At 36.4% G+C, this 72,089-nt stretch overlaps 4 protein-coding genes and 1 long non-coding RNA gene across 9 annotated transcripts in view; 4 read left to right on the top strand and 1 right to left on the bottom strand.

The window, feature by feature from the left end:
• The window catches only part of LOC114284491 (uncharacterized), a 6,135-nt gene extending 501 nt beyond the window's left edge, over positions 1-5,634 (top strand). Inside the window, exons 3-6 of the mRNA XM_082897140.1 lie at positions 1-89; positions 3,566-3,746; positions 5,003-5,239; positions 5,381-5,634. The exon at positions 1-89 is cut by the window's left edge and continues 7 nt beyond it. Of these exons, the coding sequence (XP_082753266.1) occupies positions 1-89; positions 3,566-3,573 (97 nt within the window). The 3' untranslated portion in view covers positions 3,574-3,746; positions 5,003-5,239; positions 5,381-5,634. The remainder of the gene's footprint in view (positions 90-3,565; positions 3,747-5,002; positions 5,240-5,380) is intronic.
• Positions 5,635-13,652: 8,018 nt separating this feature from the next.
• LOC114322722 (RNA polymerase Rpb7 N-terminal domain-containing protein) lies at positions 13,653-26,247 on the top strand. Of its 2 annotated transcripts, XM_028270103.2 has the most exons (10): positions 13,653-13,844; positions 13,933-14,018; positions 16,319-16,406; positions 16,575-16,692; positions 16,864-16,959; positions 22,425-22,512; positions 24,790-24,874; positions 24,995-25,058; positions 25,149-25,367; positions 25,934-26,247. In XM_028270103.2, the coding sequence occupies exons 4-10, from the start codon at positions 16,582-16,584 to the stop codon at positions 25,979-25,981; spliced, it is 711 nt and encodes a 236-aa protein (XP_028125904.2). In that variant the 5' UTR covers positions 13,653-13,844; positions 13,933-14,018; positions 16,319-16,406; positions 16,575-16,581; the 3' UTR covers positions 25,982-26,247. The 2 variants fall into 2 exon arrangements, with proteins under 2 accessions (XP_028125904.2, XP_028125905.2); XM_028270104.2 differs by lacking the exon at positions 16,319-16,406 and having other exon boundaries at positions 13,711-13,844.
• Positions 26,248-29,650: 3,403 nt separating this feature from the next.
• Positions 29,651-37,879, top strand: GR (glutathione reductase). The gene is made up of 11 exons (XM_028270098.2): positions 29,651-30,058; positions 31,810-32,035; positions 32,161-32,439; positions 32,537-32,713; positions 32,969-33,022; positions 33,132-33,280; positions 33,608-33,671; positions 33,747-33,917; positions 34,001-34,138; positions 34,468-34,533; positions 37,290-37,879. Exons 1-10 carry the CDS (start codon positions 29,679-29,681, stop codon positions 34,507-34,509), a joined length of 1,680 nt encoding a protein of 559 aa, XP_028125899.2. The 5' UTR covers positions 29,651-29,678; the 3' UTR covers positions 34,510-34,533; positions 37,290-37,879.
• A 2,429-nt stretch (positions 37,880-40,308) lies between these two features.
• LOC114322721 (U3 small nucleolar RNA-associated protein 18 homolog) lies at positions 40,309-43,809 on the bottom strand. Of its 4 annotated transcripts, XM_082899494.1 has the most exons (3): positions 43,467-43,706; positions 42,428-42,506; positions 40,309-42,317 (listed from the first exon to the last, which is right to left on the bottom strand). In XM_082899494.1, exon 3 carries the CDS (start codon positions 42,290-42,292, stop codon positions 40,583-40,585), a length of 1,710 nt encoding a protein of 569 aa, XP_082755620.1. In that variant the 5' UTR covers positions 42,293-42,317; positions 42,428-42,506; positions 43,467-43,706; the 3' UTR covers positions 40,309-40,582. The 4 variants fall into 4 exon arrangements, with proteins under 4 accessions (XP_082755620.1, XP_028125902.2, XP_028125900.2 ...); XM_028270101.2 differs by lacking the exon at positions 42,428-42,506 and having other exon boundaries at positions 40,309-42,295; positions 43,467-43,809; XM_028270099.2 differs by lacking the exon at positions 42,428-42,506 and having other exon boundaries at positions 40,309-42,312; positions 43,467-43,714.
• A 7,186-nt stretch (positions 43,810-50,995) lies between these two features.
• On the top strand, positions 50,996-52,107 carry LOC114322723 (uncharacterized). Its single transcript, XR_014345867.1, has 2 exons — positions 50,996-51,805; positions 51,891-52,107. It is a non-coding gene; the product is annotated as an uncharacterized LOC114322723 (long non-coding RNA).
• Positions 52,108-72,089: the final 19,982 nt, after the last annotated feature.

A 72,089-nucleotide genomic window follows, 5' to 3' on the forward strand; every position in this document is an offset into this window, starting at 1 on the left:
CAGTGGTTTTGGGTGGTTAATGTTGGGAAGGATTTTAGGTGCTGGTGCTCGCTTTGGTACTTATGAAATTTTGACAACTTTTTATAAAGGTATATTCTTCATTCTATGTGCAGTTAGAAGTTATTGTGTTTGTTCTTAATCTGTTTCGTTAGATGAGCAAACCTAGGGGAAAAATTAGGAGGAAAGGTTCTAAACTGAAATGACAGGCACTTATTCTTTAAATATTTTGCAAAATAATTTGAATTCTACTTGTCCCGAGTGTTGGTTCTCAATAATCGAGGGTGCTGGGAGCTTAGGAGGGTTAAATTGGATATAGACCGAATCCATATTCACGCACATGGAAGCTCGAATAGTTTGCTTATTGTTTGGTGAATATGTACTTGGAAAATTAATGGGTTTGCAGAAAAGAAAAGGCAAAAAACAGCAGGCAAAACAGCACTCCTATTGGCACCAAACAGAACAGACAAATCAGATTTTCCTTGAGCTACATTGCCCTGAATTACAACGGCCCAACAGTCAGTCCAAACACAATGCCTTGACCTGTAGCAGCCCTTCATCCAAACCAATCCCCAAGTTTGTTAAAACCAACACAGCAGCATAACAGATCAAAACAGATAAGATATCAGAGCATCCCTTCAAGCACCAAAACAGAACAGGCAAGTCAGGTTTGCCTTGAGCTACAAAACCCTGAAATACCACAGCCCAACAGTCATACTAGTGTCATGTTTTGGGCCTATAATCTATTACCAGTTACTTGGAGAAGGTGAGCCACCAGATTAGGTGTAAGATGTTATTAAGATGTTATCATTACGCATTTAATTCAATTAGGCACCAACCATAATTGTGACAACTGATTGGAAGAGAATAGCTCTAAATTGAGCCTGGAGCAACTATAGCATGCATGGAGGGTTGTTAGAGGAAATAAATTCCCACATGAACTACCTGGATAAGTTGCATTGACAAGAGAGGGAGAGAGAGAGACATGATATTATCATAATAACTAAAAGAAATAATTACTCTTCTGCTATCTTTGAAGGTATAATACTCTTATTTGGCCTGTATGTTCTTCCTTAGTGGTTAATTATCTTAGGGCTCAAACATTTTCTTAAACTAAAACATGTTGGCTGTGTTTCTGTCCATATTGATCGGTTGAACTAGAAACTTGTTACAAAGACCTAGAAGGGATCAGGTGAGTAGGTAGAAACTGATGAAAATGAACTGTTAACATGAATGATGTCGACTTTCCCAGTCAATATTAAGTGTATGCTTAAGTAAGAGGATATGCTTGGAAACACAGTTACAAGTAACGCTTTTGAAATCTACATGGGATTGGTTGAACCTAGTTTGAGTAAGAGGATATGCTTCGTTTCTGTTTTCTGCCCCATTTTCTCTAGTTCAGATTAAACAAGAAGCTTAGAGCCTTTATGGTTTTTTTTTCATTGTTTTTGTCGTAATTTTCTGTGTGTGTGTGTGTGTGTGTGTGTTTTTTCGAATATTATAAATAATGATGTACGCCTTGGGGCAATACAACTTTTGATCAATATTATTCAGTTTCTCTTTGGGAATTCATTTATTCCTTGTGGATTTAAGGTGTTCTTCAACCTGCTAGAATGATAGCTAGTCTCGTGTAAAATTTCCACGCTGTCACTTAGAATCATTGGAATGAATTTGGCATGTGTTTGAAGCATGAAACCAAAGCTTTTGATTGAAACACAATGAGATCTTCGCCTGCCATGGTCTTTTCTTGTTGAGAATTGAACAAACAAGTATAGGTCTTATACTGCATGTACAACATCATATCGTATGCCCTCTTTAGATGGGATTGAATAGCAGAATGTGGGTGAGAATAGGGACCTAGTCATCTTATAAATCAGGAGTAATCCTCAGTCCTACTCATTGTGGACACTGTAGAAAAAGCCCTTGTCACGATCCTCCATCCTTATCTTACACTTGGAAATGGTGTAACTAAGGTGTACCTTTATCCCATGTAAAACCAATCACTAGATGCTTGATGGGATCACTGGTATCATGGTATGCCTTAATGCACCAAGCAACAATCTATCCATTTTTCCATAAAAGAAAATCAATTAGCATATTGGTCCACATATGGAAAATTCTAACATCTAGTTGGCATCAGTTTTTCTTTTATGCCCTAGCTTTGTGTAATTAATTGTCCTCATGGCTTGACAATGTCCTTCTTGGCATGCATTTTATTGCAGCTGGGAGAAGGACTAGTATACGAAGCCGTAGATGCCTCAAACGTCTTTCCCCATTTCTATGGTCCATCTCGGAGTTTCAGTCCTCTCCCTTTGGATGCAGTTACAAAAGCAAAGAAGCTTACTTTATCAGGTGGCCAATTCAGTTGTAGTTTGCTAAGTTGAATGGCAACAAGTTTTGTCATTCATCTTTGTGTCTCTACCTGATTTGGTGTTAGTTTAAATGGGCAGATTTGTCAGTGTTTGTCATTACATACTGCTGCCCAGATTCAAGGTTCCACTTGGCAATTTATTGTCTCTGTGTTGATTGTGTTGTTAATGTTGTTCAAGCTTTCAAAGATTCTGTTAGGCAATCCCTCTATATGTTTAAGCCGCTTCATATTTTTAAGCATGGAATTAAACAGCTAGTGGTTCATAGAGTTTGGCATTTAGATCGTTTTTAATCAATTATTGATGCATTTTTATTTTTTCTATTTTGGAAGATTGTTTGTCTCGGCAGCTATTGCCCTTGCCTAATCAGTCTACATGCTCTGTGAAATCAATTTACTTAAATAGTTAACAAGGATTTATTTTTTCATCTTCGCATTGAACTTCATGATTTTTATTGGGTAGATAATATTGTTAGCAAAAATAATATCTGGTTGCCTGGAGGCTGTGTTGTGTTGTCTGGTGCGTTAATGAGATGTCCAATAAAGCTTACTTCTCGTTTCAATTTGATGAAAATGTAAAACTAATTTGCATCTCCAACCCTTTCACCAAATCTAGATTGTGCTTAAAATGATTTGGATTGACTGGATAAAGAGAGATGCAATGGCTATGCAGTAGAGAATGGTGATTTGGTTGCGGTGGCAGGTGGTGGTGGTGATTTGATTGCATGTATGTTTGGTATCATATGGTATATTTATAAGGTGGTAAGTGTTGTCCTTTTTTTTTTATAAAAATTGTTCTGTAACATTGAATAAGCATGTATGTCAAATATTACATCACAAAAATAAGAGCAGAATTAGGAGAAATGGGAAATTTATATATGGTTGGTTTTGCCTCACATTTACAACAAAAAATATTCTCACCATTGGCCTTATAGGCCAAGTGGTACCTGGGTGTTCTCCCAACCTTGATGTTTCGGGGCTCGGATGCTCAAGTTTCTTTCCTGTCTTGATTAGCCTAGAAAATGGGCAGGATCCTGTATTATTGATTATTTAGTTTGGTAGCGGTTCCATACAGTGACAGCTGATTTGTGAAAAAAGAAAATTTTGTTGGACAACAGACATAACAATGAATTTATTTGGCATTTCCATTTCCGCATTGCTGGACATGATTTTTCTTATTTGGGGGTTTTCATCTTGCAGATTTCTAGATCAATTGGTGATGTTTATCTAAAAAAGGCTGAATTCAACAGGGAGCCTTTGTATGCTAAGTTTCGCCTCCGTGAACCTTTTAGAAGGCCAATATTAAGCGCTGAACCATCAATTTGTGTGCATGAACTCCAACCAGATGATCGATTTCTCATATTTACTACTGATGGATTATGTGAGCTCCTTAGCAATCAGGAAGCAGTAGACATAGTACAAAATCACCCTTGCAATGAAAGTTTATCTTTGGCTCTACATGTTAGTGAGTATTTTATTTGGCAGTGGATGAGTTCATAATTCTTGGATGCTACATAATACGATATCGAACTGTTTAGTTCTTCATTATCATCACCAGTACTGATCTCGTGGCCTATATTCTTTTTTAACATACCTAGAACCATTGCTTTGGTTATTGCTAAAAAAAATTCTGATGTGTATTGGATGTTAGGTATGTATTTTTTCCCGTTCTTACTATTCCTCTGTTTTTCAATTTATTATATTAATGATGTAGTCAATATTGGAATTTCTGCTTGATTTTCTGATACAGCCTTCCTGAATTTTGCATGGTCAATAACTGGGATGGCACCATTTTTATTAAAATCATGATCTGAATAACATCCAAATCAGCATAAAATCAGTATTATAGCAAAATTGCAAGTAAGATAGTGTAGGATCTGGTAGAATCATTGAGCCAGTGATTTTTTTTTCCCTTTATTATTTTAATATACATCATGTTTAACGGTCTCTCTCTCTCTCTCTCTCTCTCACACACACACACACACACAATATTTGATCTGATCCACGAGACCCTGTACTTATCAATCTGACATAGGATCCTGATTTTAGCAACCATATGTGTTTACAAAAGCATGCGTGATTCACTAGTGGTTTTGTTGCACTTGGTTGTATTGGACCGACATAAAATAGCAGTAAGCAATTGCTTCTTCCAACTTTTTTGTTAGCCAGTTACTGATTTATTGACATATGAAAATAGCATAAAGCAATTGCTGCTGCACTTTTTTTTTGTCTTCTGCTATGAATGCATTGGTTGTCACTAGCAGTTCTTTCCCTTATATTATGTTATGGTGCTTATATGGATAAGAAAGAACCATGTGAACCAGATGGGTGTTGATTCTCGAGATTTTCTAATTTTTTATTGAGAGTTAACCATGGCTTGGGTTTTCAGCTCTTTATTGATGGTTTTCTATATTGTAAAAATTGACTTGGAGAATACATTATACTGAAAGTGGCACAACTTTTGTGCTCTTGCCATTTTCTTATTAATTTCTAGTGGGATAGCTTGAATTGACGTGTGATACCTGAGATCATTTAATAGTGTTCATGAGTCAATCATAATATTTTTGAATTTAAGCTTGGTTATCTGCTTTGATTTATGTAATTTGATTGGAGTTTCCTCACATTCATTTTAAACAGGTTCCTGGTCAGCGGTATTGTCCACCCGTGGAAGTCTTTAAGAGTTGCTGCAGAGAAGTTAAAAAAGGTTGTGTGAGACCAAACAGCTCCCGGTATTATCTCTCTTTTGTTGATCAAGGTGGAGAGGGGAATCGATCAGAACCAGTAGAACCTCATCTGGTAGTCCAAATGGACATAGAGAGTTCTGTACTGTACCAGAAAATATGCCTCGACTATTGTTTTGAAAAACCAATAAAGGTGAGAAATTTACATTCACATACGTAAAGAGCATTGCCTCGACTATTGGGTTCCAATTTCTCTATTTCGTTTATTTGTTAATTAATTTTATATATTTATCATGCTTCTCTGATAAATTTTTCAATTCTGTTTCTTTATTAGGTGCCTTACATCACTACTGCTTTGATGGATGCGAAGCTTGGCACGGAAGGCCGCAATGATCTTTTTGATTGGCTATCAAGGAAACTTAGTGGATTAAGCAATTTTCCTGATGCTGTAAATCTGAATTATGTATTGTTTCAAATTGTTATGTGAGATGGATGTGACTTGTGAATGAAAACTTAGAATAGTAATATTGTGTCGAATGTTAATGATTCAGTTAATTTGAATGATGTTTTAAAATTATAGGTTTATTATGGATTGAATGAATTATTAGGAATTATAGGTGTATTGTTTTCCTGCTTTGGCGACCAATTTATTAGTCGCGACAAATAAATAATTTTTTTTCCCAAAAAATGGCAATTGCCGACCAAAAGTTTTGGTCGCAAAAAATACATCTATTGCCGACCAAAACAAATTTGGTCGTGGAATCTCACTTTTGCCGACCAAAAGTTTTGGTCGCGAAAAGTAACAAATGGCGACCAAATTTTTTGGTCGCGAAATGTGATAATTGGCGACCAAAAAATTTGGTCGCGAAATGTGATAATTGGCGACCAAACTTTTTGGTCGCGAAATGTGACAATTGGCGACTGAAAAATTTGGTCGGGAAAATATCACTTTTCGCGACTAAAGTGTTTTAGCGACAAAATAAATTAGTCGCGGTAATTACATATTTAGCGACCAAAAATTTAGTCGGCAAATCCAACTTTTGCCGACCAACTAAAATTTTGGTCGCGAATTACTTTTGCCGACCCTCAATTGGCGACCAAAGTAGCGACCAAAAAATTTGGTCGCGGATAACTTTTGCCGACCAAAAATTGACTTTTAGCGACCAATTTTTTTGTTGCCAAAAGTGTTAATTCTTGTAGTGTTAAAACATGATTTGCCACTCAACAAAGTGGGCTTAAAACTCACATTTGTTGAATTGTTTCAATTCAAACAACAAGCCTTCGTCCATAGGTATTCATGTAGTTTAGCATTTAAGCACACAGCCTTATGGTGAGCATGCTAATCATGGCAATATAGCAATCGCACTCATACAAGTATGCTAAAGCGTAAAGACTCACCGAGTACTCCAAGCTAAAACAGAAACTAGCTAGAAAGATGCATGATCCTAACTATACAAGATGCCTAATGCAACACATGTAATATGCAATTAATAAGCTCGGCTACTAAAATGGCATATGAATCGATTTGAACAACATGTAATTTAAACATGTATTCAAAGAATTATATTGAATTGCAATGCAATTTGAATGATGCGCCGAGTCTCGGTGCATGTAATACGAATGAATGGATGCAAGCTTGCGATATGCTAATTAAAACATGTCCCTAATCTAACAATCGAAAGCGATTAAATAAAAGAAAGAAAGATGTGGGGTTGGAAAACATACACACACGCATGCATACTTATTACAATATTATGCCCTTGCGACGGAGGGTCCGAATGGATAAGGTAACCAACTAGTTACGCTAATTAAGCTAACTAATTATTACAAATCAAAACTAATTAACTAGCTAAACTAACTAATTATTCACAATATTTAATTAGCTACAACTAATTAATTACAACATGCATCTAAGCTAGACATTTAAGCGATAAGTGAGCTTAAAATGCCAGGGAAGCTCATACACGTGCCCGGTTTTCACCCGAAAAGCCACTATTTTGCTGTTGCAAGCCTCTATTTGCACATATGATCACTGAAAATTCTGTCAACTTCTAGAACACCTCTGCTTCATCGGCCGACAAGAGGGACAAGGAGCCGGTCGGCTACCAATGGTGGCCGGTCGGCCACTGCTGGTTCACACTTGCATGCTGCAATAGAGTGCAAAACAGTGTATTCTCATAGGTTTTTGTACTGTTTACCTTCCTTATCATCACATAAGCTCAAAGGAGAGAAACTCTTGGCCCTTAAACCATCAATCAAGCAATTTTCATACATGATGGCTAAGGGATGATGGCTAAGGGACCAAGTTTGTACAAGTTTAATAAATGCACAAACAAGACCAAAATGACCACCACCACTCTATCATGCATGATCAAGGGTAATGGAGACCAAGGAAAGTGGCACATTTCATCACTTTTGAGTATGAAATGTCCCATTTTCCTTGTGTTCGAATTAACGTTCGATTCGAATACATGCAATACAACACAAAAGATGCTTATCTTGCCTCTTTTACTTGTTCAATTTTGTTTACTCATTTTAATTACCAGACCGTTCCTTAATCCAATTATCCATTTGTGATTATCCTCTAGTGGAAAGAGGGCTCAAACCACAAGTAGCTTTGGATATGAAAGAGGTATTACATTGTTGGTAATGAACCCTCTAAGGGATTAAACCATTAGGTGTAGCACCTTTATTTCACACTTAGGCAAACAAGGGGTTTAAAACCACTTTCAAAGTAAACAAAAGAGTGAAGAATTGAGGGAGATTGCAGAGATTAAAGTACTAAAATTAAGTGCAAAACAACACTAAAGCAAGTTATCAACTCAAAACAATGGTGATTAAAGCCCTAAAATACTAAGCTGTGACGGAAATTACACTACAACCATGCCATACAAGGCTCAAATGAATTAACCAGTCAAAAACACAGGCAAAACAACCCTAAATATAGTCTAAAACATGTTGGACTTAAGCCACAAAAAGCTAAAACAATAAGCTAATTCATGAGGCTAACTAGGTATGCAAACAAGACACAAGAAGGGGAGGCTGACCTCTCCAATTTTGGACTTCAAAATGAGTTTTTTACGACTGAAAAACCTCTAAAATTCAGTGGTTAAAAGGCCCAAAAAAGTTGGGTTTAAAGTGATGAATAATGGCACAAAAGCTTAACAAGCAAAGGAGCAAGAAGGGTGGACCACCCCTTAACTCAAAATGACCTCAAACCAACACTTTTAAACTATAAAAATACAGTTTTTGACAGTTCAAAATCAGCCAAAAAATAGTTGAAATAGATGGCAAAATAAGTATACAAAACAAGCTTAAACAAGGCAAGTGCTATACCTTTGAAGTAAAGCACAAATTAGGCACAAATTCAAGCTCAAACCTCCTTCTAGACCTCAAACAAGACTCCAAGGAACCTCAGCTCAAAGATGGTCAAGTTTGATTAAGGGTTGGTATGCAAAAGTATATAGAAACTAGGCAACCAAGCACAAAATATCAAGAGAAAGAGAGAAAGCTAGAGAGAGAGATATTTTTTTGGTCTAAAATTGCTAACCCTCCAAAATGGGGGAGGAACCCCCTTATATATAGAAAAACAAGTCTTGAGCTTAGAAACATCCTACCATACACGTGTATGGAGATGCAGCTCAATGTGTAACAGTTGGCACAGTTGTCAACAAATATCTAGAAAAAGAGACTAATGGCCCACTGGTGGCTGACAAGCATAAGCCAAGGCCGACAGTCTATGGGGTTGGCCGACAGATCACCCACTCTTCCAGACTTGAAACAATAAGCTTTTGGTCCAAAACAGTGCACCAAACAGATAAGGTTTCAAGGCTTAAAGGCAAGGTACTCCATCGAGGACTTCGAGCACTCAAAACAAATACAGGCAAGAACAATAATCGAGTGCACAAACGATGATGTCCGAGTCTTGAGGACAGTCAAAAATGGGGTTTCTACAGTACCAAAGTAAAATTTTAATCTTTTTCTATTAAACAAAAATAGAGCACACAGTACCGGAGTAAAATTTTGCTTTCATTCTATCAAATAAAATCAGATCGTACATAATAAAAATAAATAAATAACAAAAAAACCAACTAATCAATAAATCAACATACCTGATCAAACTCAAACAATAATCAAACACGTGATCGAAACAAAATCTCTAAAACTCGATCAACACTCTCAATCTTGATAAAACTCTCAAAATTTGATACAGATTTGTACATATTTGAAATATAAGCTCTCGTTGATACAGATTTCAAAATTGCTGGAGAATACATGATCGAATCAAATTTGGTAAGATCATCGGCGACGTATCGCCCATTGTTGATAGACAATGAGATTGTCGACAGCGAAATTTTCAAATTTTGAGATCGTCTTGATTGATTTCAGATTGTCTTTAGTGATTAGATTTTTAAATATATGCGATTAGTGTATATATCAATTAGATTTTCAAATATATGATATATGATATATATATATATATATATATATATAAAGGCAATATTATAAAAAAGAAAAAGAAAATTATGGTGTGTCCTTACTAAGTTACGTGCCTCTTTTTGAGGGATTTTTTAAATTAGTTAAGCTGTCATTTATCTCCAAAAAAGTCCAAAAAAGAGGGTTTCACCAAATTTTTTTTTTTTTTAGGGGGGGAGGCGATGAATAGATTAAGAAAGTAAAGTTATGAGATATGAAATCCCTCTAATATCGTCATACAATTGATTAGATAAAAAATGAGGAACAAAATTAAAAACATAAAATCCTTTTGTGGCATAAATGCCTTGATTTGCTAGGATATTTGTGCATTTGTTGGCTTCCCGATAGACATAATCAATCGTTGTGATCCTTAGCTACCTTATGAAATAATTGCAATTTATACTAGTCTTCTTATCTTATAATCTATCATGTGAGCACCTCTCCATCCTCCCTTCCCCTCCTCTTTCTATCTCGTATCTGCTAACACTCCAAAACAATTAACACAATTTGACCTATGACATTAATACTCGTAAGACTAGATCAAAGACATCGAGGGTTCGAACTGTTTAACGCACATGGGTACCTTCCGGGCGATGTTACAGTTTTTGGCTACTTTACTGGGGATATTGAAAAATATTGACTCAAACTCCATGATATGACTTCTATTTTCAATTATATGTTCATTGCATTGCATGCATTGATGCACTTAAAGTCCCTATGTTGCCGAGATACTCATGGGAGCACAAGCAAGCTTTTTGTGACACTATACCTATCTCCACATTACTTTTGAGACCTTGTGTTAATACTTTTTAAGATCTATCAAAAACATAGCTTCGTCATTTAAGGTTATCGGACTTCGAAGAGAGGTTATATTGACTCTTTCGACTTCTTGGGATCTTAATTGGTTATTAACCAAAGGGCTCTTTAGTGATGTCATACATTGAGCTATAGCACATTCTCAACTTAGGATAGGATGCCCTCCCATTTATAGGATGTATGATACCATTTGTTTGAATAGTGAAGCTCTAGATCATTTCAAAGCTAGAACATGGTAACCCTACCCCCGATAAGGGTGCTTGTTCTCTTTTCTACTATGTGCTATGAACAGAAATCTGTATAGAGGTTCTCAAATTTAGATTGGTGATTCAAGCATATCAATTTGTGAGGTTAAGTTCAGTTTTTTGGTGGGACATATAATGATTAATTGTGCGAATTAAGCCGAAGTGCTGCCAAAATTCTGATTAGGGGTTTTGTTTTGTTTTTTTTTTTTGCGAAGTTATTGTGGCACCATAGCTTCAGAAAAGTTTGATATCCCATAAAGTCTACCAGCGTGAATCCCTAGAACTTGCGGGATATCAAACTATTTCTGTGATCGTAAAATGATTGCTTGTTGATTGCACTAGCTTTATTTTGAGCGCAGTTTGTGGCTTGCACTTAACTATTGAGAACGATTTTATTCTGAGTTCTAAATTGGGTGTTAAGTCTAAGTTTGATTCCACCAAGTTTGTAGAGGTGGGATCAGGCGCGAGTTATTCTAGCAAGTCTAATTTTGGTGATTTCAGTGATGATAACCCAAACATCACTATCCTTTTCGTGTCTGTCTTTTCTTTTGCTTTTGAGTCTGTTGTCATCACTGAGTCAAAGTTTCTTTTTGAATAATAGTGTCGTAGATTTCGCCTACCTCTTTGTGCCTTTAGTTCATTGTCTTGATCAAAAGTTTTCAAAACTTTTTCCAAAATTCTAATAAAAACAAAGAAAAAGAAATACCTCATGATTTGCAAAATTTGATTGATTGAGAGGAAGAGAGGTGCGCTAAATCCATCAACTTTGCTAAGTAAGGGTAGTTTGGAAATTAGTTAATATAGTGAAAAATCAAAAACTAAAAAATCATATAAAAAAATCAAAATTTCTTTTTATAGTCTCTATTTTTTTGAACATTTTTCATAAAATATCAAAAAGCATATTTTCAAACACTTTCAATATCAAAATTTGTGATGTCAGGTGAATTTGAGGTTTGAATCCTCTAATGTGATTGTGTGAAGTGATACGGTGAATTGTATTGTTTAGGGTGTGACACCTGTTCTAATAAAAGGGCGAAGAGTTGAGATCACTCCCTCACCAAAACGACATCATTTTGGCGAGAAAAAAAATAAAAAAAGAAGAGGATAAGGATGAGAAGAGAGAGAAGGATGATGGCAACGACGGTGGGTGGTGGGCGATGATCTCATGATCTGGTTTTTTGGGCGGAGATGATGGCAGTGACAATGGTTCTAAAACTAGTTCTCTCCCTCTCTCACGTCTTTGTCTATTTTTTTATTTATTTTTATTCCTCACTAAAACAACATCGCTTTGGTGAAGGTTAATCTTAGCCATTAACTTAAAAAATAAAACATGTGGCTCTCTTGTTTCACTTTAAAGGATCACTCGACCATGATTGAGGATCTGAACGCATGAATTTGACCAAACACCACCACCTAATTTTGGGTTATTACGGCCTTGTTTGGTGGAACTTTTTTTAAGTTAAAAGTTGATAATCAGGAAGCAGAAATTAAAAGCACCCTTATCCCAGTTTTTAAATAATCTGTTTTTTTCAGCTTATTTAGGTGTTGTTTGGCAAACTTAGCTTTTTGACTTTTTTAGCCTGGGGCTTTTTTGTTTGTTTGGTTTATTTGTTTGGCTTTTTTGATTTTTTTGTATTGGAATGACAAAATTGCCCTCCACTTGAAATGATTCTTTTTTGACTTTTTATTTGTATATGGGTCAATTTGATAATCACTATGCCAAAACAGGGCATTAACGGCGGTTTTTTTAACGGCGATAACGAAAACCGTCGTTAAAGGTACTATTAACGGCGGTAACGAAAACCGTCGTTAAAGGTATCATTAACGGCGGTTTTGTTACCGTCGTTAAAAAAATCGCCGTTAATGTCCACTTTTAACGGCGGTAACAAAACCGCCGCTAATGCCCAATCATTACTGCCGTTAATGACGGCGGTCTTTCCTGGCGAAACTCCGACGAAACTCCGGCGTGCTCCGGCGAAACTTCGGCGAAACTATCTACAATAAAGTAAAAGTAATGTTTAAATATTTATTTAGGGAATATATTTCATGAAGAGTGGCTATGGTAGAGTGGTTAGTGTAGGTGGATGAGAGGTTGAGGGTTCAAGACTTGGGGAGTGCAAGAAGAAAGAATTATTTTTTGAAAAATTTGAACCTATTTACGTTTTTGGTCCTATGTTACCGTCGTTTTTTGTCGACTTTTAACGACGGTAATTTATCTTTTTACGACGATTGTACTTTTTCCAACACGCGCATAAACGGCGGTAATAAAACCGCTGTTAATATCGCCGTTAAAGGCTTTAACGGCGGTTTTACAGGCTTTAACGGCGGTAAAAAACCGCCGCTAAAGCCCAATTTTGGCGTAGTGAATTTTATATCAAAAGTTAAGTGTTTTGTCAGTTTGTGATTTTGTAACCTTTTTTTTTTGTCCTTACGTGCTTATTTAGTCCCAACTCAAAAACCAAACCAAGGCTTAAGCTACTTTTACTTAATAAGTTATAAGTAAAAACTGTATCAAACAGTTTGGTACAAATTCTCAAATCAAAATAAATTATAATAATTTTTCAAAAACTGTAACAAACCGTCCCAACATCTAAGTGATGTAAAAAACAAAAAATACAAAATTTTAAAAACATTTATAAATTTATTATTAATATTTATAAAAAGTTTCATTAATTTTTAATTACTTTTTCAACCCCCAATGTGATGGAAAATGGTCCTTGCTATGTTTTTGAGCACAATAGTGATTATGATATCTTCGTTTGAGGTGTATTATGATTTTATTTTTATGATTCAAACCGCTGATTTTGTAGGATTTATTGAGTATTTCATACCTAACAAAAATTATATTAATCGGATATCAAAAATTATATGATCGATAACCAAAAAAATAAATAATAAGTTTTTCTTTTGAGAAATAACATAAATAATATGCGATTCGATCATATAGTTATTGATATCCGATTAATATGATTTTTGATAAGTATGAAGTACTCAACAAACCCTACAAAATGCCGGTTTAGATTGTAAAAATATGAGTATAATATACCCCAAACGGAGGCACTACAAAGCACAGCACCTGTTCCCAATGTGGTATATTTCCTCCTTAATTTTTCCGAAAACCCTCTCTCTGAAGCGTGGGTATTACAAAATCACCCACTCCTCTTTACACTCTCCACCGTTGGCGCCGCCGTCTCTCCTTCTCCACCGGCAGCGCCGCCATCTTTGCTCCTCCACCGTCAACTGCCGCCTCCGTCGTTTTACGTATGGAGTCTCTCTCTCTCTCTCATCTTTGTTTTTTTCCCTCATTCCTCTTTCTCACACTCTTGCTCTCCATTGTTGCACCCACCAGTGTCCCCACCGTCAGCGCCGTCATCACCATTTTTCCGGCACCAGCATTGCCCCCCCACCTTCAACTCTCCCATCTACCAATTTCAGGTATGGAGCTCTCTCTCTCTCTCTCTCTCAATCTTTATATTTAACTTTGTCTTTGTTCTGTCTCTTTGTTTTCCCTAATTTCTCAAAACCCTAACAGGCCTAAATTTTAATTTTTAATTTTTTGGATTACAATTTAATGACAATCTAGAACTGAATTCTCTTTGTTTTCAATATATATGTAATTTTCACTAAAAATTTACATGGATGAGCAGTATATGTGTGATTTAGTTGAGTTATGTGTATCAATGTAACAATCGCAAGTATATATATATATATATCATTGCATCACTGTTTTTTGTTTTCAAAAACCTTGTTTAGTTTCAGGATGCAGGATTCACTTTTCATAAAATTAAAAGTCTTTTGTTTTCTGTGTTTTTTTTATTTTCATTCAATTTTTTCAAACCAATTTTTAAAATTTTTAGATATACCTAATATATACACATTTAAAAAAAAGTATAATATTTTTGAAAAAAATTAAATACCAAAAATATAAATATATATATATATATATGAGAATTCAGTATATTTTTGTGTATTTATTGATTTTTTAAAATATTTTTTGAATAAATATTTTACTTTTTAATACATCTAAGGAAGTTACATCTAAAAAAGTAAAAAAAATTGCTTAAATTTTGAAAATATTGACTAAAAACAAAAATACATGAAAAACAAAAAACTCAAATTTTTAAAAATTAAATCCAAAAAATTGAAATCAAACATAGTGATTATTTTTTATTTTTTAGAAATCAATCAATCAAAAATTCGGTAAAACCCCCCCGGACCCTAACCCTCAGGGGAGGCCCCCGAACCCTTGGATTGAGGGGCCAGTGTCCACTACTATCAGGCTCCATAAACCCCAACAGTGAGACCCACAAAAGGTAGAACCCATCTCATATAAGAGGATTGTGTCTGGTGTGATTGATTTTTGTGTTCCCAATTTTTTTTATTAGAATTCACGTTACTAAATGTTTTTGAACGGGTGATTCTAGTTGATCTTGATCCGCAATGCTTGATTATAATATTATTTATTTAATTTAAGTTTTTAGATTAGATGATGGTCAACAATCCAATATCGTATAAACACATGTAATAAATTGTGTGATGAGATATAAATAATAAAGTACTTATCTCTAGTAACTTAACCTTTTAAATGAGACAATGGTAATTCAACCCGAGTATTTACTATCACAATTGAAATGTAAGGCCTAGAGGTCAATATTAAACTAAAACTAAGGCTACACAAATATAAAGTTTTTCATAAAACAAGATACAATAAATAAATATATGCAAAAGCCTTGGTAAGAGGATTGCCAAATGCAAGGAAAGTGACATGACAAAATTGTAGTGAATAATATATGTTTTAACTAGAAAAAATAATCCTAATATTGTATGTTTTAAGGGTGAATGGACTTTTTATTTTTTTATTTTAAATAATTATATTTATTTATTGGCATATCGGAGGGGTGAAGGGTGTCAAAGCCGTGTCCGAGGGAATCAAATAAGTGAAGAAATGCATTTGTCAAATTCATCTGGTTGCATTAGCATTAAATCAATGGCATGGTCGTGGTTGAGTTTTGAAGAGAAGAAATATTTTTGTTATTCAGCATGACAGCAAAATTGTAATAATCCATGTGTGAAATGTGCGGTGTTTTGTTTGCCAATTATTTGTCATGGTATTTAAATTTTTATTTTATTTTATTTTATTTAAAATATCTGCAATCTGTGTCATGCAGCTACTCAATAAATGGTCTCTATTTTTTTTTTGATAAAAATACTAGGAATTGGTTATGGGCAAATCTAATTGACAGTCTTTCATTGGACTCTGCACCTTCTTCTTTGGTAATCAGTTGTCTATAATCTGCAAATACTGTAAATGGATACAAAAACAGAGGACAGTATTAGTACTCTTTAATGGGACTGGAAGGGTGGTGCATTTGGGAGGGATTATAAATGATTTTGGCTTATTGATGCAGGACAGCTAGGGCAAGAACAATGAGGAAAGAGAATAACTGCACAGAAAATTAAAGAAGAAACCTAACTAAACCATAAAATACGCAAAATAAAACTCTCAATATTTTTATTCATCCAAAGGTATTGAAAACCTTCTACATAAAGGCCTATAAATAGGCTCTCAAAAACCCTAAACTAAGAGTTTCCAAATTGAAAAATTTTAAAACTATATATTGTAAAATAAAAACTGCTTAATTAAAATATTAAATAGGAAAATACAATACAAATCTTTATCCAATTCCTTTTCTGTCCCAATCACTTATTATTCCTTGTCTTCATTCCTCTTGCAGGAAGCTTCCCTTTTATTGGAATTACACATTCAAATCATAATTTGTTCCTCTCATCAAACCAGGAATAGAAGGAGACAGAATTGATATTGTAAGCTATCTTTCTCATTGTGGTATTTTTTTGCATTAATTTATTGGTTTCATTTAACTCTTAACATATTGTTGAGTATTGTTATAACAATGCATAGCCAATGATCTTTTTTTTCTTTTTTCTTTTTTTTTCCTTTTCCTAATTTTTGATTTTTGAATTTTGAACTAGGCCTAAAATGTTCTACTTGAGTGAAATTGAGCACACATTGCGATTGCCACCTCACCTCCTTGATCTTCCTCTCCACGATGCAATTAAGGGAGAGCTTGAGGGTCTCTTTTTAGATAAGGTTGCATTTCCTCGTGATTTTTTAGTCATTGAAATTCAACATGTATTCTTTTGTTATGTGTTCTGTGCATTCTTTCATCCTTGTGTCATATTGGAAAGAATTTGGTCATTCTTGGCATCATGTGGAAAAAAATTAATGTTTCTACTCCCCCCCCTTTTTCTTTTAATGAAGGTTATTGCAAATTTGGGGCTTTGTATCTCTGTATATGATATAAGGTTCATCGATGGCGGCTTTGTCTTTCCTGGAGATGGTGCTTCAACCTACACGGTATGTATATAGACGCATTTTTGTAAATTATTTGTTTTTCTTCAAATTCTTTATATATATTTACAGTCTTATCTGTAAAATATATTGATGGATATTATTGATTGATGTATTACAAGATAGATAAATTACAATTCCTATACAATCTATATATAGAAGAAAATGTGGTAGTAGGTGTAGTGGAGGTGATAGTGGGTTAGGTGAAGTGGAGTGTGTGGTGAAGTGGAGGTAGGTGAAGTGGAGTGTGTAGTGGAGTAGGTGAAGGTAAAGATGGGAAATTCTAACAGCCCCCCGCAAACTCAAGGAGGAGAGAAACTAACCAACTTGAGTTTGGAGAGAGTAACAAAACAAGAAAATACATAAAAATAAAAAAGGATAGGAGACACTGTATGGTCGTGTCAGACCGTTGGTGAAGACACTGAATGGTGGTGTCATAACGTTGTAGAGGACACGGTATGGTGGTGTCATAATGGTGTAGAGGACACTGGATGGCGGTGTCAGACCGCTGTAGAAGACAGTTTATGGGGTCATGTCGGACCGTTGTAGAAGACAGTGTATGGGGTCATGTCGGACCGTTGTAGAAAAACAGTTTATGGGGTCATGTCGGACCGTTTGTAGAAGACAGTTTATGGGGTCATGTCGGACCGTTGTAGAAGACAGTTTATGGGGTCATGTCGGACCGTTGTAGAAGACAATGTTGTGACAGTTTACGGAGTCTTGCTGGACCCTTGTAGAAACTAACCGGAATCAATGTCGGGACAGTTTACAGAGTCTTGTCGGACCCTTGTAGAAACTAACCGGAATCAATGTCGGGACAGTTTACAGAGTCTTGTCGGACCCCTAAAAAATACACTGTATGATGGTGTATATAGGCTGCCCAAATATATAGATATATGGATATATAGAGTGAGCCCTCAAAAGTCGCGCCCTCAAAAGGCGCGCCCACTTCATCAAAAGGTGTGCCGGACATGATGGCGAGGCACGTGGGCGCCTTGGCTTGCGTGCCCGTTTGTCGGCTGGTGATAAGAGGCGCGCGATGCGCGTGGCTGCCTAAACTATAAGACAGAGGCTGAGGCTGAGGCAGAGAAAAGCTGCGAAAAACCTCGGAAAAAACAAAAAACTCTTCTTCGTTTTGCTGAGAGAGATAGTCCGTAACACTCTGTTGTCTGAGAGAGATTTCTGAGAGAGATACTCTGTAATACTCTGTGGCCCAGAAAATGGCTTCATCTTCCCGGAGGCTGCTCACTCTCTTTCCCGACCTCAATGAGTCAACAAGAGAGACAACTGGTGCGGTGGCACTGGAACCTCAACCAAGCGCCCCAGGGTTTGCTCCGTTGAACTTTCCTATGCGGTCTGTGGAGCAAAAAATGGCAGTGCAGTCGGATGTGGAAGCCAATCAGTATACATTGAAGTCATGTGTGGAAACCATGACTGCGGTTACAAACCTATCGAACCGGCTGCAGAGTAGGGCAAATGAGGTGCAACATTTAAACGCCCAACTGGCTCTGCTCCAACGCATGTATAAGGATGCGCGAGCAGAGATAAGTGTGCTGAAGGCGGAAAATAAGGAGCTGAAGCGGAAGGCCACCGTGATGTGGCGATTTGGAGGTCCGCCATATGCTGCAGTGGATGAGCAGGGGGGAGGCAACTTGCTTGGTAGTCTAGGAAGCACGGAGGCAACACTGTCAAGGGCCGCCCAGGATGGAGGCAAAAAGAAGAGACCGGCGGCAGAGTAGAGAAGGGATACGGAAAAAAATCCTTTGGTTGTTGTGATGGTGGTCTTGGCGTTTTTTTTTTTTTTTTTTTTTTTTTTTTTTTTTTTTTGTAAGTGTGATCGGGGTTGAGCCCGGAGATGAATAAAATAAGGTAAAGTTTGGCATGCCATTTTTTGTTTGTTTTGTTTTGTTTTGTTTTTTTTTTTTTTAATACCCATGTTCTGCGGATGGAAGACTAAAAAAAAAAAATAATAATAATAATAATAAATAAATAAATAAATAAATAAATAAAGTATAAAAGAAAAGAAAATTGAAGAGAAGTGTGTGAATGTGAAAGTAATAAAAATAAATAAAAAAAGAAATGAGAGATTTAAAGTTGTGGGCGGGTGTTGTGGTTGCTTTTCAAAAGATGGAGTAAAAAAAAAATTGAGTGGGAAACATGAGTGTGTGAAAAGAATGAAAAAGAAAAAGGATGGGTTGAATTTGTATAAAATAATAATAAAATAAATGAGTGGAGGTGGTGTGTGTAAAACATGAATATATTGGAACCAACCCACGTGGGTGGAGGTGGTGTGTAAAACACTTTATGAAAAGGAAGAGAGAGAGAGACTATGTTGATGAGGAAAATTGGAACCATGAATATATTGATGAGGAAAATTGGAATCAACCCACGTGGGTGGAGGTGGTGTGTAAAACACTTTATGAAAAGATGTGGGTATTGTTTAGTTTATGATGATAAATAAATAAGAAAAGATGTGTGTGCTGGTGTATGCATGACGGAGCAGTGTGCATATCAGTGTGGGTATTGTTTATTTTATTTTATTGTTATTGTTATTTTATTTTATTTTATTTTATTTTATTTATTTTTTTTTTTTTGTCAAAGCTGCCGAGAGATGATAATGTTTTGTGGAAAAAGTAAAGTGATAGAGAGAAAACCAGTCCCATTCCTCACACCTGCTGGCTGCTTGGCCTCTTTCTCATCACAGATGCACACGGGGTTATCACAGAATGAGCGAACATTCCAAGGAGGACCCAGATTAGTTCCTCAAAAATGGGCAGTTAAAGCCTCAGTTAGTGGGTCTCCTCCGGGACTCTACTCGGCCAAGATTTTCGAACTCACACCTCAGAACGTTGACATGGTTCTTGAGGATGTTCGGCCTTACCTCATCTCCGATGGTGGCAACGTCGACGTCGTCTCTGTCGCAGACGGTGTCATCTCTCTCAAACTCCAAGGAGCATGTGGAAGCTGCCCTAGCTCAACAACTACCATGAAAATGGGGATTGAACGAGTACTGAAGGAAAAATTTGGAGATGCAGTCAAGGATATTCGCCAAGTGTATGATGATGACCACACAAGTGAGACAACGGTAGAGGCGGTGAATGGCCATCTTGATATATTGAGACCAGCCATAAAGAACTATGGTGGGAATGTGCAAGTATTATCTGTTGAGGGTGGCCTGCCAAGAGAGTCTTCAGGTGAAGATCATGATGATAGCAAACAGATGCCAGATGGTGATGGCTTCCCAACTTGCCGGCGCAGATCTGGATTTGTCTAAGGCACAAAAATGTGAAAAGAAAGAAGCAGGGTGGTGATGCTGTAAAAGAAAGAATCTGTGAAGAGGGCATTGATCTAGGTAACACACAACACACTTCCAATTTCAAAGGTGAGAGTGATGGTCCATGGCAGCAAGAAATGTGACAGCGGAGTTAAGGTATGTGTAGAGGTCCGGCGGGCGGCCAAGGTGAGGCTGCCGCCCGCCGGTGAAGTAGAATGATTAGGTTCTTAACCTTGCTCTGATACCATGTAAAATATATTGATGGATATTATTGATTGATGTATTACAAGATAGATAAATTACAATTCCTATACAATCTATATATAGAAGAAAATGTGGTAGTAGGTGTAGTGGAGGTGATAGTGGGTTAGGTGAAGTGGAGTGTGTGGTGAAGTGGAGGTAGGTGAAGTGGAGTGTGTAGTGGAGTAGGTGAAGGTAAAGATGGGAAATTCTAACATTATCTCTAGTCTCTTTCCATGCAGCTTTAGAGAGCATTGGGCTACTTCTTGTGGTTTATTGTTATATTTATTCTTTTTGATAAATAAGTAATAATCAAAGAAAACTCTAGCCATAAACGTGATATTTTATACACTGATATTATTATTTTTTAAACTATATATATATGGATTTTGTTTTTGTGGGAATGGGTATCAGATGGATTTAGATTTGGTTAACTATTCTTAGTTCTTGAATGTATTGGTATATTTTCACTGAACACTATTTGTGGGAAATATCTTTTTTTCTAAGCATAGTTGTAAAATCGGGATACGAATCGAATATTATTTTTCTATTGTTTTGAATCATGTATCTTATTATATTGTATCATTTATTGTAAGATACTTTAACATCTTTAGAAACATTTAGAAAAATAAATATAGTTGTAGCAGATAGAAGGGTCTGTTTGGTTTAGTTTTAGAATAATGATTTGAGTGTAGAGTTGTATTTTGAGTTTTTGAATCATGATTTGAAAAGAGAAAATTTGTTTGGTTATGAGTTTTGAAAATAGTTTTGGGATGATTTGTATTTTTCTTTTTTTTGATGGATTGATGTATAAGATGTGAGAGAATGTGAGAGGAGAGAGGAGAGAGGAAATTGGAGAGAGAAAAAGTGATTGATTGATTGGTTAATAATAATAATAATAAAAAAAAAAAGAGAAGAGAGGAGTTTTGAAAGTAATTTTGAGTTGTATTTTAAAAATATGTTTGGTTAATAAGTTTCATCCAAATCATGATTTAAAAATAAAATCATGATTTGAAAAGTAAACCAAACGCTACCCAAATATCCTAGGAGAACAAGGCACCAAACAATGGAAAATTCTTAAAATTGCAAAAGTAAGGTTCCTTGAAAGATAAAATCATATAAAAATGTATAATCTTCAATACTTAATGCATATAAAATGTAGAGTGGAGTTAAAATATGTATAAAATATGTCTTAACTAACCGTTTAGGTTTTTAAATATAATTTTCAACTTTTAAGTTGTCAAAGAGCTTGTCCATAGAAGAAAACTTTAAACTTCAATTGGTATAATTATATCTAAACTAACAACACAAGATACTTAGTACTAGGCTAGAGAATTAGATATTTGTCAAAAGGTAGATAAAAGTCTATTCTCATCTCAAAATTTTCTTTTTATTAAGTTAATGAAAATTTTGAATAATATTAATTTACATAAAATAAGTTCAATTAATTCTTTTCAAAATGGCTAAAGAAATTTAAGTATTCATGTATCATATATATTGTATCATGTATTATGTATTGTACATTACATTATATATGGTATATGTATCGTAAGATACATTTAATTGCATATTGTGAATTATAAGATACTTACAACAAGTTCTAGGCATTTAAGTGAATCCTTGATGTAGTCCACGTTGTGAACTGGTGTTTGGGCTGGAAAAATTGGTGGGCATGTCAACCGGAATTGAACAATTAACTATTAAGTACTCAAGTTTGGGCCTTTGGGGTTGAAATGCTTGTTTGAAGTACTTAGCATAGAGTTTAAAAGAGTTTTAAATTGTTTTTTCTGACACTGGAAGTAAACTACATAACAATACAAGATGCATTATATGATATTTTTAAAACACAGAAAATTATTCCACTCTCCATATCAAGCTTTATTGTGCTTTCATAAATGCTGGTTTGAAAACATCCCTTGGTATGTTTTAACAGCTGAACATTATGGTGTTCTGGCAGGTGAAATTCAGACTGATTATGTTCCGTCCATTTGTGGGAGAGGTTATAGTTGCAAAACTAAAAGAATCTGACTCTAACGGTTTACGCTGTATGACACTTATAATTACTTCTTCTTTCTTTTTTATTTTATTTTATTTTATTTTTGTTATAAATGACACTTAAATTTACTTCTTTGTTTTGTTCTTCTTAATTTCCCCCCTGGATTAGTAGTCTCTTTTCTACCTAATGTGCATGCAACAAATTATGTTTAAGCATATTACAATGTAATTTTAATTTTCCAGGTCGCTGGATGGTGCATATTTTCTTTTCTTTGCAATTAAATGCCCTTACCTGACTTGTATCAACTGGTCTCGAGTCCTGATGACTTGAGAAATAGATAGGTTGACTTGAGAGCCATTTCTTGTATTTCAAATATTAGGAGGGTATATGAGAATGCGTATATCTGGCTTTCTATATATTATTATTTACATTCAACTCAAATGGGTTTGTCAGCCCTCTTGTTGTAGTAAGTTATAGGGCGGCAAACTTGATTCCTCAATCTTGGTTAAAAATGTCCTTGGTTCAGATCTCCTAAAATTCCATTTCTTTTAATGAGCTGGATTTAAGTTCCAATAATTTGAACTCAGAACTGAATTGTGACCCCTTGAGAACCAAACCAAAAAAATCTTAGTTTGGTTTGGTTGTAACATCGCATTTTAAATACACTTTGTTATCTTCTTTTGTTTTTTTCTTCCTTCAGATATTAGGAAGCTCAATTGCTTTAAACTCATTACTTGTCCAAATGTGCAGCCCATATAGAAGCCAACCCCAGCTAACTTGAATAAAAGCAATAAAATGGAAGTCTTACTCATAGTAATAAATTTGAAATCCAGCCATATCCTGGTATCCTTGACATGAGAATTAGATGAATCAACACAATCGCACCCAAATCTGTACCCGAGTCCATGCAACATATCCAGCTTATGACCAGAAAGGTAGAAATGTAGCTAAGTTCTGAGTTGTTTGAAAACTTTTTGGGGCTATTTACTGTCAATAGAACTTTGAGAGCTCCGGCAACTTACCTGAGAGCGCCCCTTCTGCTTGTGGACTTTATGTCATTTGGTGATGCATCTGACCCTTTGATTGAAAATTGCTTCAGTGGGATTGCTGCAATGGCTTGAACATCAAGAGGTGGTGGCTTCCCCTGGTTTTTGTACTGTTATTTCCCTTCTGAAAAAATGTCATCAGGAGCTCTCCAAATCTGAATGCTTGATTGATCATGATTTATTCATTTTTTCTCTGAGGTCCGCACCTCCGTTCTTGCCATCCTGGTACTGAGGAGAAGATGGTGTGACGTTCCCCAACTGCTTCTCTGATTTAACATAATCAGCTTACCAAACTTTTTGGGTGCCTTTCTTAGCACACACCTTTGCCCTTGTCAAATCCGGTGGACTTGGGCAAAGTTTTTAAAGGCGAATGCATAACATGAGGCATTTTACCTCTCATGAGGTGAGGTGTAAGATTTGAGGCATTGAGGTGTAAGCATTTCAAATTCTAAATTTTTATATTTAGTAAATATTTTAAAATAATAAATAAATATATCAAAATTAAATATAACTAAAGAGAAGGAAGCTTTGCTTTATTGAAAGTGAAATTGGTATTTTTAGCTTAGAGATTAAGCTTCTCATTGATCATTGACTTTGTGTTTTTTCTTGATTGGTCGTTTACTTAACTTTTCCTATAAAATATAGTTGCAAAAGATATATATATTTTTTTATTTTGTATTTTTTAAATTTAAAAAAACCATCTATTTGACTAAGTTTAATAAGATCTTAAGACACTCTTCATATGCGCATGCCTCACATTCTTATGCGTAAGAGGCGTACAAGACGCACTTAAGGCGCATGTCTCAGACTTTGTGCGGAGGCCTTTGGGGGCGTAAAGCCTAAAAATCAAAGCCTTGAAGCATTTTGCCTTAGCCTCGCCTCAAGGCAAGCATTGAGGTGAGCCTCAGTAAAGCCTTTTGAAACTTTGGACTTGGGTACACCGTGAAGAATAGAAGAGTTATTTAACACTGCATATAACATAGTAAGCTTGGTTTACTAGCTGTGGAATGATACAAAACTTATCTTTTTATATCTTGTGCATTCTTTTCGCACCATTATTTATCTGACGCTCCTTTTTCTTTTCTTCTTTCCCTCTAATTCTCTAAAAAACAATGATGTTTTGTTGATTTCGTCATTATATTCAACTCGGTTCGTATATGACATTTATCTTTCAATGGTAAATTAAAGAAGTTGCCATCGATCCCCAAATTTTAATTTCTCAATAATTGTAACTTTAAAACACCACCTGTGTATACTGATGTTGAACTTATAATTGGCAGTATCACTTGGTTTTTTTGATGATATCTATGTACCTGTTCATCTAATGCCAAATCCATCCCATTCTGAGCCTGACCCAGAAAATAAGTAAGAATACACTATTCATTTGTAATTTGAATAGAATTTTGAACACCTTATCAAGTCCTATATCAATTCTGTGTAGCAGGTGCGTGACCTCTTTTTCTCTTACATTTTTGTCTCTCTCAGGGAACAAATCAGATGGATATGGGAGTTTGGACAAGAAAATTATCCTATAGATGGAATAGATGAGGTTTTTTCATGCTTTTAGGTTCTTCAGTAACGCAAGTTAAATTTTCTATTGGCGTTTAATTGATTTTTTACTTCCTGTGTTTAACTGCAGATTCGATTTCGTGTTCAGAGCATAAATTATCCTTCCATACCAGTTGAACAAGAAAAAGAAAAAAACCAAGATGAGCGAGAAAAAGAAAAACAAGCAAAACCAGATGAACGAGAAAAAGAAAAAGAAAAAGACAAACAAAAACAAGGTATACCAGATGAGCGAGAAAAACAAAAACAAAAAAAATCAATACCGAAGCCATTTGCTCCCATGTTGATTACTGTAAGTTAACCTTTGAATTAACTTCCCTGTGTGTTTTCTTTTCTTTTTTTTTTTTTTTTTTTTTTTTTTTTGCCTTAGCTATGGCTTCTCCTTGAGCTATCTTTTCTTTTGAAGGCTGTGATATAGTGTCAGTAGGCAACCATCCACAGGCTGTTAAGAGCAGCCTCAGTATGAGGCTAATATCAAAAGTTTGCTTATTGAAATATATATGGAAGCAACTTTACCATATTTTGTTTGTTAGGCTCTCCTAAAATTAGATCACTTGCAGGAAAAATTAGTGAATTTCCGATCACTGTAGGATTGCATCAAGGGACAACTTTGAGTTATTACTTAAAATACTGATATTTGAAATTGAACGTTGAAAAGATCTGGGTCTAAAGTAAGTTTTCAAATAATAATTCTCTCTATGGAAGAGGAAACTTTTCATCCATTAAGCACTTCTGTTGAAGTAACGCAGAAGTGCTTCATCAAAAAAAACTTTGATCCTTCATTTTTCTCAACTGAAAGTGATTTTAGCATGTAGAATTTACTCTAATTACTTTTTGAGTTTTTAATATTTTTTGCAGGGTTCACTTGATGCTGATGGTTTGGGCCCCATTTCATGGTGGATTTAGTGGTGCTGCGTCGAATCTAGGTGGTTGGTTTGGAATTTTAAAGATTCCATAAAGAAGTAAATGAGTGTTAGATTTTTAGCTTGAGATATGCTTTTTATTTGGCCATCAGGAAAATGAACCTTAGTCATATTCAATTAAAGATGTATTTAGTTGGCTCCTATTTTGTGTTTCTTTGCTACAAGTTTAAGTTTCATAGGAAGAAATATTTGGTGTTCATTATAGTTTTTAAAAATATAAAATTATAATTTTGATCCTTCTAGATTAAACTTGGGAAGTTGTAAACTGTGTTCTGGGCCAAGGCTTGAATTTCATCAAATTTAAGTTTTTTTTTTTTTTTTTTAAAAAAAAAAAAGTTCATTCTTGTTTTGTTCAATAGAGTTGTTTATTGCCTCAAAAAAAGGAAAAAAGGAGAGAAGATTTGGAACTTGTTAAATGGATGTTGTTCTTCATCCTCTCTTAGTTAGATCTACATATCCTGTGTTGAAGTTCCATCATCTATAAAAAATATTTAAGCGGTGTTTGGTTGGAAGATTTGAGAAGCGATTTAGAAAAAAAAAAGAGAAAAGGTGTGTGAAACTAAATGAAATGTAAATGTATTTTATTTACATTTCACTTATTTTATTTTATTTTTAAAAAAAATTCTACTCAAAATTTTCAACCAAACACAACGTTGAGGATTAATAGTTACCTATTAATTGGATTTATTTACTCACCAATTTTGAGTATTTTTTATTTTTTACGTACTGAAGTCTTGTTTTGATTATGAGGAAAATTTTAAACTTTTTTGTGTTTATGAAATTATCACTATGTACTGATAATTATATTAAATAAAATTATCAAAGTGATGAATGTTTGAGACATTTTACGGGCTTATATATAATAAAAATGTAAATTTTATAGGCCTCTAATAAATGAGCTAAACAGTAAGTTATTTAAATTTAATTTAATATTCTAATGTATTTTAAAATATATTTAAGTTTTATGTATTAGTCTTTTGAATTGATCACAAACAAGTGTTAATTAAATAGAATTTCAGTGACTTAATTTTTTTTTTATGTATATAAGTTTATGGAGTTGAGTTTAAGGCTTCTTTTGGGAAGCCAATTGAAAGTTAAAAGACAGTTTTTAACTCATTTTTGGTCATATTATTTTTCACAATTTTTACATATATTTTTTTTTTTAAAAAGTCAAAAAAGTAAAAAAAATCAATCTTTAACCCTCTTTTCAAAATAGGCCTAAGTTAAACAAAATTTGAGATATATTTTATGTAAGGACAATGCTAGAGACCAGTAAAAGTGGTGCTTTAAAGCAACCACTAATGATGTGGCACCTACTTTTTCAAAAAAAAAAAAAAAAAACAGACACAATAACATTGTGGCAATGGGTGGGACCCACTGTCACATCACTAATGGTTACATTAGTGCTTGTTCCTACCCACTGCCACAATGTTGTTGGGTCTATTTTTTTTTTTTAAGTAGGTGCTACATTATTAGTGATTGCTTTAGAACACCACTTTTAGTGGTCTCTAACATTGCCCCCATACACAAAATGCTTAGAACTTTTATCACACAAGGCATCCCGTATTTTAGTATTTTTTTTTATCATATTTAGATCATATCATTATTTGAATTATATTGCCTCTTTATCACTTTATATATTTTTTTTTGTAAAAAATTAAAAAAATATACTTATTTAAATTATTCTAAACAAATCAAAATTTATTTTTTATTTTTCTATCGAGCACTGTTAATATTAGAATAATTTTAAAAAGATTGTATATTTTTTTTATTACATATACTATCATACAAAATATATATATATATATATATTTTGAAGTTAACATAAGAGCTGAACAAGTACAGTACCTCTACATTTTTTTATATATCTTTTTTATAAAAAATAAAATAAAAAATACACTAAGCAGACCTCAAACAATTCCTATTATTTTTTAATTTTTAATTTTTTAAAAGAAGAAATGAATTAATGGGGGCTTTTCCCATATTAAGCCAATTTTCTATCTTAATTTCCAAACTAGGCCTAGTTTGGACGGATTTCCCAAACTAGGCTAAAGCGCTATTACAAATTGCGCTTTCACTATTTGAAGCAGAAAATTTGATGAATAGTGAAAGCGCTATTACAAAAAGTGCTTTTAATTAAGAAAACGCTATTACAAAAAGCGTTTTCACTGTGCATATGAAAAAAACGCTATTACAAAAGGCGTTTTCACTGTGCATATCTCTCCTCTTCAGAAAACGTTTAAAATATATTAAAATGTAATCAAAATTAATTTTGAGTTCTCTGCAGCTCAAATGGTAGTGCATTGGTTTTGTCACACCTCTGCACAAGTTCAAACCACATGCACACTAACTCCAAACAATTGCTATCTAAAATGAAATTCAACATTTTTTTTTTCCTTCCATTCACTCTATATTTTATATATTTATTATGTAATTTTTTTATCAAAAAAAAATGTTTCTTTGGTTAAATATTTTAAAAAATTAAAAAATTATTTATTTAAAAAATTAAATAAACAATTTATTTATTTTTAAAGAATTATATAAAGTAGTATACTATTCATACTATCATCACATCACACGTATAAATAGTATACTCACTTAGACGTATTATACTATCATCACATCGCACGTATACTACTTTTTTTTTATTTTTAATAAATTGTTTATTTTTATTATTACCCATTACTTTTAAAATATGTTTATTTTTAAAATATTTTAAAAAATTGAAAAATGTACACTTTTAAAATATTTTAGTACATTTTAAAAGCGTACATTTCGTATTTTTTTTGTTTTTAGTGAATATTTTTTTACATTTTTTTAGTTATTTGAAAACTTTTTTAATAAAGCGTACTCAAAAAATATTTTTTCAGCAAAATGTACGCTTTTAAAATGTACTAAAATATTTTAAAAGCGTACATTTTTCAATTTTTTAAAATATTTTAAAAATAAACATATTTTAAAAGTAATGGGTAATCATAAAAATAAACAATTTATTAAAAATATAAAAAGTAGTATACGTGCGATGTGATGATAGTATAAATAGTATACTACTTTATATAATTCTTTAAAAATAAATAAATTGTTTATTTAATTTTTTAAATAAATAAATTATTTATTTTTAATTTTTTAAAATATTTAACCAAACAAACATTTTTTTTTGATAAAAAAATTACATAATAAATATATAAAATATAGAGTGAGGGGAAGGAAAAAAAAAAAAAAGTTGAATTTCATTTTTAGATAGCAATTGTTTAAAGTTGGTGTACATGTGGTTTGAACCTGTGCAAAGGTGAGGCAAAACTAATGTACTACCATTTGAGCTGCAGAGAACTCAAGATTAAGTTTGATTACATTTTAATATATTTTAAACGTTTTCTGAAAGGGAGGGATATCCAGTGAAAGCGCTTTGTGTAATAGCGTTTTTTTCATATTCACAGTGAAAACATTTTTTGTAATAGCGTTTTCCTAATTAACAGTACTTTTTTCATCAAATTTTCTGCTTCAAACAGTAAAAACGCGATTTGTAATAGCGCTTTAGCCTAATTTAAAAAATCCGTCCAAACTAAGCCTAGTTTGAGAATTAAGATAGAAATTTGGCTTAATATGGGAAAAGGCTCGAATTAATGGACGGTCTATAAATGGAACTAGATTATGCATTTTATTTATTATTCGTATCAGAAATGGCGACCTCTCTGAGCGCACCAAAGCTGAGCACAACCTTCTCTTCTTCCCCAACCCTACAAACCCTCCGTAGAACCCTTCCAATCTCTCTCTCTCATCCCTTTCTCTCTCCTCACTCTCCCTCCTCTCCTCTCTTTCTCTCTCCTCGCCGCCTCCGCCCCTCTTTCTCTCACCACCACCACCGTCGCTTCTCAGCTCGAGCGGAGTCCGATAATGGCGCCGAGCCTCGCCACTACGATTTCGACCTCTTCACTGTCGGCGCCGGCAGCGGCGGCGTTAGGGCTTCTCGTTTCGCCGCCAATTTCGGCGCTTCCGTTGCCGTCTGTGAGCTTCCTTTCGCCACCATATCTTCCGAAACTAGCGGAGGCGTTGGTGGAACGTAAGTACTCAATTTCGTGTAAATCATTCGCATATATATATATATGTGTGTGTGTGTTGTGTATGAATGTTCATTTGCTTTAACTAAGTTTCAGATGTACCGCTTTATTTTTAGCATTTTATATGTTTTAAAATCATCTCCAATTCTTACTCTTTGTATGTTTTTTCATCAAATGTGAGTGAAAATTGGGTTAAAAGCTTTATATGATATAGAACACTACAATTCTTACGGTTCGATTTCATCAAATCTTTTTGAAAACTTACCAACTTTTCTTAAAAACTTGTTCTAACCATTTTTTATGAAAGAAAAAGCATCTCCAATCGTTAGTCTTCTTAAAATTTCATCAAATTGAGTAAAAACATGAATGTTGAAAATTTGGGTTTTGGATTTGGTTCATTGTTGATTTGTTGAAAAAATGCTTTGATACGGATTTGATGACATGGGTGGAGCACACTTTGTCATTTTTTTTTCATCAAATTTGAATTTGATGAAAAAATTGATTTAAGGAGTGGAGATGCTCTAATAATGCTTTGTAGAAGAAGCTAAACTAAACTGATACAATTGTTTGGTGGAGAGGAAAGAATGTTTTCTTGCATCTTCTACGTTTTCTGATTCAAATTTTGTAAGTTCCAAGAAGAAAGCTTATAGTCAGTTGATAGGTGGCAATCATGACTGTGGTTTGGTTTGTGTAATTGAGTACCCTAATGAGAAGTCGATGGGTGTTTTATGAATTTTCAACTGATGGTTCTTGTGGAATTCATTGTGTGATTCTGTTAGGAAGTGTGATCAGAAAGTTTTAGTTAAGCAGTTGTATTGTCATTTTGATCTTGAAAGTGCAGTTAATAGGAATAACCAAAAGATATTGCTATAATATCCCACAACACAAGTTCAGGTTTTGGAAGTAAGAACCTTGGGTTATTGTGTTGATTGTGTCTGAAACCTTGGTATGTTTAAATTGCTATAATTTCATATTATAAATGATTTTCAATCAATCTATTACTCAATCACAGGCCGCTCTGTCATTGTCTTTGTTTCAGTGGGCAAAAGGATTGAAAGACTTTTGATACCCAAATTCATGCTGAGAACATATATATATTCAAATAAATATGCAAATTTCAGGAATAAGGGCCAGTTGCATTGGGATGTTTTCTAATTTCTGATAGAATTTCAGTTATATTTTTGCATGAATCTTGCCAATCCCCATTGAATGTCATGAAGCTTCTTTATACTAGTAATTTTTCTCTTGGAAATTTTTCTAGGAAGGAGTTGGAATCACATAAGAGTAAGTGAGCTAACATCGCTTGGCGTAGATGGCCTTAGTCACATGAAGTGATGATGTTTCTTGCACACAAAAATATGAAAAAAAGATGTAAATCTTTGTCTGCTTTGTGTGATTGTGGTATATGTGCAGCAGTAATTCTTTTATTCATATTACTTCACTGGTGTATGCATTTGATACAACAATATGAAGGTCAAAATAGCCAGATTGTTATCAGCTGCATATATTTGAATTTGAATTTGTTTGGTTTTAGTTAAGAATTTGATTTGACCTGGCATTGTCAAATATGTTTGAATACACACCTGCAAGTTCCTTTATGTCTGTTCTACATATACATTGAAAGAGGCATAAGGTTATTTTCTTTTCATTCAGTTCAAATTCATTACAGATCATCAGTATTCTTTATATTTTAAAGTTTTCATTGTTGAAATTTTCTCTGTTTGTAAACAAATGTTATATTTTTGGCATGAAGGTGCGTGCTTCGTGGATGTGTACCAAAGAAACTACTTGTGTTCGCATCCAAATATTCTCACGAATTTGAAGAGAGTCATGGTTTTGGATGGAAATATGAAACTGAACCCAAGCATGATTGGAGCACCCTGATGGCTAATAAGAATGCTGAATTGCAGCGCCTTATTGGTATCTACAAGAACATTCTGAAAAATGCTGGTGTCACTTTGATTGAAGGGCGTGGAAAGGTTGGATGTTGTGTGGCCCGTAATAACATTTTAGCATAGTATTTGTGGAAAAAATTCCATTGACATGTATTGACATTTCATTGTTTTTGTAACTATTGCATTGACTTGTATGTCTGTATACACAGATTGTGGACCCACACACAGTGGATGTAGATGGGAAACTCTACTCGGCAAGGCACATACTAGTTGCAGTTGGGGGACGCCCTTCCATTCCTGAAATTCCCGGAAGTGAATATGCAATAGATTCAGATGCAGCCCTTGATTTGCCTTCAAGACCTGAAAAAATCGCAATAGTTGGGGGAGGTTACATTGCACTTGAATTTGCTGGTATCTTTAATGGTTTGAGAAGTGACGTCCATGTATTCATACGACAGAAAAAGGTTTTAAGAGGTTTTGATGAGGAGGTGAGGAATAACAAACAACATTAGTGTAGTTGGTTAGTCATACTTGGACAAAAGTTTCTCCTCATGCTACAAATCTTGCATTCTTTGATTGCCATAGGTCAGAGATTTTGTTGCAGAACAGATGTCTCTAAGAGGGATTGAATTTCACACAGAGGAGTCACCTCAGGCTATCATTAAATCGGCAGATGGTTCACTATCTTTGAAAACTAACAGAGGAACAGTTGAAGGTTTTTCTCATATTATGTTTGCAACAGGCCGCAAGCCTAATACAAAGGTTTGATTTTTTAATGTTGTGGTTGTCTTCTCTCTGCACAGGCCTTGGGGTCATGGTTCCTCTCTGTCATCATTTTTTTTCTTACTTCATATATTGACTTGGTGCTCAGAAATTGGTAACCTAATAAAGTTGAAAGTGATCAAGCTTGGAGAAGTCATACAATTTCTTAATAGAGCTTATATGATTTCTGTGCTGAAAATGTGTATGCTTAACCAATTTTCGATGATTGATACATGGACTCCTATTCCATTGCAGAATTTGGGGTTGGAGAAGGTAGGGGTAAAAATGGCAAAGAATGGAGCAATAGAGGTAGTGTCTTTGGTTTTAGACTTCTCTTTTACTTTTATCACTTTATCTCTCTCTAATTCTTCAACCTGGTGCGTTTCCTTGTATTGCTTTCTGTTGAATATTTCTTTAGGTTGATGAGTTCTCCCGTACATCAGTTCCATCCATTTGGGCTGTTGGAGATGTTACAGATAGGGTGAATTTAACTCCAGTTGCTTTAATGGAGGGAGGGGCATTGGCGAAAACTCTTTTTAGGAATGAACCAACAAAACCGGATCATAGGTATTTTACATATCCTGTGATAAATTGTATAATAGCCTTATGCACGTGGGAAAATCTCTGAAGTGCTCCTAGGGATGCATCGGTTAGTAGCTTATTGGGTTTGTGGGAGTTTAGGAGACCATTTAATGACCATTAGACTGTTTTCTACACTTATTTCCTAGTTTGATCTGTATGTCGGAATCTAGGAGGCTATTTGATAACCCTTGGATTGTGCTTTATATTGCGTTCTAGTTTCTAAGGAGAAAGTTTAGTTGAATATTTATTCAGTAATGGTGATTTACGTTCATGACCAGTAGCTTTCTGACCAGATTATCTGCTTTTGAGTAGGGCTATTCCATCTGCTGTGTTTTCCCAGCCACCTATTGGACAAGTCGGCCTTACGGAAGAACAGGTGTTGCAAATTGTGAACTATATCTGCAACAGCTTCAATTGTCTTGTTGTGCTTATTATTTAAGGATTTTTGCAGGCTGTAAATGAATATGGTGATGTTGACATATTCACAGCAAACTTGAGGCCCTTAAAGGCTACACTTTCTGGACTTCCAGACCGGATTTTCATGAAACTTATAGTATGTGCAAAGACAAACAAAGTCCTTGGGTTGCACATGTGTGGAGAGGATTCACCAGAAATTGTGCAGGTTTTCCAGCCTCTAAGTTCAGTGCTTTTCTGAAATTGTTACAATATTTACAATTGATAGAATTTTGTTCAATTGAATTTCAGGGATTTGCAGTTGCTGTGAAAGCTGGCTTGACAAAGGCTGAATTGGATGCCACAGTGGGTATTCACCCTACTTCAGCTGAGGAGTTTGTCACTATGAGGACTCCTACAAGGAAGATTCGAAACGGCCCTCCACCGGAGGTTTTGTCTACTTAGAACCTGGTCAATTATGAGATATTTATATAAATATATTCCTTTAATTTTTGAAGTTATGGATTTCTTGCTGCTTCTGCCTACCCAACCCAAAGAAGAAAAAAGATGAATACTAGATTTTTAATTAATACTAGCAATTTAACTTGTTAATGTACTATATTGGTAAACATTAGGTAATGACAATCTAATATTGTATTGAAGACTAGATTCTTAGTTAATACTCGCAGTTTATGTGCTTTTAGATATTTTTGTACCCAGTTTTTTCATGTTCACAAATTGTATTAATTGACTTATTATCCCATGTTAAATTGTTTCAGGGGACGATGGACTCTGTGGTTAAAGCTGCAGCAGGGGTTTAGCATTGTACCACATTTCATTTTTAGGTAAGAACAATTGCATAACTGCTACTTAAGCGCCTTCACAGTGATTGTTTAAGGTATCAACTTTCCTTGTTATTTTTTGTTTTGTTTGTTGCTGTTTTCCTTTCCCTTTTCTTCTTCCTTATCTGTTTATTTCCCTTAAACAGAAGTAAGACATCTAATAAGAAGTTACGATATCTAACTGTGGTGTTTGTATCACAATAAAAACTAAAAAAAAAATTAAAAAGAAAGAAAAAAAAAACTATGGTGTCTGTATGACCCTGCATGTTACAGAAGTACTTTGGCACATATAATTGAATGTTCACCCATCTTCTGTAAAATCAGTCAAAAACATTGTTTCAGTGTCATGATTTTTTACTGCAAGTAGTTTGGAATTTTAGTATCAGCTGCTGACAAATCTTACTTTCTTCCCTTTTCTTGGTGTGGGGGACTGACAATGTGACTGCCACCCCAAAATTTTGAAAAATCTCCTGAAATATAGTTGTATGAGTTAAAATATTTTTTGAACTATATAGGTTAGCTCCCTTGAGATTTTTTTGAGAAATTTAATACCTGCCCCCCTATGATTTTTTATAATAAAAATTTAAGATTATTTTACCTTTTATTTTTAGGTAACATATGGTTAGGTACCTTTTTACTTTGCCGTGTTATAGAAAAAGCAGGTAACATAATATACTCAAATAAATAAACGGCCCATTATTATAAGTATCTCATGAACATTTCATTAAACCTCCACTTCAGCTATACCCCTCCCCCCCTAAAAAAAAAACTCGATACTACCATTATGCCTTTATTTACTCTTAAAAACTTTTATAAAGGCTATAGCAAAAAGAACTTCTTCGCACGAGTGGCACACATACAAGGTTGTTCCAACCCACTCGATCTTGTGGAAGGAAGGAAAGAAATGTTTGTACTCTGCTACTCATTATGTTTCTATCAGTAATGGGCCTTTGCGAAATTTTGTATCATGTCATAGTTGTAGCCCAAAACCCATAGTTACCCATGTGGAGAAAATGAATTTAGGACAAACTTTTAGGGTAAAAAAGACTCGGGAAGCATCTTGTAGCAACTTGGATCTTCAACTCAGTCATATTTTCAAGTTTCAATCTTTACTCTCCAACTTCAAATGTGTTTCTCTCTCTTGTTCTTTTCCTTGTTTCAATTCCTTTTCTTCTTCTGCTCTTCTTATTCTCTTTTGTTCCGGTTTTTCATCATATATATATATATATTGGTTTTTTTTCAACTCTATCCTTTGTTTTTGATTTCTCCCTCTTCTCAATATCTATTTCAAACTACTTCTGTTTTAGTTTTTCCTTTTCTTATTCCTCTATTTCGGTTATCTTTATTTCTTCTTTTTTTTTTTTTTTCTTCTTTGCCAGACCTTCAAAAACTTAAGATATTTGTAATAATTGAACAACCAATTTAAGAAAGATACAATTGAGTTACTTGTTCTTAGCTCGGCTTCACTTGTGAGAAACTTCTTGCCGAGGGCCTATGCACCCCTACGAATTAGTCGGGTTTTGATCTGGACACTCCAATGCCAATAAAACAAAAATAATTTTTTTTTTTTTGTGCAAGTTTGCAAATAAATTTTCTCAATAACTTCACATAGTAAAAAAGTTGCATTTAAAATTTTAATTGTAAAACTATTGGGACTAGTAATCTTTGAATATCCCAAAATTCAAAAGTTGTCAACAATTCCTTAGTTGTGTAAAGTGTGGTAAAAACATGATGTATGATGAGCTAGAAAGTTATATGGTCACATATATATATACTATTGTATTTTGATTATATATATTTTTAAATTATATGCATTGAATAAAAACGTCTAATAACATAGTTTGTGTTATTTTTAACATTTGGTGTTGATAGAAATTAAAATTGCAATGCACACATTCATTATAAATTTTTTAGTTACACATACATTTGCCCCTCCAAGGTCAAAATCCTTCATCTGTCCTTGGTGACAGCCCTGGTGATTGCAGGTTTACCATTTATGTTCTTTTAACCATTTTGTCCATGTCTTCTTAAAATGCTTGTTGAACAAGTACATATTGCATTCCTATCGTGGGCTTATATATTCATCCAAAAAGTACACTTTGTTGACCTCTCTTCTAAAAATTCTTGATTCCCCTATTTTCTTTTCAGAAAGGGTTTTGGTTGAGAAATGTGAAGGTTTCTTTTCATGGAAAACTGCTAAATAGAGCAATAAAGTAGTCAATGCTTACGCCATCAATTGCTTCACCCTCGGAAGGGTTTAGGCCAATCACACAAACACAATCTCAAATTCTCATAATATCAGCCCTTTCTTGAATCATTTATAGGATAGAGACTCTCATTCTACAAGGACTATGACTCAAATTTAGAAACTAAGAATATTTGGTAACTACTAATATTTTAGAACAACTAGCTCCAAATAAAATTCAGATATAACCCATGGACTATGACTACTACTCATGTCTAGTAATTAATGAAATTACCGATTTATCATAATACCCCCAAGTACTTGAACCTAATATGATGACATAAAATTGTTCTCTTTTTTCTTTCCATGATCTTCATCATTTTTGGTTCATCTACCTCTTGTTTCTTGATTTGTTCTTGTCTGACTGATGGATTCATAAAGAGCAGTTTCTATATCTTGCTTAAATAATAGAATTTTCGTATGATGGGGTAAAAATAATGTTAATTAAAGTTCTAAATTTTTTGCTCTGTTGCCCATTATAAAAACTTCATATGATTCCCTTAATGTTTGGCAGGTAGGTTGCCTTTGGATATTGAAGGTGGAATCCCACTAATGGAATACAGAAACCTGGATGTTGACTCACAGCAGTGATCTTGGAAGGATTGTGAAGAGCATAGGATGTCGAGGCTATGGATGATCGATCCTCAGTAATGGATAAAGTTTTGAGTAGTAGTTGCTTAGTAACGTAGTGTGATTTTTGTTCCTTCAAAAAGCCAAAAGCCAAAAGCCAATGATATATAGTAAACAGTTCGTTACCCTTCCCCTCCCCCACCGTCGATCAGTGATGGTCCAAATCCAATATTGTACACTAGCAGAATGCATATTAGCCACAGATAAGTTATTGCAATGCCTACAGAGCGATGGTTTCACGATGAAGTTTTTTTTTTTTTTTTGGGTTTGTTTTTGGTCTATTTAATACAAATGATATATATTTCTTGCTCGAACTGAGGATTTGGGTTCAAATTGAGGATTTGCTAGGAGTCCGAAATAAGTTCCATTGTAAATCTATGAAACTGTAACTTCTAGTGATGATTTTGAAACATTGGTATGTTGCACTTAACTGTATTCTGAATTTTTTATTGGTGTAGTTCGAATTTAAACAAATGGTATGTTGCACTAAACATTGGTATGTTGCCAGAATATTTTGCTTATGGTGCTGCTAACCATATGAAAAGGACGACTGGAACCTAGAGGTAGAGGGCAACTGAGATCTCAGCTCCAGAAGTTTACAAAATGATGCTGGCGCCTTTAAATGCATCCCCAAGAGACTACTGGACATTCTATCATTTTTAGACCCTAAACCCATTATGTCCCCAAGTGAAATAATCAACAAAGGCAACTCTAATTCTCTACAAACCCTCATTTCTCTATCTCTCTCTACACCCACCTTACGGCACCAACTTCTTCCCTTCCTGTTGTAACCACCACACCCAAGTCATCCCATCCCTTTCCCCACCCTTTCCAGCTCTGACCACCAACCCTAGTCCTCCTTGACCCTTCCTCTCCCCTGGCCATCAGTCTTCATCCTGTCTCTCTCTCTCTCTCTCTCACACACACACACACACACACACACACACACACACACACACACGATTCTTTCTGTTTGTTCGTGGCGATGGAGGTGGGGTTAGGGCTTGAGGAATAGGATGGGGGTCCATTGGGGAGGGGGGTGGCGGGAAAATATAGAAATTTGTTCGACATCCTATTTTTATTTATTTATTTATTTTTAGAATTAGCCATTTTTTTAAGCCACACTATTTTTGCACAAAATAAAAAAATGGAGTGCTTTTGAATTTTTGTTTTTAAAAATAACAAATTATAATAAATAAAACAAAACAGAAAAAAAAGAAATGATACCACACCAGCCTGGTCCTTTTTCCCTACTAAAAAAAGAAAGAAGAAAGAACAAAGGTCTTATGTTGGGACATTTATTTTCGTTGTGTAATTTGTGTAATTAGATAGTTCCGGTACAACAACAGGCAATGAAATTGAATGGCAGAGGCCTCAGGACCCCTTAGCACAGAGTTCGGTAATTGTTAAGCCCTTCCAAGAAAGTTATAAGAAGGTAATACTACAAAATCAATGATGACCAAATCAAACTTTCACTACAACCAGCTAGTTCATAAATTAATCACCATCCAGCAAAATTACAAGAAAATACTGGTGCTGTTTGGTAACACTTACGTTTTCAGTTTTCTGTTTATATTTACGAAAATTTTAAAAACTCAAATAAAAACTTGTTTGGTAAAATTTTTGATTTATAAATCAGTGGTCTCAGTTTATAAATTTGGCCAAAAAATGAAAACACAAAAAATGTGTTTTCATTTTGAGTTTTCAGTTTTTTTTTTTTTTTACCACCCAACACTAACCACCACCTGCCACCATTTTCCACCATCGTCTTCCGCCACCACCACCCACCACCACCTGCCACCACCACCCACCCGCCACCACCACCCACTCGCCACCACCACCCACCCCTCGCTACCACCACCCACTTGCCATCCACCCACCACCTGCCACTACCATCCACCACCCGCCACCTATCTGCCACCACCTTCCACCACCTATCTGCACCACCATCCGCCACCTGCTTCCACCAGCCACCCATCACCACCAGCCACCTGCCACTCACTCGCCACTATTACCTAACACCACCACCACCACTATCACCCACCACCTACCCGCCACCCACCACCACCACCACGCACCACCCACTCGCTACCACCTACCACCCGCCACCGTCACCCACCCACCCACCACCACCACCACCCGCCACCTATCCGGCAACACCACCCACCACCACCTACCACCACCACCCACCACCCGCCACCACCACCACCACAACCACCCACCACCACAACCACCCACTCGCTACCACCTACCACCCGCCACCGTCACCCACCCACCCACCACCACCACCACCACCACCCGCCACCTATCTGGCAACACCACCCACCACCACCTACCACCACCACCCACCACCCGCCACCACCACCACCACAACCACCCACTCGCTACCACCCACCACCACAACCACCCACTCGCTACCACCCACCACCCGTCACCATCATCCATCTACCCACCATCACCACTCGCTACCACCCACCACCACCCGCCATCCGTCACCTACTCGCTACCACCCACTACCCGTCACTGTCACCCACCCACCCACCACCACCACCCGCCACCTACCTGCCACCACCACCGGCCATCCGCCACCCACCTGCCACCACCACCCACCACCCGCTGCCACCGCCACCACCACCCACTCGCTACCACCCACCACCCGCCACCGTCACCCACCCACCCATCACCACCACTAACCCGCCACCACCCACCGCCACCAGTTACCCACCACCCACCGTCACCACTTTCCACTACCGTCTTTCACCGCCACTTGCCACCACTTGCCACTACTTGCCATATCTCAGTTTTTTTTATATTTTTAAATTTTTTTAAACATTTTGTCAATTACCAAACACGTTTGTAGTTTATATTTTTCTAAAAATAAACAAAAAATAAACAAAAACCAGTTTATAAAATTTTTGTAAATATAAACTGAAAACGTAAACGTTACACCAAACACACCTGTGAAACGTTCTACAAAACATATTATGAAAAACAAAATGTGATTCATGGCAAATATAAAAAACAAAAACAAAATAGAGAAGCAGTGTTCAATCTGCAACTGAATGCCTTAAAAGCTCACATCCACTTGAAACACCAGCACAATGCGAAAGAGGAACGCTGCAGTGACTTGGGAGCTCCATGTAATAGAATATTGCTGATATTAGCTAGATTTGCTCTCTATGCATAATGATAATGATGCAACTTGTACAATAACACTTTTCCAGCAGCATTTCCCACAGCCATGAAACCACCACCGGGACTAAAATCCAAACAACACGTATAATGTAGTGTCCGATTTGGTGGAGGCCAGTTAGAGAACACAGTAAATGATGGAACGTGAATTAGCTTGAGACTGTTCTTCTTCATGCTCGAACTGATGGCCAAAATCTGAGCATCATTGTTGAATTTCATAAAACCCACACTTGTGGTGAGATTTTCAATGGTCTTGATTGGCTTTCTCTTTCCCCCTAAAAACTCTTCTCTGTTGTAAACATTCACAATCCCACTGTCTGAACCCGCTGCAAACAAAGATCCGTCTGGAGAAGTACAAAGAGCCGAACCATGTATGCAACCTTCATCAACAGCCTTGTGGAAGCAAGCCCTTGTTCTCAAATCCCAGTGGTAAACATGTCCATCGCCCCCAGAGCTCAGCAAATGCTGCCCATCATTAGCAAACGCTAATGATCGAGCTGTCCCATTCATTTTCAATGTTCCAATAAGTTCCTTTGTTTTGGATGAAACTAACAAAATATACCCTTCATTCCCCACAAAAGCAAGTGTATTAGAATCGGGTGAAACCTCAAAAACTTCCAAGCTCTTCTCTTCTCGGCCAATTAGTGGGCCTATTTTATCTACCGTAGCTTTCACTAGATCAAAACTATAGAAAAACTTTCTTCTTCCTGATGCTATTACTTGAGATCCATCAGGTAAGAAACACGCCTTCTGAATGGGACAATCATCTAGAAAAATGCTTTGTATTTTGGTGTTCCTTTTGCCATCTATCTGAAAAAATCTCAGCTTTTTATCTAATCCAGCAGTAAGGAGCAATTGAGCGTTTCTGTGGAACTGAACTGAATTTATTGGAGAATTGGAAAGATCATCTGCATTTGCATCTACTAATCTGGAGTACTCAAGGAGTCCAGGCAATAGCTTCACATTGCTCTTCACAACAAGGTCCTCATTTGTTCTAAGAATGTCGTCGACACCTTCAACATCATTATAACTGTGAGCAAGAACTGCCCCATTTTCTATATTGGAATCTTCATCATCAGAACTGTAATTCCTGGGTCGTGAATCAAGTTGGGCCCACTCTGTTCCAGGGTTCAATTTTACGTGATGAGCCCTTAATCTAGACACATACGCGGAACCAGAGATCACACTCTCATCCTCTTCCTTCCTCAATTTCCTCAATCTGTTGACTTTAGCTATATTTATACTGGCCTTTTCTTCTTCATCATCCACCCATACGGGTTTTCTTTGCCCGGCTTCCTCTTCACCATCACTACTCTCCTGGAATTCTGCATCCTCTTCATAAACAGAAAGTATGCTATTTGCAGACTTATCTGTAAAGAACAAAGCAGAACCTTTGTCAACCCCATCTTCTCTCAATTCCTCATCATCTTCCTTTCCAAATTCAACCGGGGAGTACAAAGAACCAAACAAAAAGTTTTCCAACTTCTTCATTTTTTTTCCCTCCTCAATTTCCAACATCTTGTCCTCTTCCTTGCGCTCTTCCTTTCTCTTCTTTTTTTTGTATGCAACTGACTTGTTCTCTTTTCTATCTTCAATCTCTTGGTCAGCTTCCAAGAGAGAAGGCTGGACAGAAGCCTTCCTCTTAACCTTCTCAGTTTGGTCTTTAGGAACCACATTTTGAGAAATCAAACTCATCTTCTGCAAAAAGGCAACTTCTGCACTAATCAAACAGTAGATAATCGCAGTCACTAACAATATCAACAGGACAAAGATTCTCAAGTTTGCAAATGACAAACAAACTAAAACACATCCACACATTGAAACAGCAACCTCAAATATGATCATGGGATGCACAAAACAATACTCAAACAACCCATCAATCTTGGTTTTGGTTCTTTCACCTGCAAACCTAACCACCAACACCCACAAAAAAATAAAATAAAAAATAAACTGTATAAAAACAAGATTATATTCTATTATATAATGTGAGCACCCAAATAGGAATGGCAACGGGGCGGGGGATTACACTCCCCGTTCCCTATTCCCGTCCCCGCCCTTGATCCCCGGCAGGAAACCCATCCCCTCCCCCCCCCCCAAAAAAAAAATCCCTGACCCTTTTTTTTTGGGGGGGGGGGGTAGCTGGAATTTTTTTTGTTTGGAATGAATGTAACAGTTTGGAAGTTTTTGAAAGGCCAAGCAAATTTTGAAAGGTGAAGTTTTTTTTGTTTGCTATCACTTTCATTTTTGATATTTTCTGTTTTCATTTTCAAATAGAAGTTTGAAAACACCATTTTTATGGGAAATATTTTTTTAAAATTCAGAAAACAATTAAATGTATTTTCTAAAAAAAAATTAGGGTGTTACCAAAAAAAGAATTCTCAAAACAATTTGTTAAACAAAACTTTTGTTTTTGAAAATAAAAGAAAATAAACATTAACCAAATGCCTGGGCAAAAATACATTCTAACCAAATCCCTCAACAAAGGCAGCCAGAAAAATCAACATGAGCTTGTCATCTAAATCCATTCAAACCACAAATGTAGTGTTTTCTGAGTAAAAGCCACAAAAAACTCAACCAAACTCAACACTTCCAGATTCTAGCCCCGACCCAAAAAAGACCAAAAGCTTTTTAAACCACGCTTCATATTCAACTGATTTTCACCCTCAGTTGCAATAGAATATCACAAGATAGAACAAACGAGAGAGAGAGAGAAGTAATTACATGTTTACAGTAGTGAAATTCACATATCAGAACTTTCAGAGATGTAAAATAAAAAGTTAAAAGAAACAATGAAATTACAACAATGGGGAAAACAGAATTTTTTCCACCTTCCATTCTCAGAAAGAAAAGAGAGGCAGAGAGTGCTTACCAAGAACAGAGAGAAAGAAGCACAGTGGTGGAGACACCTTGTTCACCAGCGGCGACGCCTTGTTCTGGCCTCGATCGTTGCAGATCTGAGTTCACTTTTGCCGAGGATCGGAAACCCTAACCACAGCTCTCTCTCGCCAAAGACAGCGGAGGAGGAGGGAGATCAGCGGTGATGGGAGGGTTTGAGAGACAGACAGAGAGAGAGATGAGAGGCGGTCTCAGTAACTGTGTTTGTGTGAGTGTGAGGTTGGGTTTTAGGGTTTGGTTTATATATATAGGGGTATAATAGTAATTTTACATTAGGGAACGGTGACAGGGACGGGCTGGGGTATGTATCACCTTTTCCGGCACAAAATTTGGGGATGTTTCATTTTTGAATACCATTCCCGTTTTGTTGGGAGTATTTTCACAGAAAAACCGTTCTAATTGGAATTGGGGGGTCCGAGTCGGATTGAGTTCAAATTGTTATCCCTCATTGTGAACGCCGTCACGCTATTTTTACGTACCAATTTTTCCCAATAAATAGTAGATTCGGTTTCACAAACTTTGACGACAAACAAGAAAATTAAAATTTTGCATTAACTACACATTCTACACAAGTCAAAAAACTGTTTCAGTTTACATATTTTGAATTCAATTGGGACTCCTCGTAACCTTTTCTTGCTAGAAGGGAACAATTCTATGGATATGCATCATGTGTGCCACTCCTTGTAGTTTTGTTTGTCAACAAGCTTAAAATAATTGTATCATGCACAACTTTGCTAACAAATGTCAACAAAACCTTAGAAACAATTGAGAAAAACAGAATCAAAACAACAATAAGAAGTAATGCAGTAACAAGAGAGAAGCCCATTCCAACATACCCTATTGATTAGAAGGGAAAAAAATAGAAAAAGTATAACGGCCCCAAAAGTACATAATAAATATAACCCAAAGCATACATGATTGACAACGTAAATTATAGTATAATGTTCTTTCATTTCATAACATAAATAGTACAGAAAGTTTAACATAAATAAATGCTCTATAGGCTTACATCTTTCAAAGTCTTGGCTTAGTTACACAAAAATGAGACTAGCTCATACAATTTAAGCCATAGGCTATACAAAAAGAAACAAAACAAGAAGCTCTTGCTTCCCAAAAAGTCCCTCAAATGCTATTGCCTTGGTAGAGGCATTCCATCATTACCTGAAAATGTTGTTTCCAAATAGGGTGAGCCATAACCCAGTAGGAAAGATCTAACACAATATATGAGACTTAACAAAGATATAAGTGCATGTGCAGATACAATGCTTGGGATAAAACTTTCATACTTTCATATTGCCATAGGATACCAATTCCATGTTTTATTTCATTTTCCTCCAATTCATTTCAATATATATAAGCCAATTTCATTATTTCTTTTTAGTAACCCAAATGAGATTACAACTCAACGGTTCCACAATCATATCATCAACATACAAACATTTCAAATTGCCATTTTACAAATATTTCGTCGGCGGGAGCGGCACCCATGTATAATTTCAATTTGCTATTTTACGGATATTTCGTCCGCAGGATTGGCACCCATGTATAAATTTCGGGACTTTCACCCAGGACACTCCGGCCAACTTAATTATAATGGAGTTCATCTCCTTTCTCCTCCCAAACAATGGAGTGCATCCCATTTCTCCTCCCAAATAATCATACATATGCAATATATATAAACATAATCATATTCAATGATAACCAACAAAAGATTCGTTTCAATTCACCTAATCTACATGCAATTTCTACAACAATTAAAGTTATCATCCACCGATAGCCCAATACAGATATTTCTAAATAGTTATATATTCTCTAGACATATAATTTATTCAAAATTTCCAAAGATAAGACATATCATCCACTCAATTCCACCATTTGTTTCAATACTCATTTAATTTCATATTTACAACACCAAGTTTATTTATTTATACAAGATAAATATCATAATCTTTTTAGGGCAACCCCCCTCCCTTTTTTTCAAATACCAACCAAGCACCAAAATCAATAATTTTGATCGCACAAAACATCATTTTCAAACCCCACAACCATTTATTTCTCGTTCATCAAAAACCCTCTTTCCATTTACCCCCAAACCATAGGTTTGTTTAAAATGCCCCCCAAATCCACCATTGTCACACAACCACAAATAACTAAGTTAAGAACCATAACAAAGTGTAGAAAATCCTTACCTCAAGTCTAGAAGATCAATGGAGCAAGGGTGAAACTTCAATGACACCGAAACCCAACTCCAATCGGGTCAAAATGGAGCTTTTTCGCGATCTGATATATGCACAGTCCGCTCGAGCGGAGGAGTTAACACTCAAGCGTCAGACACAAAAAAGTTGTTTTGCTCGAGTATAATAAAGGCTGCTCGAGCGCCAAGACACAACGAATGCTACCTGCTTGAGCGCAAGTATTTCTCCGCTCGAGCTTAGAGAACACATAATTAGAAGTTTTGCAGACAACAAGCCAATGCTCGATCACAGGAAAGACCGCTCGAGCGCACATCTGCTTGAGCGTAGGAAACGCCGCTTGAGCGTAGAAAACACTTTCCTAATAGTTTTGCAGACCTGCAAAGTACTGAGAGTTCGTAAGTCCCGTTCGAGTGCAAAAATCAAGCGGAGGAGAAAAATTTACAAAGCTCGCTCGAGAGCAAGAATGGTCGCTCGAGCGAAACAGCAAAAGTCTAGGCAATAAAGGTTTAAAAAAAACAAGCAACTAATTTGTTCCAAACGCACAACTACAATCCGAAAACCAATTCTAAAGAGATACAGGTAAACAACAATATGAAAGTATTAAATCCGAGTCTGGGATACAACAAGTGACGGGTCAAAACCGGAATCGCTATAACCTCCCCACTTAAAGAATTTTGTCCCCGAAATTACAAATCAAGTTCAAAATTAACATTAGACCATTCATAACAATGTTATTCTCACAAATTCAATACCATGACCCATTCTCTGGTCATCTATTCTCATCGACTCGATACACAAGTACCATATTAAAATGAAATTTACAATTTCCCAAAACATTTACAATGTTTATTTCAAATACGAGTTTTCAAAAATTTCATAACATATACAATGCTTATACTTTTCATTATCATATTCAAAATCTCAATACATGTTTAGGCATCAACAAACAAGTTCGGATATTTCTCTCAGACTTCTAATTCACTTTCCCAAATTGCTTCTTCAACTCCGTGATGTCTCCACAATACTTTAACCAAGGGAATCATTTTGCCTCACAAAACTTGGTCCCGTGTATCCAAGATTCTAACTGGTCTCTCCTTATATGAGGCATCCTTATCTACCTCCAAGTCGGTCCAATCCAACACGTGTGATGTATCCGGCTCATACTTCCGAAGTATACTAATATGAAACACGTCATACACTTCGGAAAGTTATGGTAGCAACGCCAAACGGTAAGCAACATCTCCAATCCGTTTAAGGATTTCAAAAGGCCCAATAAATCGAGGGGATAACTTCCCACTCTTCTCAAAACTCATCAAACTCAGCCTAGGTGATATTTTCAAGAACATATGGTCTTCCACCTCAAAAGACAAGGGTCTCCTCCTACGGTCGGCGTAACTCTTTTGGCGACTTTGGGCCGTAACCAACCTCTTACAGATAAGTGCAACTTTCTCCATCGTTTCTCGAACCAACTCTGGGCCCAACAAAGGTGCATCGCCCACCTCGGCCCAATACACCGGAGATCTACATGGTCGGCCGTACAAGGTCTAAAATGGTGCCATGGCAATACTTGATTGGAAGCTGTTATTGTAGGAAACTCCACCAGGGGCAAATGCCTCTCCTACGAACCCTTGAATTTAAGGACATAGCCTCGAAGCATATCCTTAAGGAACTGAATGGTACGCTCAGACTGCCTGTCAGTCTGAGGGTGATATGCTATGCTAAAAGTCAGTCTAGTGTCCATAGCACTCTGCAAGTTCTGCCACAATCGAGCTGTGAAATGCAGATCTCTATCCGAAACAATTGTCACAAGGACCCCGTGCAATCTCACTATGTCTCTAATACACAAGTCGACAAGATAGTCTACTGAATCACTTATGCACATAGGTAAGAAGTGCACTGACTTGGTTAACTGGTCAACTATCACCCAAATGGCAACACTGCCTCGTTGAATTCTAGGAAGACCCACAACAAAATCCATCGTGACATGCCCCCACTTCCACTTGGCTATAGGCAAGGGTTATAACAAACCTGCTGGCCTCTGATGCTCGGTCTTCACTTGCTGACAAGTAAGGCATTTCGATACAAACGCCACCACATCCTTCTTCATACCTCTCCACCAAAACTGACGACTAAGGTCGTGATACATCTTTGAGCTTCTTAGATACATCGCAAGGCGTGAATGGTGAAACTCTCGGAGTACCTCCTCTCAGTAAGACTTCGGCACGAACAAACGATCACGGTATCTCACACTCTAGTCAGGATACACATTAAAGCCCCTCTAAAATTTCCTACTAGAAATCTTCTCCTTGAGGGTTTCTACTTCAAGGTCACTCTTCTGCGCTTCTAACACTTGGTTCACAAGTGTAGGTTGAGTAGTCACCATAAATAAGGCCACAGACTCAATTGACTCACCAAGATGCAGATCAAACTCCCCAAGAGCACTCAATATCTCCCATTCCCGGATGGCGATACAAGCCACACTACTAATTGATTTCCTACTCAAGGCGTCAGCCACAACATTAGCCTTTCCCGGATGATAATGCAACTCAAAATCATAATCCTCTATGAATTCCATCCACCTCTTCTGCCTCAAATTTAAGTCTTTCTGTGTAAATAGATACTTTAGACTCTTGTGATCGGAAAATACCTCAAATTTCTCACCATACAGGTAGTGCCTCCAAATTTTCAAGGCAAATATCACCACTAATAAGGCCTCGTTTGGGATGCTTCTGTTTTAGCCAAAAAGCCAAAAAGTTACCAAAAAAGCTAAAAAGTCACCCTAAAAACCTATATACACTAGCTGCACGTAAAGGTTGCCAGCTGTTGTGTAAAATGACCGTTTTGCCCCTCTTTCATTTTGTTTATCTCGTTTTCACCCCTGCCTTTATGTCAAACATTGATGGGGATATCAGCAGACCTACTCTCCCACAGAGTGTAGTAGCTACGGCTGTGCAGCTACATCAAACGGTGAAGATGAAGATGACCCTTCGTTCAAGGCTAGATCATAGTAGAAGCTCTGATCTGAAGAGAAAGAGGAACCAAGAGACGACGATAGTCCGCCAAGGCAAACAGAAAAGTAGTCCCTCCTCCGACGATCCCCCCAACTGCAGGTATGCTCTCTGTCTCTCTCTCGCTCTCTCTCTCTCTCTCTCTTCAGCCTCTCTTGTTTCTATTTCGCTATGGCTTCCCAACCGTCGTACGCTCTGTTTGGTTTGTATGTATGTATGAACTCTCTCTCTCTCTCTCTCTCTCTCTCTCTCTATCTGTGTGTGTGTGTCTGTCGCTCTGTCTGACCATTGTCGTTTTCCAATTTGTCTTCAACATTCGAGTTGGGTAAATTTTTTCAAAAACTGGCTTATTATGTTGGGGGTTTTAGGGTTTCTTTCACGTACCAGAAATAGAGAATATTACGGGTTGTCCGTTGGTGGGGGGGTGTGGATCTCATAACCATGGCTTCTCTGCTCTGGTTATTGTATATGTGAACAGTCTGCCCTCTCTCCCTCTCCCTCTTTGTTTGTCTTTGTCGCTGTGTGTGTGTGTATCAACCGTTGCCTATTTCATACGCATTATGTGTTCTAAAACCAAAAATTACAAAGCTTTTTTTGGGGGGATTAACAACAAAGTCCCCTAAATACAATGAAGTATTATGATTAATTTTCCCCTAACAAGAAAGCCCCCTAAATAGGATGAAGTAGTCTATATTAATAGAACAAGTTGGAAGTATTTTGTCTGTCTCTGTGGTTACAATTGTGCAAAATTAGCTACAAATGCCACCATTGTGATTTCTACGAACACATCACAATAAAGTTGGTGAATAATTGGTCATTTTCTTTTGTTTATGTGGCAGTCTGGTTGTCCCTGTTAATCTTTTGAGTAAGGTGGATTCAATCCCTATAATGAAAAAGGAGGGGGGAGAAAAAAGAAATTTGTCACTAGAAAACAACGAATCATACGAATTTCCATAACAAACTCATCTTTCATATGTCTCGGTGTTTAAACAATGTACTTCAGCAAAAAAAATTTAATCTGTTCAAGGTAATGTTGATTTTTATGTGTTTAAAATTTTCACAAATGTTTAATCTGTTTCAAATTTTTAAACTGTTTAAGATTTCTGTTTAAGGTCATCTGTTTAAGGTAAGGTGATGCATGCATTTGATGGAGCTATATTTTTAGGTAATCTGTTTAAGGTTTTTAATCTGTTTAAAATTTGTAATTTGTTTGCATGCGTTTAAGATTTTTAATCTGTTTAAGGTTATCTGTTTAAGGTAAGGTCATGGAGCTGTATTTTAAATTCACAAAATAGTTTAAAGGTCTTCATTTTTCTGCTTGACGCTTTCTTATTTTTCATTTTTCTGCTTCACGCTTGCCTCATAGTGTTCATGGAAATGTGATACGATTGTTAGAAAGTGCTAAATAGATGGAACATAGACATGAATTCAGTAGCTGTATAACTGTGAAGTTGGTGAGCATGATTTCCATGATCAGGATGTTTGTGTAACATCTATTCAAGTACTTTTGGTAGATCTTTATGCATATACATATGCATGAATATAGTCTATTTCTTTCTAATCTAATACACAAGTTTGTAGTTTCAAAAAAATCCTTGTATGAGTTTGACATTCCCTTGAGTTGCTTCAGTCTTTAGTAATCGCCATGTTGGTTGATGCAAACCATTGTGCTGCTTGGTACATAGTTGCCTTAATATATTGACCTCAAAATCGTGTTGACTTTGCTTAACTACTGTATTTCCTGACAAATATTAGTTGGCTTCTTGTGGTTATGCCTTAATTAACATTGTCCTAAATACAATAAAACTTATAATCCAAGGATGACTTTGACTTGTAATGCTATCAATGTATGGTTAATGCTGTGGTGGGATCTTACGTTATTATGTTGCCTTCATACCTAGCTAGTTTTTTGAGACTGCAAATTTTAATGTTGCCCAGATAGATGCCTCGGCACAATGTTTCCTAAAGTGATAGATTAATTGCATCAGTATGTGTGCATGGCCATTCCAGCGTGATGAATGGTTGTCTTTCTGCATGGTAATTGATTGAGGATTTTTCATTTCTCCCATTTCAAAGAGGTTAATTGCATCAGTATGTGTGCATGGCTATCAAAGAGGTTTCTTCTGATGTGTGTCATGTGCTATTTTGGTATTATTGGTTTACCATGATTCTGTTTTTTTTTTTTTTTACTTTTATTTTCAAGCTCTTTGCTTATTGTATGGTGAATCATGATTAATATTTTAATTTCTCGGTTTTAAATCTGTCATAACAAAGCACAAGTGTACATCATGTTCAAATTATGAAAGGCAAGGAAAAGTCTGAGACACTTGAAAACTCAATCAACTTATGAAGTACTGACACTTCAAAATAGATGTGTTTGTGTCAAATGTATGGGGCACCAACATGCTAGGGATACATCTCTGTGTTGGACACGTCACGTGAAATGAATTATTTGTTTTTTTTAACTAGACAGTTCATAGATACGTGTGTCCTATTTTTAAACATGCCTCAAATCATATTTGTGATATTTTTTATATGATTTACCATGATGCATTAAGATCAAACTAAAATATATAAAAACAAAGAGAGGAAACTGAGAAAGTAAAAATACACCTACATACATTAATGCCTTTTATATCAGTGTCTCCTAAATTTATATTTATATACATAGCAATGGAAATTTAAAAAAAAAACAAAAAGATTTTTTTTGCTGTATTTCTATCTTGTCTTGTCGGTATCTCAGTTTTTTACAAAATTCCCGTCTCTGCCTCTGCGCTTCTTAGCATTCAACCACTTGCACATAAATGACTAGGGAAGCAATCCTATTCAAAATGGAAGAATATATGTTCCCTTTTGTAAATATAATGTTGTGTTTCGTTTACACAATACACTTATCCCATACCGTAAGTGTCACACCCGTTTACCTGTTTTGTTGTGCTTGTCATGTCATCGAACATGTCATCACAGACTACATGGCCTCGTTTATGTCCACTGCAACATCAACACAACCAGGCCCTATGTGTGCTTGTGGGTACTGGCATTGTGTGGTCAAGATTTCTCGGTCCGCCAAAAATCCAGGACGTGCGTACTACCAATGCCCTCGTGGAGTGGTGAGTACAAGCACCTTCACCTTTTTTTGGGATTATTACCTTGTCAAACCGTCACTAATAATTTCATAACTTTTTTTAACCTCAGCCATGTGTCAATTGGATTGGGTGGTGTGATGAATATGGCCGACAAACGGCTGCTGAGAATGACAGAGACAATGTTCGTCATTTTGAGGCGCGTTTGATTGACATTGAACAGAGTCTGCGTGTACTTAAAGTTGTCACATGTTTTTTGTCCATCATCGTCGCTATCTTGTTGTTCCGTATGTAATATATGTATCAGTGTTTAGATGGTTACTGTACTATGGTTTCCGTATGTGATATATGTATCCGCGTGTTGCTTGTTACCGTACTATGCTTTCCTTATGTAATATATTACTTATCCGTGTCATTTTACTATTGCATATGTGTTGGACAAACATAATAACATATGGTTAACACAACTACAAGTAATGCACACAACAAACTAATAAGTAATGCAAATTATAATGTTCTATAGTCGCATGGCTTCAACTCGATCCGGCTCTCGTACCCCTTCCAGGAAAGGGAAGGGCCCAAAACCTTATCACAAAGCCAATTGAGACTGGGAGAACACACGTATCTACTTGGAACTTGTTGTCAAGGAAATAGAAGTAGGTAACAGGCCGCACATGTCAATAAATCCGAATGGGTACCGGTCTTTGGCTAAGACTTTTGAGGCAGCGACTGGGTTGACACATAGCATGAAACAACTGAAAAATAGGTACAACCAACTAAAGGTGGAGTGGCGTGCATGGCCGAAGCTAATGGATAACCGCAAAGGCCCCACTGGAATTGGGTTCGACCAAGAGACTGGCTTGATCAATGCGTCGGATGAATGGTGGGTTACAATGGAGAAGGTAACGACTTGAACTCATGTTTACATAATTTTGTGTTTCATAATGTCGTTGAAATTGAATCTGCTGCAATTCAAGTATTCATAGAGACATGTTGAATTCAAATACATTTGATTATACATCTCAAGTAGGCATACCAAACAAGACTATTTACATCTGAAGTGCTAAACTGCATAATTTCGAGAACCTCGTACCAGATATATGTACAGTTCAATGTTGATTGAGGGAATATAATGATGCTCACTTTGTGGTTACACTAGTTTTGGCATGACATGTCATGTGTTTTTTGTAAAACCTTCGTTTGATCTTCTTGAAAACTTTCCTCAGCATCTCAGTAATGTTGAAATGTATAATAGTCAAGAGTTGATTTCACTTTTTACTTTGTGGTTGCCTAGACCGTGTCAGATTTCTACCTTAATTTTTCTTTCACAATTGGATCTATCATCATGTGTTTTCTGTTTCACTGCTTTCCCCATTTTCTGTCATTGATGTAATGAACTCCAGCAATGTGTAATGAATGATGACAAGATATGCTTCTATTTTTAGAAGCCTATACTGTAAGATCCTGGGAATTACAATTTTCACTTTGCTATTATATAATAATCTGTCCAAAAAAATAATAATCTGTTACAATAATCTGTCCAGTAAAATTTTCCTGGACAGATTCTTGGAACGACTTCTCACTAGTTTCATTCCACACAAATTTGACTCCCTTCCTCGTCAGCCTAGTTAAAGGTGAAGCTAGTCTAGAGAAATCCTTCACAAACCTCTGATAATACCCGGCCAATCCCAGAAAACTACGGATCTCAAAAGTATTTTTAGGTTGTGCCCAATCTTACACTGCCTCTACCTTGGTGAATATACAGTCACCCCTTTCTCGAATACCACATGGCCTAAGAACTTAACTTCTCTCAGCCAGAATTCACATTTCCCAAACTTAGCATACAGCTTATGGGCTCTAAGCAACTCAAACACTACTTGCAAGTGTTCCTCCTCTGAGGGTGAGTAAATCAAGATGTCGTCCACAAAGACGACCACAAAATGATCTAGGAACTCACGGAAAATCCAGTTAATCAAATCCATAAATATAGCCGATGCATTGGTTAGCCCAAAAGGCATCACTAGAAACTCATAATCGCCATACCGCGTATAGAATGCCGTCTTCGAGATATCTTCCTCCCTTACCCTCAACTGATGATAACCCAATCTCCGGTCTATCTTAAAGAAACAACATGACCCCTTCAATTGATCAAACAGATCATCTATACGAGGCATTGGGTACTTATTCTTAACAGTTATCCAGTTCAACTTCTGGTAGTCAATACAAAGTTGCAACGCTCCATCTTTCTTTTTAGCAAAGAGAGCTTATGTTGCCCAAGGCGAAGTACTAAGGCGGATAAAACCCTTATCTGACAACCCCTGGGGTTGAACCTTTAACTCACTCAACTCAGCAAGTGTAAATCGATACGGTGCCATAAAAATCGATGTCGTGCCAGACACTAAATCAATAGAGAATTCAATCTCTCGGTAAGGTGGTAAACTACTAAGGTCCTCGGGAAAGACATCCGGGTATTCATAAACCACCCCTGGCAACTCGACCTGAACTTCATCACACTCATAACTTAAGAACCTAGTGAGAAGACAACTAAGGTCGTTCTGCCCACGCAAATCATATACCGGTGATAAGACTCTATCCACCCAGTCCCCTAAGAAATGAAAGCAGTCACCACTTAAGGTACATACAATAACCCTTTGACGGTAGCAATCTATAACTGCCTGGTATGACGATAACTAGTCCATACCCAAAATAACATCAAAACTAGGCATGTCAAGCAATACAAATGCAAAAGGTAATCGACGGCCGGTAACCTTAATGCCACAATCCCGACACCCCTGTTTCAAAATAACTTCACCACCAATAGGTGACTCTACAAAAATAGGAGATGCTAACTGTGCCAACTTTAACCCCAAAATCGATGCAAATGCAGACGAGATAAAAGAATGAGATGCACCCGTATCGATCAACACATTAGCAACTGAATGGCAAAACAAAAAGGTATCTCTCACTACTGAAGGTGGTGGTACAAGATCTGGCGCGGTAACAGCATACACGCCCTGTTGGCCGCTGATCTACCTGCTCGCCCCTCGGAGCATAAGCTTGCTGCACGGATCCCTAATTGGCCCTCGAGGCCTATTCCGATTGTGTAGGTTTGTGGCTCTGTGTCTACCTCGAACTAGATGTACCAGACGTGCCACCCAACTGTGGGCAAAACCGCTTCAGGTGCCCCGCCTATCGACACTAATAACAAGTAGGCGGCTGCTTGTAGGCGCGTCCTTGGGCTTCATTGCTATAGTCGGACTCAAATGTCACGGTTCTTAATCTGATTTCACAATGTGCGATGTGAGATTGATAAATCACCAAGAGTCTAAATCCGGCAAATCGTTTTGAAAAACTGATTTTTAAGAAAGAAGTGCCAAACATGGACTGCTTGGCCAGATACAGAGTCGCCACCTAAATATTTTATTTTGGGAGAATTTAGGAAACCCTGACTCGTGCCTAAGGCCACGTGTTCGTCATCACCAAAGTTGCCTCGGCTCGGGAACTTGGGTACGATTGGGGAATGTGATTTAATGAGCACCCCCGCTCGCCCGATCAAAGATCGGCCTGTACTAAGCATGATATCTTGTTTTTGAAAACACATGTGCTCTTATTCCGGTTAATTAGCTAGAATTACTATGTGATGTGCACAGCAAACAAGTATAGACTAGATCGCCTAATTTGGAATAAAGCATCACATATCCGTTTGTTTAGAAAATGGTTTGAAGTTTGCTACTCGCAAGTAGGCTAAAATGCGGATTTCAATGAATTGTTCTAATTCAAGTAATCCAACCTTCACCCACAGGCATTCAGGTAGTTAATCACATAAGCAGTTAGCCTCATGGTAAGCATGCTTTCATGGCAACATTAACACACATGCGGTATGCTAAAGCGTAAACACTCACAGTGTACTCCGAGCCAAAAAGAAGAACTAGTTAGAAATCAATGCATGATCCTAGTTCAAGTTAAAATGGCTAATGCAACGCATGCAAAAATGCAATCAAGATAGGCTCGGCTATCCTAAGAATATCATGTGAGATGCAACTTGGTACATGTATTCAAATTGGAATTGAAATACAATGCAGTTAGTATGATGCGCTAGCTCGGTGCATGCAATTCAGATGAATGGATGCAAACATGCAAGCATAAGGTATGCTAAATGAAATATGTCCTAGAACTAACCATCATAAGCGGTTAAGTAAAATGGAGAAAGAAATGAGGATTGAAAGACATGCATCACACACACACACGCTTATTACAACAATTGGCCCTCTCGAGGGAGGGACCAAATAAGAAGCTAACTAGCTAATCTAAGCTAATTAAACTAATTATTACAGAACAAATTAATTAACTAATCCTAGTTAACTAATTATTATAAAACAAATCGAATAGCTAACGCATTAACTAATTAAAGGGTACAAACCAAAGCAAAAGCTAGCTATCTAAGCATGGTAGCTAAGGAAAGCAATAAAAGGAAGGAGCCTCAGAGGGAGAAGGCTGGATGCATGCTCGGTCGCCTCGTTCGGAAATCCAATGCGATGTCCCGATTTGCCTCTGTTTTCATTTGTTCTCAAAAACTTGCACCAAGCTCCAAAAAGTTGAAACTCCACCTTGAGAACCCTGTGGGATGGTGGCCGACCACTTTTGGTCCCTAGAAACACCTGTCGACCACTTTTTGTTGTTGAAAACCAAGAAAAGTGGTTGGCCAGCTACTTTTTTTGGCTGGCTGACTAGTTGTTGTTGCCAGACTCCAGTTTTCTGCAACAGAGAGCAAGAGAGGGCATTGCAATGTATTTGCAAGATATGTGTGCACAATCACCCTCCCTATCATGTCATGAACTCAAAGGGGGTAAGGTTCTCGACCCTCGGGCCACCAATCATGCATTTTCATGCATGATGGCCGAGAGGCAAAGTTGCACAATTCAATATGAAAATGAATGCACAAGTAAACACATAAAGCCTAAAACTCTATCATGTATGATCAAGAGCGTTGGCGACCGAAAATTAAGGAACGTTTCCTCACTTTAAGTATGAAGCGTCCCTCGTTTCCGTGTTTGGACTAACACCTATTCCAAACACAATGCAAGCAAGCATGGCATAAACAATGCGAATAAACTACATGACATACTCAATGCAATGTGACATGATCAACTTAACAAAGCTAATGACATGTGAATGATGCTAATGCGTGCATGCACAATGCAATGCTATAGGGACAAATTAGCAATGTTAGGGACATGCACACGCAATGCAAATATCAGTTAGCATGCACAATGCAATGATGTAAACTAAGCATGCACAATGCAAAGTACAAGGCATACATAATGCGATGAACAATGTGACATGCTCAATGCAGTATACATGGCATGTTCAATGGACTTAAACTAAACGGGGTAGATCTCAGTCATGCCCAAATCAGTGGCTATTATTGATGAAATGAAGGCACATAAAGCAAGGCATGCATGCACAATGCATTGGCCATCAAAGAGGCCAAAGAGCACAACTCTCAAGAGTGCTCGATGAGTGACAGAAGTGGAAGTGTAACAACACTAAGTGTGCTGAAATGAAGCAAGAAATGATGTCAAATCATTCAAACAACATAAGTAAAGCATGCTAGGGTCCTAAGGCATGAAAGCTAGCAAAGAGCAACACAAAGAAGGCATGCAATACATGGCACAAATGCATGAACTAAGCATGGATAGAGCTCAAGTAGGTCAAAACAAGGACCTAAACATGCTGAGACGAGGGCTCGAAGGCCTAGGCATGCAAGCATGCAAGCTAAGGCCATAACAAGGCCATAATGCATAACACTTAAAGACATTCAAAGCATGAATGAAGTGGGAACAAAAGCATGCTATAATCTCTGAAATGTCATGTTAGATGATGCCAAATCATGTACACAACACAAATGAAGCATGCAATGGTGCTCAAAACTTGAGACAAACAAGAGCATTTGTACTACAAGTATACAAAATATGAAGCATGTGATCAAGGCAACCCAAAACAGTCCTAGTACATGTTAGAATGAGTCTAAAACATGCATGGAAGTAGGCCAAAACGTGCTAGCATGAAGGGCATAAGGCATGATTCATACAAGGCAAATAAGACGGATTACACTACACCTATTAAGACCAAGTATGGAATGACTTAAGCAATAAAAGTCAGAGTTATATCATGGTAAAATAACCCCAAATAAACACTGAAATGAGAGCTCGCAAGTTAAGGCATGAAGGCATACGCCATGGTTCATATTAAGGCATAAAGGGGCAAACCCTCCAACGCATTGAATGAGTGATAAATGCAAGTGCATGGCCATGAAACATGGACTGAAATCACATAACAAGTGATGCCAAATCATTCAAATAAGCCAAGTAGAGCATGCTAGTGGACTTGGTGTACAAAGCTAACAAGCTAGATTGAACTATAGCTATACAAAGAAAGTCATGCATAACCAAGACAACCAAAATCAGAGCTAAAGCACGTTAAAACATGGACAAAATCTTCATGAAGTTAAGCCAAAAGCATGCTAGAATGACATGTCACAACATGATGCATGTTAGGCTATTTCATGGAAATGCACTACAAGTGTATGGAGCATGCAAAGGCTAACCAAACCAAACCTAAACAGAGGTATGACATGGTAAAACAAGCCCAAGAACATGCTGAAATGGACACAACATAGGCTAGAAATACATGCTACTTCATGAAGCATACAAAGCTAGTTTGTGTGATTTACGTTACAAGTGTATTAGGCATGTAAGAGCCAACCAAACCAACCCAAAAAAGATCTAAGGCATGTTAAAATAACACCAAAAACCTACTGAGATGGCCCAAAACAAGCTAGAAACACATGCTCAAACATGAGGCATACAAGACTAGATTGTGTGATTTACACTACAAATGCATTAACCATGCATGGAGTGACCAAGACAAGTAAAAAAAGTGGTATGACTCAGAAAAACAACTACAAATACATGCTAAGACATGGTCAACATACACTTAACAAAGGTGCTCAAACATGAGGCATATTATGGCATGTAAAGAAGATGCAAGGAGAGGGGATGGCCCTCTCCTTCTTAGGACCTTAAAACACCATCCCTACCACTGAAATCCCTCTAGATTTCAGTGGTGAGAAGGCCAATACAAGGTGGTCCTGAAGCTCACAAAAAAGGCTAAAAAATAAGGCCAAACAAGGCCTAAGAGGGGGTAAACAATCCCAAACACAAAAGTGATCTTAAACAAACTTTTTAAGAATGCAAAAACAGAACTTTTATCAGTTATGAGCTAAGCTTAAAACAACATGCAAGATAGGCTAAAAGCTTAAGCAAGAAAGAGAAATTTAAAGGTCAAAAGCTTACCCTTGAAGACCCTCTTTATAACTACAACTCCAACAGATTTTTCAAGCTCAAGGCAACCCAAGAACACCAAAATCAACCCCTTGGCACCTCAATAGCAAAATGATGGTGTTTGACTGTGTGTTTGTGTGTTAAAATAAGACAAATCTACACTTTTGAACACAAAAATGAAGAACAAGAGTGATATAGAGACAAAGCTATATGTAACTCTCTTCCCTCAGATTTTCTGAACTTGGAGGAGGGAGGAGGAGCCTCCCTCTTATAAAAGAGGAAAGCCAAAGCTTCTTGGAGAAGCTAAGGTTGAATGCCATCCCTCCATACATGTATGGAGGATGGCTCAAATGCTCTCCAGCTATGCCAGTTGTCCTAAAATATCTCCAAAAAGGTGCCAAAAAGCAACCGACCACTTTAGGTGGTCAACCAGAGCAAAAATTGGTCGGCCATAGGTGGGAGAGGTCAACACACTAAATGCAAGGTGGTGGTGTGGTGGTCGACCAGAAAAGATGGTCCAAAGACCAAGAAAGCCTGTTATTTGACAAGAAAACTAGCTGGAAAAAGGAAAAGTGGTCGGCCAGGAGAAATACTGGTCTCCCACCCTTGTACCACCTTCCAAACAAGGAAAGCAAGGTTTGTACCAAAAACAAACCAAAGCGGATGCAAGACGAGAAATCGGGAGGCGAAACACGCGGCTAAAAGCCCCGAAACCTAGCTGACGAGCATCAAAAGTGGTATGCAACCACAAAAGTGGTCTCCCGGACCACAGTGTTCCTCTAGGCAGAGGCAACAAGGTGTGGTTCAAAAACCACAGCAAACGGAGAATGTTAAGCGGTCCCGAGACAAGACGCACGGCCAAAGGCTCCAATAACCGGAAACTAGTCTCCAAACGGGAAAAGTGGCCTACGACCACGAAAAATAGTCTACGACCACAGAGAGATGGTCTACAAGACCACTCCCTCCCTCCGGGAAGGAAAAACAAGACTTGGTTTGCAAACCGAGCCAAAGCACAAAGAGTTCAGAGGCCCGGAGGCAAGACTCTCAGCCAAAACTCCGAAACCTCTAAACGAGCACAACATGCACCATCACCGAGCGCTCGATCGATGATGTCTGAGTCTTAAGGTCGGTCAAAAATGGGGTCTCTACACTGCCTTCTACCTTGACTCTAGCCCTGAGAACGAGCCGAAGATGATGCTATTCGCTGCCCTCATACTCTCTACGGGCAAGCTAGAGACTTGTGGCCCAACTGACCACATTTGAAACAAGTCACATCCCCCTGGCAACCTCTTCCAGAACTCAAACTCGGTGTGGAACTCGATTGAGCTCCCTGGGATGACTGAGGGTTAGAACCCCTTTGTCTTTTACCATCTCCCTAACTATTCTTACTCTTTTTGGTGCCCCTCATTTTCTCTTCATCTGCTTGCATAATGGGCTCAAGATGGGCCGCCGCCTCTACAAGGCACCCATAGTCTCTAATCATGGATCCGGCTACTCTAAACATGAGCCTGATCCTTAACCATTTCTCAAACTCCAGATAACGGCGCTCCGTAGTCGCTACAAGTTTCGATGCAAACCTTGACAAACTAGTGAATGTGGCCTCAAACTTAACCACAGGCGTGTTCAACTGCACCAACTTGGAGAATTGATCCCTCAACTTCTCTCTTACAGTAGCAGATAAGTACTTGTCCTGGAAGATGCTGACGAAAGCCTCCCAAGTCACCCCAATGTGCCCACGCACATATTTCCACCACTGACTCGCATCTCCCTTCAGTTGGAAAAATGCCAAGGTCACCCTCAATTGGTTGTCCTCGATGCCAAGCATCTTGAACATCTTCACTACCTGTTCAAGCCACTGGCTCTTTAGGATTGCCTAAAAACTCATTCGGGTTTGACCGAAAAAACTCTCTCTTTAGAAAAGATGGCCCTGCCTCAGCAACCTAGGCTTGGACTTGATTCTCAGCTCTGAGAATGTCCATAGATTCCCACGACGCTCCGGCCATTTCGCGGGCTAAGGCGCCCATGGCCTGTTGACTAACCAGTTCGGCCACATTGGCCTGACCAACCCCTTCCTCCTGTGCCGGAATTTCACCCAATATAGGTATCTTGTGCCTTCTAGGCCTACCACACCTACCACCTCCATGTTCGCGTTCTGACATCCTAATAAAGGTAACGGAAGAGATTAGCACATTTTCAAATGTGCTGAAGCTAACTCACTCATGTCCTAATACGATGGACAATCGTAATTCACTCCACATAGGCACGTAATCACATAAACACATACGAATTTCCTTTCTAGATAATGACCGTCCCGCGGCGTTGCTAAAGTTCCAATTAGAAACAGTAGTGATCAAGTGCTCTTCTAGTAGGACTTCCAGAAACCCGTACACCCAATCAACATCTTGGGAACTAAATCTCATACCCATATAATCATATAAACATATTATCACATAAGCACACAATGCATACAAATGTCTCAACCAAGCGAGACAAACCATTATGGTACTAACCACTTCTCACATACCCAAAGTATTCAAACCCGGTACGCTCTGATATCAAGTTGTAACGGCCCCAAAAGTACATAATAAATGTAACCCAAAGCATACATGAATGACAGCGTAAATTAGAGTATAGTGTTCTTTCATTTCATAACATAAATAGTACAAAACGTTTTAACATAAATAAATGCCCTATAGACTTATATCTTTACAAGTCTTGGCTTGGTTACATGAAAGTGAGACTAGCTCATACAATTTAAGCCCTAGGCTATACAAAAAGAAACAAAACAAGAAGCTCTTGCTTCCCAAAAAGTCCCTCTAATGCTATTGCCTTGGTGGAGGCAGAATATCATTACTTGAAAATGTTGTTCCCAAATAAGGTGAGTCACAACCCAGTAGGAAAGATTTAACACAATATATGAGACTTAACAAATATAAAAGTGCGTGTGCAGATACAATGCCCGGGATAAAACTTTCATACTTTTATATTGCCATAGGATTCCAATTCCATGTTCCATTTCATGTTCCTCCAATTCATTTCAATTTATATAAGCCAATTTCATTATTTCTTTTTAGTAACCCAAATGAGACTACAACTCAATGATTCCACAATCACATCATTAACATACAAATACTTCAAACTGCCATTTTATAGATATTTCGTCCCCGGGATCGTCACCTATGTATAAATTTTGGGACTTTCACCCAGGACACTCTAGCTAACTTAATTATAATGGAGTCCATCCCCTTTCTCCTCCCAAACAATGGAGTACATCTCATTTCTCCTCCCAAATAATCATACATATGTAATGTATATAAACGTAGTCATATTCAATGACAACCAACAAAAGATTCATTTCAATTCACCTAATCCACATGCAATTTCTACAATAATCAAAGCCATTCTCCACCGATAGCTCAATACAGATATTTCTAAATAGTTATATATTCTCAAGATAGATAGTTTATTCAAAATTTTCAAAGATGAGACATATCATCTACTCAATTCCACCATTTGTTTCAATACTCATTCAATTTCATATTTACAACACCAAGTTCATTTATTTATACAAGATAAATATCATAATCTTTTTAAGGCAACCCCCTTTTTTTTTCAAATACTAACCAAGCACTAAAATCAACAATTTTGATCGCACACAACATCATTTTCAAACTCCACAACCATTTATCCCTTATTTATCAAAAACCCCTCTTTCCATTTACCCTGAAACCCTAGGTTTGTTTAAAATACCCCCAAAAGCCACCATTGTCACACAACTACAAATAACTAAGTTAAGAATCATAACAAAGTGTAGAAAACCTCTACCTCAAGTCTAGAAGATCAATGGAGCAAGGGTGAAACTTTAATGACACCAAAACCCAACTCCAATCGGGTCAAAATGGAGCTTCCAAGATGTTCTAACTTTTTCCCAAAGACACTAGGGTGAAAAGATCAAAGGATCTAGGGCAAAATGTAAAGAGAGAGAGAGTGTGTTTTAGAGAGAGAGAGTCAAGATCTAGATTTTTAGAAAGTTTTAGAGAGAGAGAAGAATGAAAAAGTGATATAAAATGTCACTTTCGCGATCTGATATACGCACAGTTCGCTCGAACGGAGGAGTTGATACTTGAGCGTCAGACACAAAAAAATTGTTCCACTCGAGAGCAATAATTTCTTCGCTCGAGCGTAGAAAACACATAATCAGAAGTTTTGCAAACAACAAGCCAACGCTCGAGCGCAGGAAATGTCGCTCGAGCGTAAAAAAAACTCTCTCAGTAGTTTTGTAAACCTGCAAAGTACTGAGAGTTCGCAAGTCTCGCTTGAGCGCAAGAATTTCTCCGCTCAAATGGAGGAGCAAAATTTACAAAGCCCGCTCGAGCGGAAGAATGGTCGCTTGAGCGGAGGAGCACAAATCTGGGCAACAAAGGTTTGAAAAAAAATAAGCGACCAACCTGTTCTAAGCTATTCTAAACGCACAACTACAATCCGAAAGCCAATTCTAAAGATATACAAGGGGACACAAGAGGCAAACAACAATATGAAAGCATTGAACTAGAGTTCAAGATACAAAAAGTGACAGGTCAAAACCGGAATCGCTATAAAAAGAAGATGAATATTCAAGCAATTCTTAAAACTTCATTTCTCTTGCTATAAACCACGAAACCCAATGATATTACTGTTCCATGGTTCAATTTTGTGATGGAAAATCATAAAGAAACGCTTAAAATCATGCTTTTTAAACCACATAAACATATATATATAATTAATTAATTAGAAAATCAAGAAACAAAAAATCAAAGAATGAAAATTTACCTGGCAGTTGAGAGTGTCTTTAGATGAGAGCCAAAGGTAGGGTTTGGTAAGCCCTATGTTGTTTGTGCTCTTGAATTTTTAGTATATAACGGCCCATTAATATATAGGCTTGGGTTACGATAAGGTTTGGGTTTTTTTTTTTTTTTTTTTTTTTTTTTAAGGTTTCGTTGACTGGGTGGCTCTCCACAGGAGGACAATCTGCTGACAGCTTACGGACCCTCGAGTTTGAATTTTTTAAAATCTTATATTTGGTATCACTTTTAAAAATTTATTTTTTTTTTTATATTTTTTGAAATAAAAATAATAAAAATCTTAGAAAACACTCATCATTTTTTAAATTTTTTGTGGGAAAATAATATTAATTTTTTAAATAGGTGTGTTTTAGAAAAAAAAAGATCCCAAAATAATTTGAGAAAAAAATTTCATGGGAAATACTAAATGGTGTGTACCATATATACCTTGTAATTAAAGAAAAAAATGATATAATTTTATACTTTTTGAGTCATAACTAAAAAAAAATTATCATAATTAAATACAATATGAGGCATAATTAAAAATCTTGTGAGTCATAACTAAATAAGAAAATGATATAATTAGGAGATGCATATAATATACCACTTTCAAGGGTGTGTATATTAGAATTTCCCAATTTTCATATCAAATCCCAAATGTCTCTTTTAAATAACAAAAAAAAAAAAAAAAAAAAATCCATCCAAACAACTGTTAAATTACTTGGTCCATAAATCTAATTTTAGATTTCTTCAGTTTAAAAGTCCACCCATTGAATTACTATGTCCATAAGGAAATCCTTTTGCAAAAGGACCAAACCACCCTTATACAATCCACGTGTATTTGTTCCTCCCATAATCAAACCACTCTCTCTTTCTCCTTTATCTTTCTCTCTTTATTTGTTTCATATACGCCATTCTCTTCCATTCTCATTCTTGAAACCCTAATCTCAAACTCTCTCCCTTTTCTTCATCTCTCTCTTTCTCTCTTCTGTGTCTTCAATGGCGTCTTTTTGCTTTTTTGCCCTAATTTTAGGGCTTTTGCTCACAATTTCGCTAATTTTGCTATAGCCTTGTCCGACAACTGGATCTCATGAGCCATACACCCCATTAATACCGAAATGGCGTTAAAGGACTCGAATGGTGCGATGACTATGAAGACCTTCAATATCGGTTCCTACAGCTCGATCTTGTCTTCGAATTGGACCATAACAGAACCGTTATTATTCAATGGATGTCAAGATCAACGATGAAGATGATACGTCTCTCTGTCTCTGTCTCTCTCTCTCCTCATCTTCTCTCCCTGTTGCCTCAACTTCTCTTCTCCACTGGATCTAAGAAGACAATTGTCGTCAAACCACATCGATCAGTCACGATTTGATTGGAAAGAAGACAATTTTGACGCAAAAGCCACTATTGTGGAAGTAAACAATGAGAGAAAGTTTGTGATATGGGTTGGAGGTTATGAAGTACGGATAGGAATGGCAACGGGCCGGGGCGGGGCCGGGGACCACCTTTCCCGTCCCCAATCCCCAAAGATTACAAAATCCCCGCCCCCGATCCCCGGCGGGGGAGCCCATCACCCTTCTGTCCCCGTCCCCTAACGAGGATCGGGTTTCCCCGACCCTGAAATATCCCCAGGTTTTTTTTTTTTTTTTGAATTTTGTTCAACAAAACACTGACTAATCAATATAATATCACAAATCAACAAACCAGATCTGAGTACAGATCAATTTTGTGAACAATACAGATCAATTTTGAACAATACAGATAATTAAACAAATTAAAAAAAATTATTCTGAACAACACAGATCTGAGTACAGATCAACAACAACAACATCAAATCAGAGAGAGAGAGAGAGAGGACAGATCTAACAGATCGACGGTGTTGGCGAGATCGACGGTGACGGTGGCTGTGGCGAGGCCAGCGGTGGTGGTGGTGATGTCCCCGTGACTGTGTGAGAGATGAGAGAGAGAGAGAGAAGAACGAGAGAGTTGAAAGAAAGTGAGAGGTGAGAACGAGAGAGTGAAGACAGTGAGAGAGTCGAGAGAGAAGATACGAGTGAGAGAGTTAAGGAGGGCGGTGGAGGAGCGGTGCTATCAGATCGGCGGAGGACGGCGACGAAGGAGATCAGTGTGTGAAGAAGCTGTGACTTTCTTCTTTCTCTCTCTCTCACACGAATGAAGCTGTGTGTTTGTGTGATTGTGTGAGGAAGGGGACGGGGATTATAGTAATATATATAGACGGGGGTATTATAGTAATTTTATTTCGGGGAGAAAACTGGGGACGGGGACAGGGACGGGCCGGGTCCGGGGCTGTGAAAGCTATCCCCGTCCCCAGCCCAAAACTAATCGGGGATTTAATTTCAAATACCATCCCCGTCCCCACGGGGATATTTTTCGGGGAAAAACCATTGTGATCGGGGTCGGGGGGTCGGGTCCCCATCGGGCCGGTTTCAAATTGCCATCCCTAAGTACAGACACCTCTCTAGAGGTCACGTATAAGTGTCTGACACGTATTGGCCACGGACATATACCAGACACGTGTCGGACATGTTAGAAAGAGTCGAGACACACTGTGGACATGCTAAGGACACGCTGGACACATATTAAGCACACGCTCGGGACATGTTAAGGACACATTGAGAATTATCATTTTAAAAAAAAAAATTAAGATTTAATTTTTTTTTATACTAAAATAACATTCCTAAAGTTGATAAATTTGATAAAATTAAATATTTGACATAAAATACATATTAAACATTTAAAAATATGACATATAACAAATATATAAAATTATATTTTTTGCACGTGTCCCTAACGTGTCTTGTCTTGTATTATTTAAAAGTTTATATGTCTGTGTGTTCGTGTCGTGTCACGTTTTTGTGCTTCTTAGGTTGGGGGTTTTGGAGATGTAGAGTCTTGTAGATAAGCTAGTCTCTAGATCGATTATTATGTCTTTGGATTAGACATTGGTGTAGGGATTGGTTGAGGGGAGAGATAGTATCAGTGCCTGTTAATGTTTCTACTCTGCCATCTTTGTATACTCAAATGAAGAGTGGAAATTCATGGACTATTTCTTCTTCATCTCTAGTTAAAGACATGGTGAAGAAAATGAAAAGAAACAAGTAAGGAAAAATAGGGTGGTGGGTTTTCTTGATTGTGCATTCAAATGCTTGGCCATTATCACATCTTCTTGTCTGTAATTGGTATTTCAACACAGATCTGTGTTGAAAATTCAAAGTTAAACAAACCTATGTGTGAATTTTATAAAAAAAAATTAACAAAGATAAGAAAAATAATTTTGCAGTCGATTATGGATTTTTAGGTTTTGATTGGGGTTAGTGGATGGATTAACTTTTTATTCCATAAATTGATCTCTTTTAGCACTGAAATGGTTGAGGAACACAAACACGTCTTGATTATTCTTTTGAATAATGGGTTTGAACAGATTTGTTGAATTGTTGATTTTCAACAGATAAAATAACAGATTTGTTGAATAGTTGATTTTCAACAGATAAAATAACAAATTTGTTGAATAGTTGATTTTTAACAGATAAAATAAAAGTCAAATATGTTCAGATATGCTTCAACAGATAAAAAAATTTGTACAAATAAAATTTGGATAGATAACAAAAATTGGACACATATTTGAATAGATAAAGGAAAAAATCTAAATAAATGGAAATAATTTGAATAGATATAAAATAATTTAAACAGATAGATATAAATTTGAACAGATAGTCAACGAAAAGTCAACAGGTAAATTAAGAAATAAAATTGGAAATAAAATATCCTTCAAAATCAATGAAAGAACTTTTTACCAAACTATTTCACAAAATGTGGACTTCTCACCAACCAAAAATATCCACTAGACCTAATACCTAATAATTTTTTTCCTTGAACTTTTTAATAATTTTCTCTTACAATTAACCAGTACGATTTGGACATATTGGCCTTAAATGTCCCATGTTATTTCTTGAAGTAAAAAAAGATTAAAATTTCAAGTCATCCTCTAAACCCCCCCCCTTTTTTTTTCTTTTGCTTATTTGTTTTTTTTTTTTTTTTTTTTTTGTTTTTTGAAAAAAAGGCTTTCATCCAGTCCAACACATTCCTGAGTTGAAGGTCCATTTCGCGGTGGGAATGCATGTTTTTAGTTAAAAATTAAAAAAAATTACTATAAAAAGTTAATAGATTATCTCTATTTTTTTTTTACATTTTCTTTCATAAATAATCAAAAAATTCACTAAAAAAGTTAATTCCCAAATGACTAATCAGTGATTTAAGTTTCTTTCTGTAGGACTTATGGGTTGGTCTTATTGACCAAATTTATTTACTTATAAGTTTTACTTCTTTTTTTACCTATCAATATTGTCAAAAAGTGTTGGGAAAAAAATAAATATTTTAAGTTTTATTGGTATATTTTAAAAAAAAAATACAAGACTGTATGAGCACAGAAATAATCTTATCGTATAATCTTGTTGACCAAATTTGCACTCCTCCAAATGTCATCACTTTGCTACCTAAAAATACAAACGTGAGCTAGTCGGTGGGTGTGTGCCGGAAACCTCTCTGATGCCTAAGTCAGCAAATAGACAATTGACACAAAAGCTCCGTGTATTCTAGAGTAAGAATTGTGATACTTGTACATAGGTCTTGCCATGAGCTTTTATAGATTCCGCATGGCACAATCCTAATAGGACTCTTACTCTCCAAAGCCCTCCTAGGAATCACATTTCCCATGGATAACACTTATCCTGGTAATACCTCACTCACTGCCCACCAAGTGAGATGGGTGAACCTTTTAACTTGGTTGATACTACGGTCAACCAAGTTACCCCGGCTCTGTGCCCAACACGGTCAAGCCGCGGTAACCCTATTTAGCCTGGCATCTCGCCATGCTATACCCAGCTTGGCCTATCACCATACTAATCACCTCGGTCAGACAAGGCTTTGTTCCCAAACAGGCTCCAATTCCAGCAACCCATCCAACCGTCCTGGTAACTACCTCTGCCTAGAGCCGCAATACACAACATCTTCTTGGCCTATTGCGTGGCCCATCGTCCAAAGAAGACCTGTTCTAGCTCGGCCCAATTTGTTCACAAATTTTCCTCTCAATTGCCCCCTAATTCCATCTGTGTAGCATAATTGGGATTACCTTTTCAAAATCGAGCTAGATGTAAAAGCCTCCAACCAAGTTCAATATTACCGGGGCTCCTAATTTGTTCGGTCTAGAAACATCTTGTCAGTTGCTCTGCACGTCACTCTACTACTCAGGCACGTCTGAAACGTTATTTATTCCTTTGGACACATGGCATGCCCCCACTGGTCAAGTACATCTGTTACAGCCATCTTGTACTATGAAATTTGAACAGTCTCGTCCATTTTGTCTCGACTATATAGCTTCACTTTTTTGAAAGGTCACTACTGTTCATCTTCCATTTTGCTAGCCCTCGTTTTCTTGAGCTCCCAGTACTCAACCCCTAATCTTCTTGCGCTCAAGACTAGGCCTATGCATCTCCTACTTTCTTTAACACTGCCAGCATTTATTTCATTAGATTGGATTCAGATTTCATTCCCAAATCGGTAAGTTCTTCATCCTTGTAACTATTTCTGCTTATTTCCAAGGATGGTGTCTCAGTTACCAAATATGTGTTTATAAACACTAAGGTCCGAACCAATATTGAAAACCTCGAAACACCATGAGTAAACCTGGAAACATACTGATTGGGACTAAGAACTAGTCTAGAACTGTGTTATTTTGATCCAAAATTGTGCCATGACCGAACTAGGCAACTATTTGCGACCTTTAGGCCTGCACTTGAACGAACTAGAAATGCATTGATCAATAACCGAGCTATAATGTAGTGTCCCAGAACATCTTCTTTTAAATAGTCAGTGCATAAATTAATTAAATAATATTTGGATTGGAATGTTGTGTAAAGTTATGTGTGAAAATAATTCAATTTTATAATAAATTTTTTTTTAAGTATAATTTTGAATCTCTGAAATTATAATTTTTTTTGGATAAAAATTTCATAAATTAATTGATGAGTATTGATTTTATAAAAAAATTTACAGACTGATTAGTGTTCAGTTTAATTTATAGCAGAATTTAAAATTGAGTTTTGGATGTTTGGACCATGATTTGAGATAAATTATTGGGTCTGTTTTGATATATAATTGGACTATATTTGGCATATGGGTGGGACCCATGATTTAGATTTAATTTAAGTTGAGTTTGTCTAATGACTTATGTTTAACTGTTTGGTCCTTTTAATTAGGTGATTGGTAGTAACCACTTGGGAGTTGTTATTATTATATAGGATTATAATAAATACTTGATAGTCGATTTTATGGTGTGTACCATATGGTGAAAAATTATATATTTTATAAGAAATGAAATTGGATATATATTTTGTAGTAGGCATAAGATTATATTTTGTGGTGTATCAAAAATATTATATTTTGTGATGAAAAAAACTTATATTTTAAAGTATTATCACAAAATTTTAAATAATATAATTATCAAAGTTGATGACAATCCACGTGGGGTTGCCCTTCCCCATGCTCCTTTACTTGACATGTTTGCTATTCTTTTCTTTTGCGCTTCATTTATTTTCTAGAGCACAGAGCTTCTACTCTCTCTCTCTCTCTCTCTCTCTCTCTCTCTCTCTCTCTCTCTCTCTCTCTCTCTCTCTCTCTTTTGGCCTTCATTGTTGGCTCAACATTTGTGCTTCAAATGGGAGTCTCTAGAGTGAGATTTTGAAAAAACTTTGTAAATAAAAGTTGGAGAGCTCGTTCTGATCTTTGCAATGGTGGTCTCGGATTCATGATCGGGTGATGTTTGCATTTTCGGATTGGCTTTTCTTCATATTTGAGATAGGGACTTTCTTCATATTATTACATTAAAACTATGTTAGGGATATTTTGAGAAAACATATCATTATAGGATGCTTTGTATATATGTATTTCTCATATTTTTGTTTGGTTAATTTTTGGAAGAAAAATTATGTGAAATGTTAAAAATATGGGTATTTTGAACTTGATTTGGGGGGAAATCATCTTGTGTTGGTAATTTTGTAAAAAAATCTGAAAATAAAAATTAAAAGTTGTATCGGTTGTGTCTACATCATATTATGATTAGAAAATTTATTTTGAAAAATATAAAGTTGAAATAAATTTTTTTTTCATCTTTGATTTGGAATTTATTTTTGAGAAAAATAAATTAATGTTGATAAATATTGAATAAATGCTTAAGTTAGAATTATAGAGTTGTTTTGAGATTAAAAACTCTAAAAGTGTTATATTCATGATATTTTATGAAAAGTAATATATTGATGATTAAGTTGTGTTTATTTTTGTGAAAATAAAAAATGTGAAATGTGGACTTTTGAACCTACAACCTTGAAAATGTTACTCTTGGACATATTTCATAATTTTTGATGTAAATATCATGTTGGTTAAGTAATTTTAGAAAAAGTTATGAAATTGTTATTGGTAGAGAATTTGCGAAAAATATTACCTCTTTAAGTAGCTTGGCATGAAAAATGATTATGTTGAAATATGGTTATGTTTGAGGGATGACGTATGTGAAGTTAGGTTTGGTATTATAAATTTAGAAATTTTTGAATATAATAAAATTACTAATTTAGTGGATTAAATTAGTTTGGTTAAAAGTGTGTTATTGAGATTATACCATAACTTTTGATATAGTAGGATGAAAATGGTAATATTTAATTAGTATGAGATCGAATCATATTAATTATCTTGGTTGAGGTGAAACAAAGTTGATTGAAAGTTTTGTGTGAGTCAAGATAATTGAGAAATTGATTATAAGTTTTAATAGTTGGAGTATGCTGATATGTTGTTTTTGAACATCAAATTTTTATATGAGACATTTGAATTGTAAATTGAGGGTTTGGTTAATTGGGAGTTGATTACTTATGATCTTGTTATTTAATGCATTTTTGCATATAAAATTACATGTGGATATTTGAAAGTGAGAAAAGTCCCAATTTGTGAAAAATTCTAAATGGTAACATTTTGGGAGTTGTCGAATTATTGAGAAAGGATTTTGTTTGGTTTCAAAATTGAGGATTTGATTCAGAAAACACTTATAAAATTTTTGGATTATCTCTTGGAATTGTG

The sequence above is a fragment of the Camellia sinensis genome, chromosome 12 (genome assembly GCF_055761805.1).
Source record: "Camellia sinensis isolate YWXY chromosome 12, ASM5576180v1, whole genome shotgun sequence".
Classification (NCBI taxonomy): domain Eukaryota; kingdom Viridiplantae; phylum Streptophyta; class Magnoliopsida; order Ericales; family Theaceae; genus Camellia; species Camellia sinensis.

Bases quoted from the DNA above. Each gene is read 5' to 3' on its own strand.
- LOC114322722 (XM_028270103.2), top strand. From the start codon at position 16,582: ATGTTCTACTTGAGTGAAATTGAGCACACATTGCGATTGCCACCTCAC. The intron at 24,875-24,994 runs GTAAGAATACAC...TGTCTCTCTCAG, and splicing joins GAGCCTGACCCAGAAAATAA to GGAACAAATCAGATGGATAT. The intron at 25,368-25,933 runs GTAAGTTAACCT...TATTTTTTGCAG, and splicing joins TTGCTCCCATGTTGATTACT to GGTTCACTTGATGCTGATGG.
- GR (XM_028270098.2), top strand. From the start codon at position 29,679: ATGGCGACCTCTCTGAGCGCACCAAAGCTGAGCACAACCTTCTCTTCT. The intron at 33,672-33,746 runs GTGTTGCAAATT...GGATTTTTGCAG, and splicing joins TCGGCCTTACGGAAGAACAG to GCTGTAAATGAATATGGTGA. The intron at 34,139-34,467 runs GTTTTGTCTACT...AAATTGTTTCAG, and splicing joins GAAACGGCCCTCCACCGGAG to GGGACGATGGACTCTGTGGT.
- LOC114322721 (XM_028270101.2), bottom strand. From the start codon at position 42,292: ATGAGTTTGATTTCTCAAAATGTGGTTCCTAAAGACCAAACTGAGAAG.